The sequence below is a fragment of the Bos mutus genome, chromosome 2 (genome assembly GCF_027580195.1).
Source record: "Bos mutus isolate GX-2022 chromosome 2, NWIPB_WYAK_1.1, whole genome shotgun sequence".
NCBI lineage: Eukaryota > Metazoa > Chordata > Mammalia > Artiodactyla > Bovidae > Bos > Bos mutus.
Window position 1 is genome coordinate 122,139,795 of NC_091618.1, and position 72,089 is coordinate 122,211,883.

The 72,089-nt window shown below is 37.2% G+C and overlaps 2 protein-coding genes across 3 annotated transcripts; both read left to right on the top strand.

Annotated features, from left to right (window-relative positions):
• Positions 1-2,744: 2,744 nt before the first annotated feature.
• On the top strand, positions 2,745-52,487 carry DNAJC10 (DnaJ heat shock protein family (Hsp40) member C10). 2 transcript variants are annotated; one of them, XM_005895422.3, is made up of 24 exons: positions 2,745-3,205; positions 3,769-3,824; positions 4,751-5,100; positions 6,699-6,861; positions 8,384-8,434; positions 14,230-14,312; positions 14,546-14,677; positions 15,228-15,321; positions 16,602-16,679; positions 21,713-21,756; positions 22,411-22,548; positions 26,714-26,803; positions 27,488-27,601; positions 29,036-29,150; positions 35,418-35,545; positions 35,858-35,974; positions 40,274-40,375; positions 41,608-41,763; positions 43,353-43,486; positions 44,471-44,524; positions 44,814-44,961; positions 48,323-48,442; positions 50,224-50,328; positions 51,425-52,487. In XM_005895422.3, the coding sequence occupies exons 3-24, from the start codon at positions 4,897-4,899 to the stop codon at positions 51,434-51,436; spliced, it is 2,382 nt and encodes a 793-aa protein (XP_005895484.1). In that variant the 5' UTR covers positions 2,745-3,205; positions 3,769-3,824; positions 4,751-4,896; the 3' UTR covers positions 51,437-52,487. The 2 variants fall into 2 exon arrangements, with proteins under 2 accessions (XP_005895484.1, XP_070215343.1); XM_070359242.1 differs by having other exon boundaries at positions 2,745-3,097.
• On the top strand, positions 39,562-40,008 carry LOC138984648 (small nuclear ribonucleoprotein E-like). The gene has a single exon (XM_070359252.1). It carries the CDS (start codon positions 39,592-39,594, stop codon positions 39,829-39,831), a length of 240 nt encoding a protein of 79 aa, XP_070215353.1. The 5' UTR covers positions 39,562-39,591; the 3' UTR covers positions 39,832-40,008.
• Positions 52,488-72,089: the final 19,602 nt, after the last annotated feature.

The following is a 72,089-nucleotide window of genomic DNA, read 5'->3' on the forward strand; positions in this document are numbered from 1 at the left end:
CTAACTGTTGCTTCCTGACCTGCATACAGATTTCTCAAGAGGCAGGTCAGGTGGTCTGGTATGCCCATGTCTTTCAGAATTTTCCACAGTTTATTGTGATCCACACATCAAAGGCTTTGGCATAGTCAATAAAGCAGAAATAGATGTTTTTCTGGAACTCTCTTGCTTTTTCTATGATCCAGCAGATGTTGGCAATTTGATCTCTGGTTCCTCTGCCTTTTCTAAAACCAGCTTGAACATCAGGAAGTTCATGGTTCACATATTGCTGAAGCCTGGCTTGGAGAATTTTAAGCATTACTTTACTAGCATGTGAGATGAGTGCAATTGCTCGGTAATTTGAGCATTCTTTGGCATTGCCTTTCTTTGGGATTGGACTGAAAACTGACCTTTTCCAGTCCTGTGGCCACTGCTGAGTTTTCCAAACTTGCTGGCATATTGAGTGCAGCACTTTCACAGCATCATCTTTCAGGATTTGGAATAGCTCAACTGGAATTCCATCATCTCCACTAGCTTTGTTCGTAGTGATGCTTTCTAAGGCCCACTTGACTTCACATTCCCGGATGTCTGGCTCTAGGTCAGTGATCACACCATCGTGATTATCTGGGTCGTGAAGATCTTTTTTGTACAGCTCTTCTGTGTATCCTTGCCATCTCTTCTTAATATCTTCTGCTTCTGTTAGATCCATACCATTTCTGTCCTTTATGGAGCTCATCTTTGCATGAAATGTTCCTTTGGTATCTCTGATTTTCTTGAAGAGATCCCTGGTCTTTCCCATTCTGTTGTTTTCCTCTATTTCTTTGCATTGATCGCTGAAGAAGGCTTTCTTATCTCTTCTTGCTATTCTTTGGAACTCTGCATTCAGATGTTTATATCTTTCCTTTTCTCCTTTGCTTTTCACTTCTCTTCTTTTCACAGCTATTTGTAAGGCCTCCCCAGACAGCCATTTTGCTTTTTTGCATTTCTTTTCCATGGGGATGGTCTTGATCCCTGTCTCCTGTACAATGTCACAAACCTCATTCCACAGTTCATCAGGCACTCTATCTATCAGATCTAGGCCCTTAAATCTGTTTCTTACTTCCACTGTCTGTGTCTTTATTTGAACATGATATAGGAAATGTGAAATAGATATATCCAAATCAGAAACCTTTATCTTTTCCCTAAATAGATCTTCATTCAGTGAGTGGTACTCATCCACCTAAAGCAGAAGTTAACCTTAGAGCTTTTCTTTATCTCCTACATCCCACTATTACCATTCTTGGCAAATTTACTTTTCTGTTTTCCATTTCTCCAGTAGCTACCAGAATGATCTAAAATACAATCTCAGTCCCTTACTTAAAAGCTTTTAGTAGCTTTCTTATTACCTGAAAGGTAGTCTATGTCTTCATCATGGCATAAAACCCACTGTAATGTGGTCCCTGCTTTATTCTCCAGTTTTCCTTTTTGCTTTTCAATTTACTCTAAAGATTTTGGCGGCTCACAGTGTGCCATAATGATTAACATTACAGTCTCTGGAGCAAGGCTGCTCAGGTATGAACCCCAGCTCTGTCAGATATTTACCTTGTTTTCCTCAACTGTGAACTGGATATAATAATAGTCCCTATCATATCAGAGAACTTGGAGGACTGAATTACATGTGTTCTTAGACCAGTTCATGGCACTCATTAGCTACTATTACATGAGGCTACTTCTAATATTTCTGCCTTTGCTCTGGCTACTTTCTCTTCTTTCTGGTCAGGTATTAGTTTAGCTATGGATCCTACATGCTCATCATTTTTTAACAAGCTGACATTTGATTTACTACACATGAAAATATTACCACTCATATTAAGGTTGCTGTCCTAAGTAGGCATTCTTTTCATTAGGATGTTTTTTCTTTTGATGGCTGCAAATGCATCTACTTCAACTGTTCTAGTTATATTGTGTGTGCGCTCAGTGTTCTCAGTTCAGTTCAGTCGCTCAGTCGTGTCCGACTCTTTGTGACCCCATGAATCGCAGCACGCCAGGCCTCCCTGTCCATCACCAACTCCCGGAGTTCACCCAGACTCACGTCCATCGAGTCAGTGATGCCATCCAGCCATACTTCAACTGTTCTAGTTATATTGTGTGTGCGCTCAGTGTTCTCAGTCACGTCCAATTCTTTGTGACCCCATGGACTGTAGCTCGCCAGGCTCCCCTGTCCATGGGATTTACCATTCAAGAATACTGGAGTGGGTCGCCATTTTTACTCCATGGGATCTTCCCCACCCAGGGATTGAACGTGTGTCTGTTACCTCTTCTGCACTAGCAGGCTGATTTACCACTCCGGGAAGCCTAGTTATAATGCTGTAGATCAAAATGCAGTTTATACACCATATCATTTAGATGTAAATGGTGGGAGAGAGGAGTATGCACAACTCCCCAGTTTCCAGCTTGAATGACCAGGAAGTCGGGCAAAACAATAGAACACTCACGTTTGTCGCCTACACACACACTCATAACTATTTTTATTGCTTCCAAATTGCCTACTGCCTCTTCACTGTAGACTGACACTGCTATCAATGTCACTACAGTTTAGTTTCCCTTTTCCTTCAAAATTTCCCCTTTCTGGCCCACTCACCCACCAAACAGAAAAGTACTGTTATGGGTCTGCCTTTCCCTTTAAGAACAGGGTCAGCGAGAAACTGCACGCCAAAACCAGCCCTCCGAATAGTTGCCGTAACCACAGCAACGGGAGCAGGAAGGGGCGGGCTACGTCGTCCTGCGTCCGGTCCGCGGCGCGCACCCGCCGCAATGGTGCGGGTGCGCGGGCTTCGTGGTTACAGCGTGTTCTTCAGCTCCGGGTTGAAGCCGGAGCCGGACCCGGAGCCGGATTCCGCGCCGAGGGCCACGTCAACCTAAACCTACACCGCCCTCCCCACCCTGTTCGGCCCGCAGGTCCTTAGGCGAATCCTCCCAAGCTGCGGCCTCCACGCCTTTCCCACAATGCACCGCGCCAGGCCCCGCCCCGCCTCGCCTAGGAGACCGCCGCGCGAGGAGCAGACCCGAGCCGGCTGCGCTGGTAGCTGCCGGTGTGGCTGGTCCAACCCCATCACAGGCGCGGCGGCCCAGCGGTCAGAGAGTACGTGCTTCCCTCCGGAACGCATAGGTTGTGTTTGGCGGTGTGGGGTCCAACCCCGGGGATTGAGGATGGGGAAGTAGCTGCAGGAGACGACCCCGCAACACCGAGGTGGGCTTGGATCCGGGGCCGGGGCTTTACTGGAGCTAGTAGCGGCCTGGGCTCTCCGGGACAGGCGAAATGGCCTGTACGCTGGAATTCTCCCCCCCGCTCTTCGCTCTTGTGGCTGGATTTTTGTGTTCTCTCTCCCAGTCGTCTTTCCCCCTGCTAGCTACACCATCCTTTCTTCAGCGATTCCTGCTCAGCGGTTGCCGGCTTTTTGCTCCAGTTTCTCCCTTTAGCCTCAGTTATCCAGGTTTCTGTCTCACTAACCCTGTCTGAGGTCTCACACACCAGCAACCCTTGACTCCCAGTGACTCCCATCTTTTCCCACTCGCCGCAACCCATTCTGGAGTGGTGGCAGCAAGGAGTTCGTGTTGAATTTACCTGCAGCTTCCACCTGTTCCGCACCTCGGCGCGTAGCAAGTCAGGCACGCCCACGCCTACTTTGAGCACCAGCGCTGGGCAGGGAACAAATAGCGCTTATCAAGTGGTGTTTGCTAATATGATCTCTTTTATTCTAAATGTTTTCTAGTCTGGATGTTTATTAATCTACATCGCTCTATTTTACAAAGGTTTTTTTGGTGACGTGAGAAGGAAGGATTAGAAATGAATCGAAAACCGTTCACAGGTGAGAAAAAAGTTAAAATAGGCATTTAGGATTAAATGACGAAAGGAGGAACTGAGAATGCTTAGAAAAGTTAGGTTTTTCGAAACATTATGAGATCTTTGGAACTAAAGTATATACAAATTTGCATGTGATTTGATTTTATTTTTATCCTGCCCAGGTTAGCGTGTCTGAATGACTGATTGCTTCTCTTTTTTCCTATTTTTATTTATGCCAAATGTAAACTTTGTAGTGAAATTACACATAACTTGCAGTTATTATTCTGCTCGTTATATAAAATAGTAACTGCTTAGATAGAAGAAAAGCACCTTCTGAGAAAATTCAGAAGAAAAAACGGGCGACTTTGTACGTTATCTGTTACAGTGATAGAAATTCACTGCCGTTTTTGCTTCGGTTTTGTGAAAAATAACGGACTCTTTGGAAGGATCTGGTGCTGCTTTCTTGTACCCCCAAAGAATATTTCCTACAAGTGATATTTGGAAATGAAAACTGGATAGGCGTAAATGGGTGGAGAAATAACCAAAAAGGAAGCAGATCAAAAGGGCCGGTCTTAAACTGGGTAGAAGGAAGGAAGTAGCTCCTCACCTCCTGTTCACCACCACCGCCCCCCCCGCCCCGCCCCTGTTGTGATGCTTAGAATTGCTGCATTTGTTTGTAAAATGTTCTAGACGGCTGCAGCCGCACTAGCTCCCTTTTTTTTAACCTTTATCTAGTGCTGTCTTGACACGAATGATCGCATGAATCTGGCTACCTAGATAATGGAAGGAAGGAAGCGGGCCCCCAAAGAACAGAGCCTGAGGCACTCACCCTGATTTGCCATTTACTGGAGATTATATTACTGGTCATATTATTTAGTAAATAGTGCTGTTGATGGGTTGGGGGTTTTTTTGTTTGTTTTTAATGTAATTTACCTGATTTTTTCTCTTTAGATTAACATTTGGGGAGACAATTTATGATGCCTGTTTCACTTTTGGAGTAATGTGGACAGAAGTTCTCAAATTTGCATATTACATCAACTGGAACCAGTGGCATTATCTTAATGTTTATTTAAATCAGAACTTGTACAAGAAAAACAATGGGAGTCTGGTTAAATAAAGATGACTATGTCAGAGACTTGAAAAGGGTCATGCTCTTTTTTCTAGTAATGTATATGGCCATTTTAGTGGGTACAGATCAGGATTTTTACAGTTTACTTGGAGTATCCAAAACTGCAAGCAGTAGAGAAATAAGACAAGCTTTCAAGAAATTGGCATTGAAGCTACATCCTGATAAAAACCCGGTAGGTAAAAATTTCTTTTTAACCATCTGATTAATGTGTTTTAAATTAGTGCTCAGAATTCTTAAGAGCAATCACTACTAGTCAAAAATCATAATTCAAATCTGTACTAAAAACAGAGGAAGCTAAATATTCTAAATTTAGAGGAGTTAAAGGAATATCAGTATCAAAATGCAGTTCTCTCGATTTGAAAACTAATTTCCAGCAGTTCTGTTACAGATGTTAATCATAAAGCAGAAGTAGTTTTCTTTGTAAAGCAGGTTAAAATCAAGTATTTTAGAACAGTAAGAAAAAGTATTTGCTTAGAACATATAGATGGTATGTCTTGCTAAAAACAGCAGCAATAGCTATTAATAGCATGCTTCCACTTTTTTCTCCTATGTACAAATCTAAAACCAGAGTCAGAAAGTATTACAAAGTAAAACTTGGCAGCCAAGTCCAGTTAATGCCAATCATAAATATTTGGTTATGTATTCCATAATGTAATCTTTCAAAACTTTTAATTCTTAAGATATTTTTATAATTTATCTCATTTTGTCTTTTTCTTAATGAGATTTGATAATCATCAAGAAGAAAGATTTAACTATAATTTTCTAGATAAAGTTTTTATTGTTAACTTCAGTAACTATTTTTAAAATTATTTTTACTTATTTTTATTTTTGGCCACACCACTCTGCTTGCAGGATCTTCCCTGACCAGGGATTGAACCCAGGCCACCACAATGAAAGGAATCCTAACCGCTAGGCCACCGGGGAAGTCCCTAGATAGAATTTTAAGTAGGATTATTTTATTTCCATCACATAAAGCCAAGCAATAGAATTGGTATTGCTCTAAAACTCTTGTTAATTGGTAATCTTTTCCTGAGATCAACATTCTGTTGTGTATAGGATTTTCATTTTTTCAAATTTTTCTTTAAATTTTCAAATGTCATTACCTGAAAATTTAAAGTGGAGCTGGTGTAATAATAATAGAAATAAATAAACAATAAATGTCATGTGCATAAGTCATCGAGAAACCACACCCCATGCCCCACCCCATCCGTTGAAAATTTATCTTCCTTGGGAAGGGTCCCAGGTGCCAGAATGGTTGGGGCTTGCTGATTTAAATGAAAGCATTCTTCGAAAAGCAGTTCTATGAGAAACACTGACAGATGAAACATATCAGTCCAGTTTTGAGTTATTATTCTGGTATTAGTTCTTATGTCATTATATGATAGATTGTGTTACATACTTTTTTTTAGATTTTGCCTCAAATAGGTAACCTAAAATTTTCTTTGTGATTGTTTTAGAGGTCACACATAATATTTACAATATTGTTTCCAAGGGTTCATTAGTCTGTTTTTTCTGTTGCATCTATTAGAGGTCATAATTTTATGACCACCTCTGATCAGCCTCTTGAGGCATTAATTCTCATTTCTCTGTTACTTTTCTTAATTTTTTGTAGTTTTTTAAAAATACTTTTTTTACTTTTTAATTTCAATGTGTGATGCCCATTTCATATTAAACTACTCCTCATCTTGGTATCTACTCTCAAAGAATTCTCAGAATTAAATCAGTTGATTGTGTATCTGAAACAAATATTATATCTAATGTTTTTAATAGAATAACCCAAATGCACATAGTGATTTTTTGAAAGTAAATAGAGCATATGAAGTACTCAAAGATGAAGATCTGCGGAAAAAATACGACAAATATGGAGAAAAGGGACTTGCAGATAATCAAGGAGGCCAGTATGAAAGCTGGAATTACTACCGTTATGATTTTGGTAAGATGATAGATATTCCTTATGAAGTTATTTTTTATTCAAGTAAATTAGAAATTAATTTTGTTTCACCAGTTAGCTTATTTATGTAATTAATGTGCATCCCCTAGACCCTCTTTTTAATGCAACATGGGAGTGGAATTCAAGAGGAAAGTCAAGTAGTATGTAGATCCATGAGTAAATATGGAGGTGTTTTGGTCATAATCTTGTTAAATACTTAAAACGATTGCATTTAATTTTTAAAAATATTTGTATTAGAAGTTAACTATTGAAGCCTTCTAGTATTTTTAGAGCAGCATATTTTCCAGGAAAGATTGAAGTTTCCTTTAATAGTGGTCACGTCAGTAGAAATACCATCCTTCTTGGTGATGAATGATGGCTTGAGGTGTGACAGGAATGAGAGGGCAAGAGCAGGGAGAGTGAACAAGTAAAAGGGATGGAGGGCGGGGAAAGTAAACGCAGGTGTCAAGCCAAGAGGGAGCGTTCTGATACCCAGTGGTCATTTATTAGCCTCAAATGCAGGCTGAGAACTCAAGTATGCTTTTATCTTAGACTCAATAAAATATTTTCAGTTTACATCTGCAGTATTTATTTCTTGAAACTGACTTTTCAATATAATATTTTCAGGTATATTCCCTATCGTTTGATAGTCTATAACAAGTGTTACAAGTCAGTATTTCATAGGCTACGTCAGTATTTCACAGGCTAAGTCTGGCCTGCCACCTGGTTTTGTGAAGTTTTATTGGAATGCAGTTTTGCTCATCTATGTACATATTATTTTTCACACTTCAGGGCAGAGTTGCATAGTTGTGACAAATCATATGTCTCAGAAAATCAAATACTAACCTCTGTATATATCTGTCACTTAATATTTATTCATTGATATCTTACATAGTAATGAGAAACTTACATTGGTGTTATTATAATAAATAAATTTTATATTTAAGTTTGCTTCTACCTCTGCAAATACTCTAATTATATAAGACATTTAGTGATACAAAACATTTTTAAATGATAGCACATTAAAAAGAAAAACATGCAGTCTGAAGGTGAATGAGATCTGAAAGTAATATACTATTCCAATTTCCTGGTTTGGATATTGTACTAAAATTACATGGTATGTCACCATTAGGGGAAGCTGGGTAAATGGGAGTCCGAACTATTTTTACAACTTAATAAAAGTCTATAATTATTTTCAAATAAAAGCTTCTTCAAAAAAACATAATAAAACTTTTCTGTGGAGATGAACTTGTGTGACTGTTAGGAGCCACACCCGCAACACAGGCACCTGTGACATATCAGGAAATGTCTTTTGATCACTCTTTAATAAATGTATCACCGCTGTTACTATTTACTCTTTGCTTTACTCCTAGAAAAGTAGAATAGATTCTTAGTGTTGCATATTCTTCAACTTGAGATTTAGAATAATCTTGATTTTTGATGATTGAAAGAAAATGACATTTTTAATGTGCTTATTTATATGATGAAGTTTTAATTTTATAATTTTATTTACTTCTAAAATTAGGTATTTATGATGATGATCCTGAAATCATAACATTGGATAGAAGAGAATTTGGTAAGTTTGTGCATTTATGATTTTCCAAAACTAGTTTAAGACCAGTCTCTTTAACTAAAATTCCCTCAAAGACAAATGTATTTAGAATTTAGAAGTTTTTCTAATTTTAGCAAGGTAAATGGTATATGCTGCTGCTAAGTCGCGTCGGTCGTGTCTGACTCTGTGCGACCCCATAGACGGCAGCCCACCAGGCTCCCCCGTCCCTGGGATTCTCCAGGCAAGAACACTGGAGTGGGTTGCCATTTCCTTCTCCAATGCAGGAAAGTGAAAAGTGAAAGTGAAGTCGCTCAGTCCTGTCCGACTCTTCATGACCCCATGGACTGTAGCCTACCAGGCTCCTCCATCCATGGGATTTTCCAGGCAAGAGTACTGGAGTGGGTTGCCATTGCCTTCTCCAAAATGGTATATATTGTATTTTAAATAATGTTTTATAATCATCATCGAGATTTTAACATAGTTTCTTTTATTGTAGATTTTAGCATATCATCAACTTTCCTTCTATTATGTTAATGAATGTTTCAAACATTCCTGTGTATTAGCTACTATTATTCCTCTTATTTGGCAGCTGAAACCATAGAAGTGCTAGCAACATCCTCAACATTCTATACTTGTGTTTGTGTATAATTGACATATTTGAGATAATGAACCAGTATCTATTCTATTTTTCTATATTTTTTCACATCATTAAAAAAAACTTGCAGAAATACTTCTGGTTTTGTGTTTCAGAGTTTTAAATAAGTATGTGGTCATTTTTGCAAGTAGATTTACTTTAATCTGTGATTTGTGTGAAAATGGATATAAAAATATACTTCTGTACTTTGCAGTGTACTTTAGAAAACGTTCAGTATTCTTAATACTTTCAAACTAGTACACTTTTAGTAAAATATTCTACTTTAAAACTATATTTTACCTTAAATCATATTTCAATTTTATTTTGCTTTGTTACAGTTTCATTTAATTAACTAAAATGACTTACTAGGTGCAAAATGTATATGTAATTTCTCATTTTAATAATGTGTTAAAACCAGTGGGTTTTGTACAGTTCCTTCTAAGCAAAGGTTGCATCATATTCGTATTTTCTACAACATAGTGAGTTCAGGTCTACGAGATAGCTATTCAGTACATTATTTTGTTTAAAGTCTTGTAGTGAATACCTGAATAAGTTCTAAGGAACATTAAATAATATCTTCTCTATAAAAAAAAATGAAAGAAAATTTTATTTGTATTATTGGTAGACAGAATTGATACTCATATCACATGCTGGCAGAATCATAACTTACTGGCAGGTAGTTGTATGAACCTATTGCTTTTTATGTCGTTATTGTCTCATCTGCTAGTCTATCAGTAAGTATTTTGTCCTATGGGACAGAAAATTTGGAATTAGAGATAGAGGAACCGAACAAAACCTGCAAGCTGATTAAATCATGAATTTACCCAGAATGAAAGACTTTCCTGATGGCTGTATCATACATGGGTTCAGACTTTTTCAGATTAGTCATTACAGAGAAAAGGTTAAGAACTGCTAATAGTTCATGTAGAACTCCAAATAGTAGTTAAAAATAGATTACAGTCACAAAATCTTAGAGACAGTTATTCAGAAATAATTAAATGACTTCGACAGGTTCAGTGCAAAGTGGCCAATATTCCATTTGAACTCAAATACTACCCTGTGTGTGACTAGACTAAGACAGGGTGATCCCAGAGTTTCAGTTGAAGAAGCCAAGGGAGGAGGAAAAGGATGGATAGTCCTTATCAGTTTGTGCTTATGTAAATATCACATTAGCCTACTTGGTGTGGGTCTCTTCCTATTACCAGTAGTTTCTATTGGTTTGGTTTACCTAATTTATCTTTTGTGTAACTAATAATTATGAGGTTATTTTTAAGGTATTTTGTGTTCCTTTGCTCCAGAGAGAAATTCTGTTTTCTTTTGACTAAAGTCACTAACAACCTTAGATCAGTTTTTTCCAGGGATTGAAATAATTGGAAAGCTGAGCTTTGGACTTATACAAGACTAGTCTCTTTTCAGTTCACCTTTATATATAGAACCCTCTCTACGTGTGCCCTGAACTTCATTCTTCTGTCTCTTGTCTCATGAATCTATTGAAAGCTGCATAGTTTCTTGCCTGTCAAGAGGTGGCAAACATTAACCCCCTGATTTCTACCTCCTCCTGTTCCTAGGGGTCCCGTAATTCTTCAACTGCATTGGTAACTCTGATGCTTTCAACAGAAGTCTTCTGTATTTTGTCCAATTCTGCAATTGTGGTGGGAGAGTTAATCCAAATTACCTCAGTTCAGTTCAGTTGCTCAGTCGTGTCTGACTCTTTGCGACCCCATGGACTGCAGCACACCAGGCCTCCCTGTCCACCAACTCCTGGGGTTTACTCAAACTCATGTCCATTGAGTTGGTAATGCCATCCAACCATCTCATCCTCTGTTGTCCCCTTCTCCCACCTTCTATCTTTCCCAGCCTCAGGGTCTTTTCAAAAGAGTCAGTTCTTCACATCAGGTGGCCAAAGTATTGGAGTTTCAGCTTCAGTCCTTTCAATGAATATCAGGACTGATTTCCTTTAGGATGGACTGGTTTGATCTCCTTGCAGTCCAAGGGACTCGCAAGAGTCTTCTCCAAGACCACAGTTCAAAAGCATCAATTCTTCGAATTACATAGTTCACTTTTATCAGGAGTAGAATTCAACTGTAATACAGAAAAGAAAATGTGATTAATACACTTGACTTTGAAGTTCTTATCCTTCCCATTAAACGTGATTTGTATTATCTTTTTATAAGTCACAGAAACGTTACTAAAAACAAGTTCTAGATAGTATCTGCAAAAACAGAGAATATCCTGCACTTAACACCAGTTATTTGGAGTAGTTACCCACACAATACATGCATTCTTTTGAAGACAAACTCAAGAAATGAAAGAGGAACTCAAAGCACTTCAGCTTTTTTTTTAAACATTTTTCTGGGGCTAACAGAAGCTGTTAGCTATAATTGTATAAATGTTAACAAACATTAGCTGTATAGTTTAGAAATTGAAAATCACATTTTGAAATATACTTCTTTTCTGGGTCACTGAGTTGTACAAAAACATCTCATTGCGCTTTGATAATAGAATTTTACAGATATTGTCAACAATAGTGGGAACTGGGCAAATTAGAAGTACTCTATGAAAACAAAGTACCAAGGTGGAAAACAAATTTCTTGTAATGAGAACTCTCAGGATTTCTTTTAACAACTTTTATATGTAATATACAGCATTGTTGATTATATTGTACATTACATCCCTAGTAGTTATTTGTCTTATAACTCAAAGTTTGTTTCTTTGGACCACCTTCATCCAGTTACCCCTTTCCCCCACCTCTGCCTCTGCTAACCACAAATCTGATCTCTTTTTCTGTGAGGTTGTTTTTGAAGTATAATGACCTACAACACTATATTAGCTCTTGTTACACAGCATAGAGATTTGTCATTTCTATGCATTTCAAAATGATTGCTATGGTAAGTCTAATTACAATATGTCACCATACACAGAAACTGTATAGTTACTGAGGATACTCCTCACACTACATAGCAGTCTGTATATGTGTGTATGATTATTTTAATTTTCTGATCTCATAGGTTCAAACTCATTATAACAACCCTGCATTTTACTCCTCCCACCACGACATTCACAGATTTTAACATCATATTTTACATATTTTTGTATGTTTCTTAATTACTTATTGTGGATATAGATGATTTTTCTATTTTGTCTTTTAACCTTCCTACTAGCTTTATACATGACAGATTTACTACCTTTATTGTATATTTGGCTTTAACAGTGAGATTCTTTCCTTCTGTAATTTTCATGTTTGTAGTTGTAGCCTTTTCTTTTTTCACTTAGATAAATCCCCTGTGGCTGACTCATGTTAGTATATCGCAGAGGCCAACACCATATTGTAAAGCAATTATCCTCCAATAAAAGAAAAGTTAAAAAAAAAATAATAAAATTAAAAAAAAAGAAGTCCCTATTTAAAAAAAAGAAGTCCCATATTTCTTGGAAATATGGTTTCATGGTGATGAACTCTTAGCTTTTGCTTCTCTGTAAAACTTTCAATCTGTCCTTCAAATCTTAATGACAGCCTTGCTGGGTATTCTTAGCTGTAGGTTTTCCTTCTCATCACTTTAAAGATGTTCAAAGAACTTAGGAGAAGATTGAATGAACAGAGTGAGAAGTTAGAAGTTTTTGAATAAAGAGTTAGAAAACATAAAGAGCAACTAAACAGAGGTGAGGAATGCAATAACTTAAGTAAAAAATACATTGAAAGAGGTCAACAAGTAGATTATATGATACAGAGGAAGACAGTGGAAACCACTGAAACTGAACAGGAAAATGAACACAGAATAGAAATGAGGACAGTGTAAGAAACCCCTGGGATGTCATCGTCCATACTGACACTTGCATTATAGAGATCCCAGAAGAATGGGGCCGAGAACATGTACGATTTTACCTCTGTTCCTACCAGTTGGTGGTCCAAGGCAGCATGGCAGTTATTTTGACAACCTAGATAGAGTGGTCTATTCATCAGACTTTATAAACTTTGCCAAAGAACAGCCAATAAAATCCTAATGTACACACTTTGCCTATAATTTTTCCCACAGATTCATGTGTTTTGGCATTGAAATGTAGGTGAACATTACTGCACACACTACTAATTAAACTGAATCAGTTATATGTATTTCGAATAGTGTGTGTGTTTTGATGTCTTAGTATGATTTATTATGACTTTTGGATTTTTTCTTTTAAAATTGCTGATTTTAGTGTGGAATTATATAGAAACTCTAGCCAAAAGCAAATTGTCTTAAACTTTTTGTCTTGAATGTTAGAGCACATCCTTACAATCATAAAATTTTTAAATGAATGGATTTTGTTTGTATCAGGTCCTTTATAGGTTAGATTATAACATGTAATGTAATTGTGGAGTAGATATTATGTAGTGTTTGGTCTATTATTTTAGCAAATATATATTCATGTTTTGAATTGTTAAAAGCCTTGATCTAATACTTCAGATAACGCAGTTTTCCAAGGAAAATGTCTTATTAAGAGCAAAAAGTGAAAGTGAAGGTAGCTGAGTCATGTCTGACTCTTTGCAACCCCGTGGACTATACAGTCCCTGGAATTCTCCAGGCCAGAATACTGGAGTGGGTAGCCTTTCACTTCTCCAGGGCATCTTCCCAACCCAGGGATTGAACCCAGCTCTCCTGCATTGCAGGCTGATTCTTTATCAACTGAGTCACAAGGGAAGCCCCTATTAAGAGCAAAGGTTAGATTTAATCTCCACAGTCCTTACTGTCATGTAAGTCCCTTACCACATTCTTTTGTAATTGGAGTAGCTGTCAGAATTTGACTGTATGCTTAACCGGTGCTGCAGATAGAACAGCCTTAAACCCCAGTCTCTGTGGTCCTTTCTCCATTTCTGTCATCCACACAACCTTTCATGTGCAGTTTGACTGTTGCTTCCTTAGGTTGCTTCCTTTATTTTTACAGCTTCTTGGTGACATAGATCATGCAGTTCAAGACTACATCTTATTGAAGTAGAGCTTGGAAGAAGTTTTTTGTTGTTTTTTTGTTTAAAGGTGGTGTTTGACAGTTGAAATAGTATGTTTTCTTCTTTTAAAAATGTATAGAAAAAGATAAAGGCAATTTGAGAGATATGACTCATTTTTTTCATTTTGATCTCAAGGAAAATTGTGAACTAAAACATGTACAAACCTTTAGTAAATAATTATAAGTTGTTTGGTTTATGTATTTTTAGATGCTGCTGTTAATTCTGGAGAACTGTGGTTTGTGAACTTTTACTCCCCAGGGTGTTCACACTGCCATGATTTAGCTCCCACAGTAAGTATTTTTTACATCCTGATTATTAAAATTTTACTATTTACAGTGTATCTATTATTTGAGTGTTTTTAAAAATATGTTAGGATTTAACAATCAGAAATAGCTATCATATTTTTTCACATGTTTATGGTTTTATTTCATGAATATATTCTCCTTTAAGGAAGTATAGTTTGAAGAATGTTCAAGGAAACGTAAATTATTTTATCAGAGAACTACTTTTTTTTCCCTCATAGTGGAGAGACTTTGCAAAAGAAGTAGATGGATTGCTTCGAATTGGAGCAGTTAACTGTGGCGATGATAGAATGCTTTGCCGAATGAAAGGAGTCAACAGTTATCCCAGCCTTTTCATTTTTAGGTCTGGAATGGTAAGATATAAAATTGGCTTTTTTTTTTTTTTTGATGGAACATTATAACAAGAGGAATACTAGAGAAAACACAATATGTGAATTTGTAGACTCTTTTGGTTTTTCTTATTTTAGGTGCTAACTATGCTCTAGTCATAATAAACATTTTTGATTATACTGTAAATACTTTTAGATGCCATTACTTTAACAAAATGAAATGTTTGCCAATTTCAGTTTCCATCTTAAGGAATATAATGATAACCAATATGCATGTTGTACTTTATAATTTACAAAGTATTTTACAGGTGTTTTCTCTCATTGAATATAAAATTCTAATTTCCCTTTCTTTCCCCAGTGTTAAGTGATAAATCTGAAACTAAAACAATTATAAATAATATTATTCACATATCTGATAGGGAATCTGTGCAATCAAGATTCTTAGCATGTCATTTAGAAAAACACTTTACCATTGAAAGACATATCTTACTTATTCAGAATAATGGAGAATCAAGGTATTTGTTTGAGTCTTAAAAAGTAAAAGATGTTTCTCTTTTTATAAATGAAAATATAGGCTGCAGTGAAATACCATGGTGACAGATCAAAGGAAAGTTTAATGAATTTCGCCATGCAGCATGTTAGAAGCACAGTGACAGAATTATGGACAGGTAATTTTGTCTTCATAATTTGCTTAATTTTCAAGGATACTTTGAATTGGTATTTCAGATTTTTCAGTAGTAATATCAGTGTTCTGATCATATTATCTTTTCCATGCTTCTTAGAAAGGAATTATGTCATTTGTTCTGAACTCTGCTAAATAATAGGCCTTTCATAAATTTAACTTATACAGAAATGAAAACAAGTTTGATGTAGGATATGGATATGAGATGGGGCTAGGTGAAAAGGCAACTTTGAAAGTGCAACTGAATATTTAGTAAAACAAGTGTTTTATTGATTTCGTAAGTATACTATATCAGGTGTAAATTTATGCCTATTCAATTTAATTTTGAAGTTTAAGAACTCTTCTAATCTCAGGCATTTAATTCATCAAGTGGCTTTAGAGGAGTTATGTAATTACTCTGTACTACCCATGAAATGATAGTATTCACTTCTAAAGTGAAAGTGAAGTTGCTCAGTTGTGTCCGACTCTTTGCGACCCCATGGACTGTAGCCTACCAGGCTCCTCCGTCCATGGGATTTTCCAGGCAAGAATACTGGAGTGGGTTGCCATTTCCTCTCCAGGGATCTTCCCGACCCAGGGATCGAACCCAGGTCTCCCACATTGTAGGCAGACGCTTTACCATCTGAGCCACCAGGGAAGCCCTAAAGGGATGCTCATATCATTCAATGAACCCAGTTATGTCTCCAAAGCTGTTAAGTACTAGGGCTGTAGCCATAAACTGTATAATCTTTGCCTTCTGGGACCCCATTATTAAACCATTAAAATACAGAGTAGTGACTACTATGATAGAGGTAAGCTTAGGGAAGCATGAAGGATATGAAGGAATTCAGGTGGGGAAAGGAGGAAGGGTTAGGAAATTCTTCCTGAATGAAATCAGATCCAATCTGTCTTGAAAATGAAGAGGAATCCTTAAAAGGTCACCGTATTTGGAAGCTGGCAATATTTCATGAATCTGACAAAAGATGGGTAAAGAGTAGAGTGGTTTGGGGAAGGAATGACCAACTGAATGGGTAGACAAAGCTCAGATCACAAGGGGCCTAACTTGCCAATTTGAGTTTCTTTCTTAATAATGAATTTAGATTTTATATGATTGGGAAAAAAAAAAGTCAGGGTAGGAATTTGACATGCTCAAGAGGATTTTTAGGAATCCTGAAAACTACTCGAGTAGATTGGAAATGGGTGAGATTAGATGGGAAATCCCATTTAGAAAATGGTTTCCATTGTGGAGTAGTAAGTGATCAGAAATTTTCTTTATTTTCTTTTAAGGAAATTTTGTTAACTCCATACAAACTGCATTTGCTGCTGGTATTGGCTGGCTGATCACTTTTTGTTCCGAAGGAAGCGGTAATATTATTTGTTGTTTTGTTATGATGAAGAGACCATGACATTTGATTTTTAGGTGACAGTCTTTTTTTTTCCCATAGCTTTATTGAGATATAATTGACATAGAACATTGTGTAACTTTAAGGTGTACAATTTGTTGATCTGAAACACTTACATGTTAGAAGATGATGACCACCATAATACTAGCTAACACCTCTATCTTGTCACATAATTACCACTTCCTTCTTGTCATGAGAACATTTAGGATCTGCTCTTTGAACAAGTTTCAAGGATTTAATACAGTATTATTAGATATAATCACTATATGCTGTATATTAGGTCCTCAGAAGCTACTAGTCTTATAATCGGAAGTATGTACTCTTAGACTAGGTGAAAATCTTAAGTATGCTACTATAATTGATTATTGTCTATTTTCAGAGTACAATTTATACTTTTTAATTTAATGTTACAATTTTTATTTAATGAATATCTTTATTATTTTACACATACGGCTGTATAATTATTAATTGCTTTTTTTAAGTTGAAGTATGTATTTACAATATTGTGTTGGTTTCAGGTGTACAGCATTCAGTTTGCTTTTTTGTGGGATACCTTCCATTATAGGTTATTACAAGATATTGGGTAAAATTCCCTGTAGTTATACAGTAAATCCTTCATATCAATTTTATGTGTAATAGTTTGTATCTGTTCATCCCACATCCCAAATTTGTCCCTTCCCTCGTCTCTCTCCCTTCTGGTGACCGTTAGTTTGTTTTCTATGTCCAAGTTTGGTTCTGTTTTGTATATAGATTGATTTGTATTATTTTTTAGATTTCACATATAAATATCATATATTTGTCTGACTTCACAAAGTATAATATTCTCTAGGTCCATTCATGTTTCTGCAGATGGCACCATTTCATTCTTTTTATGGCCAAGTACTACTCCTTGTATCCATACCACATCTTCTTAAGCTAGTTGTCTGTTAATGGACGCTTGGTTTATTTCCGTATCTTGGCTATTGTAAATAGTTCTGCTTGAACACACAGGTGCATATATCTTTTCAAATTAAGAGTTTTTGTCATTTCTGGATATACTCAAGAGTGGAATTGCTGGATTATACAGTAGATCTATTTTTAGTTTTTTTGAGGAACTGCCATACTATTTTCCATTGTGGCAGTACCAGTTTATATTCCCACCAACAATTTGGTGGGGTTCCTTTTCTCCACACTTTCCAGCATTTATTTGTAAACTTTTTGATAATAGTCATACTTACTGGTGTCAGATGAACCTCCTTGTGGTTTTGATTTGCATTTCTGTAATAAGTAGCCATGTTGAGCATCTTTTCATGTGCTGGATATCTGTGTATATGTCTTCTTTGGAGAAATGTTTGTTTAGGTCTTACGCCTTTTTTCTTTTTTTTGGCTGCACGACACAGCATGTGGGATCTTAGTTCCCCAGCCAGGGATCAAACTCGTGACCCCTGCATTGTAAGTGTGGATTCTTAACCTCTAGACAGTCAAGGAAGTCCCTGCCAATTCTTTGATTGGGTCGTTTGTTTTTTCATTATTTCTGTCATGTGAGCTATTTAGTATTTTAGTTATTAACCCCTTTCGGTCACATCATTTGCAGATATTTTCTCCTGTTTCTTAAGTTGTCTTTTCATTTTACTGATGACTTCTTTGCTGTGCATACTTAGAAAACCAAGCTTGTAGGTTTGGTTAGGTCCCAGTTCTTTACTTCTGCTTGTTTATTGTGTTTGCCCTGGGAGACTGATCTAAGAAAATACTGCTATAATTTATGTCTGAGAATGTTTTGCCTGTGTTTTCTTCTAAGAGTTTTATGATGTCATGTCTTATATTTAGGTCTTTAAAGCTTTTTTTTTTAATTGAAGTATAGTTGTTTTACAGTGTTGTGTTAACTACTGCCGTAATTAAGTGATTGAGTATACATGTGTATGCATCCTTTTTCTCTGTTCCTTTCCATTATGGTTTATCATAGGATACTGAATACAGTGCTCTGTGCTGTACAATAGCACCTTGCTGTTCATTCATTCTGTGTAACCCCAACCTCCTACTCTGTCCCTCTTCCCAAACTCTCTCCTCCTTGGCAGCCACCAGTATGCTCTCTATATCCGTGACCCTATTGCATAGATAGATTCATTTGTGTCATATTTTAGATTTCACATAAAAGCCATATCGTACGCTGTCTTCCTCTTTCTTCTGAGTGACTTCACTTGGTATGATGATCTCTGTTTGCATCCATGTTACTGCACATGGCATTATGTCGTTCTTTTTTATGGCTGAATGGTGTTCCATTGTGTATACATACCACATCTTTATCCGTTCATCTGCTAATGGATGTTTCGGTTGATTCCATATCTTGGCTGTTGTAAATAATGCTGCTCTGAACACAGGGCTGCACGCATCTTTTGGGATTGGAGTTTTGTCTGGATATATGCCTAGGGATGGTATTACTGGTCATATGGTAATACTAGTTTTCGTTTTTTGAGGAAGCTCCATAATGTTCTCTATAATGGCAGTGCCAACTGACATTCCACCAGTAATGTCAGAGGTCCCCTTTAATCCACTCCCTTTCCAGCATTTGGTATTTGTAGACTTTTTAATGATGGTCATTCTGACTGGAAGTGGTACCTCACTGCAGTTATCATTTCCATTTCTCTAATAGTTAACAATATTGAGCATCTTTTCATGTGTCTATTGGCCATTGGTATTTCTTCTTTGAAGAAATGTGTATTTTATGTCTTCTGGTCGTTTCTTGATTGGGTTGACTTTTTGCTGTTGGGTTTTATGAACTATTTGTACATTTTGGAAATTAAGCCCTGGTTGGCTGCGCTGTTTGAGGATATTTTCTCCCATTCTGTAGGTTGTCTTTTTGTTTTGTTTGTGGTTTCTTTAGCTGTGCAAAAGCTTTTAAGTTTCATTAGGTCCCATTTGTTTACTTTTGTTTTTTTTCTTATTGTCTCGGGAGACTGACCTAAGAAAACATTGGTATGATTTATGTCAGTGAATGTTTTGCCTGTGATTTCTTCTAGGAGTTTTATGGTGTTACATCTTCTATTTAAGTCTTGAAGCTGTTTTGTTTATTTCCGTATATGGTGACAGGGTGTGTTCCAGCTTCATTGATTTACCTATGGCTCTCCAGCATTTCCAACACCACTTGAGGAAGAGATCATCTTTTCCCCATTGTATATTCTTGCCTCCTTTGTTGAAAGTTAATTGACCGTAGGTGTGTGAGTTTCTTTCTGGGCTCTCTATTCTGTCCCATTGATCCATATATCTGTTTTTGTACCAATACCACACTCTTGATTACTGTAGCTTTGTAGCATTGTCTGAAGTTTGGTAGGATGATGCCTCCTGCTTTATTTTTCTTTAGGATTGGTCTGAACAATTCCTTGTCTGATTGCTGTGGCTAGGACCTCCAATACTTGAATAGAAGCGATGAGAGTGCGCATGCTCATCTTGTTCCCGAATTTAGAGGGAAGGCTTTCAGTTTTTCACTGTTGAGTATTATGTTTTTGCCTGTGGCTTTGTTGTAAATGACCTTTATTTTGTTGTAATGTGTTCCCTTTACATACACTTTTATGAAAGTTTTTATCATGAATGGCTGTTGAATTTTGTGAAATGATTTTTCTGCATCTATTGAGATGATCATGTGATCATATGGTTTTTGTCTTTTTTGTTAATATCACATTGATTGCTTTGCATATGTGAAAACATTCTTGTGACTCTGAAATGAATCCAACTTGATCATGGTATATGATGCTTTTTCAGTGTTGTTGGATTCAGTTTGCTAATCTTTTGTTGAGGATTTTTGCGCCTATATTCAGCAAAGATTAGTTCAGTTTAGTTCAGTTACTCAGTCGTGTCCAACTCTTTGCAACCCCATGAACCACAGCACGCCAGGCCTCCCTGTCCATCACCAGTTCCCGGAGTTTACCCAGACTCATGTCCATTGAGTTGGTGATGCCATCCAACCATCTCATCTTCTGTCATCCCCTTCTCCTCCTGCCCTCAATCTTTCCCAGCATCAGGGTCTTTTCAAAAGAGTCAGCTCTTCGCATCAGGTAGCCAAAGTGTTGGAGTTTCAGCTTCAACATCAGTCCTTCCAAAGAAAACCCAGGACTGATCTCCTTTGGGATGGATTGGTTGGATCTTCTTGCAGTCCAAGGGACTCTCAACACCACAGTTCAGAAGCATCAATTCTTTGGCGCTCAGCTTTCTTTATAGCCCAACTCTCACATCCATTAATGACTACTGGAAAAACCACAGCTTTGACTAGACAGACCTTTGTTGGCAAAGTAATGTCTCTGGTTTTTAATATACTATCTAGGTTGGTCATAGCTTTTCTTCCAAGGAGCAAGCATCTTTTAATTTCGTGGCTTCAGTCACCATCTGCAGTGATTTTGGAGCACTGTTGCAGTTGTTTCCCCATCTGTTTGCCATGAAGTGATGGGGCTGGATGCCATGATCTTAGTTTTCTCAATGTTGAGTTTTAAGCCAGCTTTTTCACTCTCCTCTTTCACTTTTATCAAGAAGGCTCTTCAGTTCCTCTTTGCTTTCTGCCATAAGGGTGAAGAGAGAGTGAAGAAGCTATTTAAGATTGTACTGTATTTTAAGAATTTGCCATATGTGTTAATCAGATAGGTCCATTACATTTTATTACCCCAAATTATGAGATTCCTTGGTTCAAAGGGGCTGTTGATAGGAGGAGCTATTTTAGAATAAGATCTTAAAGAGGTGCTTGAGAAGGAATGCCTTCTTTTTTCCTTGCCTAGAAATCCTGAGACACTAAGGGGAGAGAAGAGTAGAGGGAGGAAAGGGAGGGGAAGGGAAGGGAGGGAGAAGAGGTCAGGAGGAGGGAGAAGAATGAGACATTGACCTCTGTGTCTACCTAGTGATAAAAGTCTCAGTATTTACCAGCACAGCCCAGTTAATTGCCTTAGAATCAACATCATGGTTTGCAGCAAATGAAAGTATAGATTTAATACTTAATAGCTGAAATTTCCTCATAAGTTTCTTTTCCCTCCCCAGATTGTTTGACCTCACAGACACGTCTCAGGTTAAGTGGTATGTTGGTAAGCATCAATTATTTTGCAAAACTGTATCACCATGTTAAGAAACACATTTAAAAACTGATTCCAGGTATTTTCTTTGCTGGTTTCTTGAACATTTAACTCCCTTGTTTGTAATCTTCCTTGTTTTCTGATCAATATATTCATAGTTATAAGTAGTTATAAGCGTCTTTCTGATTGGCTGTGTTCAGTATATTTTAACATGTAGTGCTTTCATTCACTCCTAAATATTCCATAATTATGAGTTCCTCTTTAACCAGAGAGTTAGTGTTTTTGTCATTTCCAAACCTTAATTTTTTGTTGTTTTGTTATTTTACTTACTTAGCTCTCATCATTATGGTCAGGGAGTACAGTCTTGTGTGTTGATACTTTAACACTATTAAAACTGTCCTTGTGTGTTGGGAGTTTGCCAAGATTTTGTTTGTTTTGCAAAGATTGTTAGTGTTCTATGTATGCTTTAAAATGTTTCCTATGTGAGGTGTAATTTTTATATCTATTTGATCAAATTTATTAATCATATTATTCAAATCTGCATCATTTTTTGTGTTCTTTTTAAAAGTTTAATTTTTATGGTAGTGCAGTTGTATTTTTGCGAACTATAAATCCTTTTTAACTTTTTTTTTCAACTTACAATATTATTTTTTCTTTTCATTTTAGGATGGTCTTGTTAATGTGGGATGGGTGGACTGTGCCACCCAGGACAACCTTTGTAAAAGTTTGGATATTACAACAAGTACGACTGCCTATTTTCCTCCTGGAGCCACTTTAAATAACAAAGAGAAAAGCGGTATTTTGGTATGAATCCCTTTAATTTCTTTACATATAAATACATAACACATGTATTCAAATATATCATTTTGTAAACAATGAGCAAAAAAAAAAAAAAATGAACCAGTTTATATCATCCAATTATGGAACGCTTAATTTATTTAGAACAAATACTTAATATTTGGGATTCTGTTTAATACTTCAGTTTAAAAAGTTAAACTGTAAGGATTATTTTTAAACTGCACTTTTAACAATCCCAAAGGTAAGGAATACATTCTTGGGTTAAATGAATATTTATTGGTTTCCATTTATTTCTATATTTTCTAATGTTAAAATATAGATTATTGGTAGGTTTAGCTGGAATCTGGTATCTGGTTTTTTTAAAGCCTCCTGTTTGACTCTGATATAAACTTAGTTTGATGATCTACTAGTCTGGTTCACCTTCCTAATTTTATAAATGAAGAAGCTGAGGTTCAAGTAGCTGTCAAGGAGCTGAAACAAATACTGGGATATCAGACAGGTCTCTAGAGAACCCATCCACAAAAAAAGATTCTAATATAAGACAAACTACCTGTAGTTTTCTGTTTTTATTTTTCTTTTTTTGATATTGACATAGATTACATGTATTCATTATAGAAATTCATATTTGATATATAAATGTGTAAAGAAAGATTTGAAATTCATTAAAACTAAATCACCCATAGGCAAGCACCATCAAGTCTTGGTACATGCCCTTCCAGCTCTCTGCTTATATGTGTGTGAAATTATGACTTCATGCAGGCAACTCACCAGTTTTGCCTTTGGCCCAGGCCTCTGCCCTCCACTATAGACGTGGTTATTCTCCAGCCTGTTCAGTGTCTCCCCTGGGATATTAATTAATTTTTCAAATTTAGATGTCTGTAACTATATTCCTGATATTTCCCCATACATCTGTTCTCCCTAGTTTTTTCCCCATCTCAGTTAATGAAAGCTTCATCTTTTATGATTAAGGCCAAATACCTTAGAGTCATTCTTGATCCCTCTTTTTCTCATACCTTACAACCTATACCCTATTCATCAGGAAAATAGTTGGATCTCTTTAAAATCTTTCATAATCCACCTCATTGTACTTATCACCTTATATATTTATTCTTTCCTTATTTTTCTCTTGCAGTAAATTTTAAGTTTGAATTTTTCACTGACATATCCTAAGGGCCTAGAAGAGTATCTGGCACATAAGTACTACATATAGTGCCAGAATCCTGGAGTGGGTAGCCTTTCCATTCTCCCGGGGATCTTCCCAATCCAGGGATCGAACCCAGGTCTCCCACACTGCAGGCGGACTCTTTACCAGCTGAGCCACAAGGGAAGCCCATTTAGTGCCTGCTTAAGTGCTTTATACTGTGTGTGTATGTGTGTGTGTCCCTGAATAGTAGTATATACAATAATTCCTGTGAATGTGTGCATCAACAATCCTAGAAACTAATTCATTGACTAAATGTAACAATGAGTTTAACCAGTCCTCTCTGGATAGATACTGAAATTTCTACTTTTTCATGATTACAAGCAGTGTTATAATGTACTGTCTTGCTCACCTTTGTGCAATTCTTCCATTATCTATTTAGAATGAGATGGCTGTAGCAATTGCAAAGTCAATTCATGTTGCCAGATTTCCCAGAAAACCTGGGTTTATTTTACACTGCCATTAGCTCATGAGGATTACCTGTACTCTGGTTAACACTAAACATAGGCTCTTGCCTTCAGTACAACAATCTCATTTTTCAGTGAGATCTTGGGACTTTTTGGTTAAAACAGCAAGCTCAGAAATGATCTCAGTTAACATAAGTAGGTGATATTAGAAGTGTGATAACACAGGGTGATGAATTAAAGTCCTTGTCCCTCCTGAAAGCATTCAAGTTTTTAAAAAATGTAAAACACTATGCTAGCTAAATACGTTTGGCAGGTGAAATTTAGAGGCTGCACAATACCCTTGTAAATAAAACTACCAAATTTTACTCTAAAACAGGTTTGTAATGAAGTTCTAGTGAATTTATAAATTACATAAAATTTTTGATGAATGTGAGTAAAGTGAATGAGCTTTATAGTACTGAAACATGAAAAGTTTTCTGTTTTGACCTTTTAAGCCCTTTGGTAACAAATTATTTCATATATTTTTGAGAGTATGCTACAGATTTTTTTTTTAAGCAGAAAAACTGAGTTTTCTATTCTTACAGACACTGTTTCTATCCATTTGATTGTGTTCTTATGTTGAACATAATTAAACTGAATACAGTAATAGTTTCTACAGGTTTTTAATAGAGTTTTATCTTTGAGGTAATATTTGAATTGTCAAGAAAATAGTTTAAAGATAGACAGTAAACTGATCAACCCCTGTATACATTTTCTTGGTGTATCTGTTGCTACACTTATGGTAATAGCAGCTGCTTCCATGAGAATTAGACTGGCAAAGAGAGTTCCATGAAAAAAATATGCTGAGGATAAAATATGGACAGAAATAGACAGTTGTTAGAATTGAGATGTGTCTATTTCAGTTGTTTGTGTTTTAAATAAGAGACCTAGATCTAAAGTGTAATTAATTTTAAAATACATATTTTACATATATACATTTTACCCTGCAAAACTCCTCAGTGGTTTGGTTCAGGGACTTTATTTCTAAAAACCTCTATAATAAACAAGGTCCGTTCCAGTTTTCCTGTAAGTTTTTCTTAATTCCTTCCATTCAGTTCAGTTCAGTTGTCGCCAGTCATGTCTGAATCTTTGCGACCCCATGAACCGCAGCACACCAGGCCTCCCTGTTCATCACCAGCTCCTGGAGTCCACCCAAACTCCTGTCCATTGAGTTGATGATGCCATCCAGCCATCTCGTCCTCTCTTGTCCCCTTCTCCTCCTGCCCTCAATCTTTTCCAACATAAGGGTCTTTTCTAATGAGTCAGCTCTTCGTATCAGGTGGCCAAGTATTAGAGTTTCAGCTTCAACATCAGTCCTTCCAAACACCCAGGACTGATCTCCTTTGGGATGGACTGGTTGGATCTCCTTGCAGTCCAAGGAACTCTCTAGTCTTCTCCAGTACCACAGTTCAAAAGCATCAATTCTTCTGTGCTCAGCTTTCTTTATAGTCCAACTCTCACATCCATACATGACTACTGGAAAAACCATAGCTTTGACTAGATGGATCTTTGTTGGCAAAGTAATGTCTCTGCTTTTTAATATGCTGTCTAGGTTGGTCATAACTTTTCTTCCAAGGAGTAAGTGTCTTTTAATTTCATGGCTACAGTCACCATCTGCAGTGATTTCAGAGCCCCCCCCAAAAAAGTGAGCCACTGTTTCCCCATCTATTTGCCATGAAGTGATGGGACTGGATGCCATGATGGTAGTTTTCTGAATGTTGAGCTTTAAGCCAGCTTTTTCACTCTCCTCTTTCACTTTTAGTTCTTCTGCACTTTCTGCCATTATTAATTGGGATATGAAGCATCTTGCTGCTACTGCTGCTACTTACTTGCTTCAGTCATGTCCAACTCTGTGCAACCTTATGGACTGTAGCCTGCCAGGCTCCTCTGTCCATGGAATTCTCCAGGCAAGAGTACTGGAATGGGTTGCTTTGCCCTCCTCCTGGGGATCTTCCCAACCCAGGGATCAAACCCTGGTCTTCTGCATTGCAGGCAGATTCTTTAACACTCAGCCACCAGGGAAGCCCATAAAGTATCTTATTAGATCGTCAAATATTCTATTGTTTTAACAATTTTTAGAAAATTATTAAATTTCTAACAATGTTTAGAAAATTCTAAAGCACTGGCATTCTGTAAAACATGGTTAGCATTAAAATTAGATTGAATATGATAACAGCTTTTCCCGCCAGTGAGCCAGAGGTCACTCAAGGTTATTTTGAGGACCATCATAGAATACCCAGCACAGTTAACAGAAAATTCCAGGTAAGAAAACACCTAATAATGAAATTTATTTTGCATCACTATTTTTAAAGAACAACCCAGTTATATAACTCTTTAATAATTGCCAAAATATGATACACTGTCTTTTTTTGAAAAGGAAAACATTTAGGATAAATAGCTTGAAAACTGTATTACTTCTTTGGTTTTTTTCTTAAAAAGTTCTTTCTCTGAAAACTGAAAAACTAAGACACTGAAATACTCAAATGTTGATTTAAAAAATAACAATATGATTCTCTTATTTTAGTTTCTTAATTCATTGGATGCTAAAGAAATTTATTTGGAAATAATGCATAATCTTCCAGATTTTGAACTCCTTTCAGCAAATTCACTACAGGTAATTTTTTTTTTAATAATAGTAACAAATATTGATAAATTTTATCAGTTGATTCCAGGTTAAACTCTAATGCCAGATTTGCTGGGATTGCAACTTGAGAGTGGATCTATAGCTTTGTGTAACTAGTCCTGAAGGCAAGTTCAGGAGGAGCACCAGAAAAGACAAGATACTGATCGCAAAGCAGCTTTGAATCTGTGTGGGGGCTCTGTGTTCCTCCCTACAGAACAGTTTGTGTTGTTCACTGAGAATTACAGAGCAGCTTCAGAAGCATTCAGTTTGTAGTAGAATCAATTAGTTTCTTCTACTTATTGATCCCAGAGTTTTATAAGTCTATATCCCTTTGAAACTTTATGTTAAATCTGAAAGCAATCTGGCTTCCCCACCTTTCATCTTTTTAGCTCTGTGTCATTAAAACTGTGTTTTTCTTAGCACAGTCATCTACCTTAAGATTTTATGATTTAGTGGCTCTTTTCTTTCTGTAATACTGTATAATTGGTTTATATAGCATTATTCCAAATAAACTACAAAATAAGAATATGACTGGGTCTGAATTTTAGACAGTATTTTGAAGTAATGGGTAGGATAGTTAAAATTAAGTCAAAGAAAGAAAGACTGGCACTCTTAGGATTTTGCATCTCTGATGTTTCTTTCCCTTTATCATTTTCTTTTTTAATCACTTTTAAGGATCGTTTAGCTCATCATCGGTGGCTCTTATTTTTTCAATTTGGACAAAATGAAAATTCAAATGATCCTGAGTTGAAGAAACTAAAAACTCTACTTAAAAATGAACATATTCAAGTAAGAAAAATTTATTCTGCCTACCCTTCTGCTTTTGTGCTGTCTTAATTTAGTACATAAAGTTATGTTTTAAATAACATTAAAGATGTTTAGTTGAATTCTAAATTTAGAAACCCCTAAATGCTTTTGTTCTTCTATTTTGTTTTTTTCTACTGAAAATTAAAATGATATCTGAAAAAGTTAAACCTTCATTACTCTTGAGCAGTTGGTATGTGATAAATCTATATGATACAGTTTTTCTGGAATGCAGAAAACTATAGCTTTTTTTAAGTACTTGTTTCTTTATATTAGTAATTCATGTTCATTATTTTTAATTATGATATTATAAATAAGTACAAAAATGAGTTAGAGATTTCTAAAAATTATATATATTTTCACCACTGTTAAGAATTTACTGTTAAAACTGTTGAGGCTTTGTAAACGTGGGTATGTGTTGGCACATATGTATACATGCGCACCTCTGTGCATATTGTACACATGTAAATTTATGTGTATGCTTTTATTCTCTTCTGTAAAATTTTCCATTTAGTGATTAAAACTTTTCTGCATACCAGTGTAGTATATATTGATACGTATATTTTTGTGTATGTATATGTATCAGCATCCAAAGACTAAGCAGCCTCTCCCTGTATGGCTACACTATGGTTGTTTAACCTATTCTCTCTTACTGGTAACTTTAAGTTGTTTCCATTTTTATATCAAAAAAGATACACTGGAAAAATGCACTATGAGGAATTTTTTGAACCAAGGTTATATTTTCTTAAAAGTTTTTTATCCTCATTATCAGAGCCTTCCTTCTTACTGACAGCTTGAGAGTGAGTCATTTCCTCTCTACACCAGAGCCAGCCCTGGTATTACCATTCTTTATAATCAGCACTGTTTGGATAGGCCAAAATTGATATGTTAATACTACTAATTTTTATTTATTTGCTTTCTACTTTATTTTCTATGTATGTCTCTGCCCCATTTTCTTTCTCCTGATGGGATGTTTATCTTTTATTTCTTAATAGGAATCCTCTATCTTAAATGCTGCAAATATTTTTTCTTGGTTTATCATCTGCCTGCTGGGTTTGTTCCCACACTGTATGAAATCTCTCTGCTTCTGCAGTCTTAAAACGTTCTTTCTCTCCCCCTTGTCAAGATAATATAAATATCCTCTAAGTTTTTAGAAGGTTGGGCTTCATAAACAACTTAATATTTTCTTGGTAATTTCCACTCAGGTTTTTGAGATCTCCAAGAGACATTATTTATACTAAATGTAGTTTCAGTGTTAAATGTAAATTAATGATTCCTGTTTCTTATTTTCATGGTCCATTAACTTGTTTAGAAGCTGTGTTGTTTTTATAGAAATTTCATTTTCGGATTATCCTTATGAATATTTAATTGAATGAATAAGATTCTATTTTCAACATATTGAACTTCTCTTTCCTTTAGATTGGCAAGTTTGACTGTTCCTCTGCACCAGACGTCTGTAGTAACTTCTATGTTTTTCAGCCATGTCTAGCAGTATTTAAAGGACAGGGAACCAAAGAATTTGAAATTCATCATGGTAAGAAGGGGAAAAAATGGTTAAAAAATTTCTTCATTTTTTAATTTTACTTTTTACCTTGTTTTATATGGACATGATTATTATAAAATAACTTTGCTTTCATTTATTAGTAAACGTTTCTTAAAGGGAAAGATATTTTGAATTATATATAGTTATTTTATCTTCTTTATTCTTTTTAAAATAAATCCCTTTCTTCTACCTAATATTTTGATCAGTGTTTCAGTACAAACTCTAGTGACTTGTCAGGCTAGTAATAAAGAATTTAAGGGTCTTGCTGGTTGACAAAAATAAGCAACACCTATTGTTTCCATTTCAGTGTACCTAATGTAGCATCTCAACCATTATGGGCAATTTCTAGATAGTCTATTAGATGTTTTTCCAACACTTGATAACCAAACATCTCCGTTAACTGCTTTGTTAGTTTTCTTGAATTTAGAATTTGTATTTCTGCATTTCAGCTTGTTCAGGACGGTAGCCCTGCATCATGTAGGTACAGTTCCAGTTCCTGAAGTTTGGTATACATCATTGTCTCTGTCCTGAAAAAGGTCAAGTGTAGCAAAAGATAGACACAAACTACCAACATTAACAGTTAGTAAATAACAGATATTGATACTATGCCTGTAGGGTGACAAGCATTCTTATAGGTGTTAGGAATGCAAAATTGTAAGATATGAACTCTGCTCTCAGGAAGTTTAAAATATCATCTAGTGTGGGGGCTGCTGAGAAAAGGGAGATTTTTAGGAAAATATGAAGGACATTGTAATAGTCATTATAAATTATGAGATCAAATAAAGAGACTTTGCATCAGGAGGTGATATTTGAATTAAGGTGACATTTGAACACTCAGTTTCCCCAGGCAAATACAAGAAAACAAGTGAAGTCCCCTAGACTGAAGGAACTATGTGAGCAAAGACGACAAGATAAATTTAACAGTAACTACTGTTTATTCAGTGTTTTTTATAAATGAGATGTTTTCCTAAAGGTATTTGCATATTGTGCATATCCATTTATATCTTCACAGCAAGGCAGAAAACAGGCTCAGAAGGATAAAATAACTGGTGCAGGTAGATGTTGTGTCCAAGTATGTCTGACTCCGAAGCCTAGATGTATAGCTGCACTAAACTATGCAAACCATATTATCTAGTGCGGGGGGTGGTGAGAAAAGGGAGATTTTTAGGAAAATATGAAGGACATTGTAATAGTCATTATAAATTATGAGATCAAATAAAGAGACTTTGCATCAGGAGGTGATATTTGAATTAAGGTGACATTTGAACACTCAGTTTCCCCAGGCAGTAGATGATACAGTTTTTCCAGCACTTTTATCCTCGTAAAAGTGCTGGCAATGACCTAAGGTTTCATAGTGTTCTGTTCTTTTCCGCCTGTGAAATATTTCTCAGATTCCTTCTCTAGTCTATGCTTGCTGCCTTATTTCAGGTCCATCATCTCCATCTTGTCTAATATCCTCCAGTATAATTATCTGCCTCATAGCATTTTTTGTTTACAGTTGTTTGTTTTCTTGGCAGATTTATTACCATAGAATACCTGGAATTACCATAGAATACCTTCATATGTCACTTTTCTGCCTTGAGTCTTCTGATCTCGTTAGGAATAAACTTCAGATTCCCTAGCATAGGAGCAATGACTTTGTCTCAGTCACCACTGTGTTTCCAGCACCCAGAATGGCGGTGCATAACAGGAGTTCAGTAAACAGTTGTTAAAAGTTAACCTGCCTCTGCCTGGTTTTCCAACCTCATCTCCCACCTCTGCCGCTGCAAATAATTCTAGCTCCAGCTACTTGTGAATCATTGAAAATACCATGTTCTTTCACTCCGTGCCTGACACAGATTTTTTCTTCCTCCTGCAATGTAATCATTACCTCTTGGCCCTCAAAATATTTAGCAAACTCCAAGTCACCCTTCAAAACTTTACTTAAAGCATTTTCTCCCTTGCTGCTGCTGCTAAGTCGCTTCAGTCGTGTCAGACTCTGTGCGACCCCATAGATGGCAGCCCACCAGGCTCCCCCGTCCCTGGGATTCTCCAGGCAAGAACACTGGAGTGGGTTGCCATTTCCTTCTCCAATGCATGAAAGTGAAAAGTGAAAATGAAGTCGCTCAGTCGTGTCCGACTCTTCGTGACCCCATGGACTGCAGCCCTCCAGGCTCCGCCGTCCATGGGATTTGCCGGGCAAGAGTACTGGAGTGGGGTACCATTGCCTTTCTCCCTTGGAATATACCATAAATACCCAAGTACTTCCTTTTGTGTGTTATCACTAACTACAGCATAACTTGTATTATTTCTTTGGATTTAAATAGATTATTTATGTGCCAGGTGCAATATTAGAGAGTAGGCAAAGAATAGGTACTATCCTTATCTGTATCTTAAAGAACATTATGAAGTAGAGAAAACAGACAAGTAGATGGGCAACTTTTTGAATGTCTGACGTGAGTATTAATCTATTTTCGAGGAGTAAATTACCCCCAAAACTTAGCAGTTGATTTATTTTTTTGTTCATACTAGAACATGCAAAACGTTTTTTCTTTTTTTTTAATTTATTAATTTTAATTGGAGGCTAAATTACTTTACAGTATCATAGTGGTTTTGCCATACATCAACATGAATCAGCCACAGGCTCACATGTGTTCCCTTCCAGAACCCACCTCCCACCTCCTTCCCCATCCCATCCCCCAGGGTCATCCCTGTACACCAGCCCTGAGCACCTTGTCTCATGCCTCGACCCTGGACCAGCAATCCACTTCATGTATGATAATATACACATTTCAGCGCTACCCTCTCAAATCATCCCACCCTCGCCTTCTCCCACAGAGTCCAAAAGACTGTTCTTTACATCTGTGTCTCTTTTTCTGTCTCACATATAGGGTCATTGTTAACCATCTTTCTAAATTCCATATATATGTGTTAGTATACTGTACTGATGTTTTTCTTTCTGGCTTACTTCACTCTGTATAATAGGCTCCAGTTTCATCCACCTCATGAGAACTGATTCAAATGCATTCTTTTTAATGGCTGAGTAATACTCCATTGTGTATATGTACCACAGCTTTCTTATCCATTCATCTGCTGATGGACATCTAGGCTGCTTCCATCTCCTGGCTATTATAAACAGTGCTGCGATGAACATTGGGGTACATGTGTTTCTTTCAATTCTGGTTTCCTCAGTGTGTATGCCCAGCAGTGGGATTGCTGGGTCGTATGGCAGTTCTATTTCCAGTTTTTTAAGGAATCTCCACACTGTTCTCCATAGTGGCTGTACTAGTTTGCATTCCCACCAACAGTGTAAGAGGGTTCCCTTTTCTCCACATCCTCTCCAGCATTTATTGCTTATAGACTTTTGGATCGCAGCCATTCTTACTGGCGTGAGATGGTACCTCATTGTGGTTTTGATTTGCATTTCTCTGATAATGAGTGATGTTGAGCATCTTTTTATGTGTTTGTTAGCCATCTGTATGTCTTCTTTGGAGAAATGTCTGTTTAGTTCTTTGGCCCATTTTTTGATTGGGTCATTTATTTTTCTGGAATTGAGCTGCAGGAGCTGCTTGTATATTTTTGAGATGAATTCTTTGTCAGTTGCTTCGTTTGCTATTATCTTCTCCCATTCTGAAGGCTGTCTTTTCACCTTGCTTATAATTTCCTTTGTTGTGCAAAAGCTTTTAAGTTTAATTAGGTCCCATTTATTTATTTTTGCTTTTATTTCCATTACTGTGGGAGGTGGGCCATAGAGTATCCTGCTGTGATTTATGTCAGAAAGTGTTTTGCCTATGTTTTCCTCTAGGAGTTTTATAGTTTCTGGTCTTACGTTTAGATCTTTAATCCATTTTGAGTTTATTTTTGTGTATGGTGTTAGAAAGTGTTCTAGTTTCATTCTTTTATAAGTGAAAAGTTTTCCCAACACAACTTGTTAAAGAGATTGTCTTTTCTCCATTGTATAAACTAAGCAGTTTAAAACAATGAACACTTACTAACTCAACACAGTTTCTAGTGTTCAGGAAGCTGAAAACAGCTTAGCTGAGTGGTTCTGGCTTGGGTTTTTTCATGAGGTTGCAATCCCAGTGAGTAAGGACTATAGTCATCTGAAGATTGGACTGTGTGGCTGGCAGATTTGGCTCCAGACTGACTCATGGCATAGCCAGGAGGCCTCGGTTCCTCACCAGGTGACCTTTCTGTGGGGCTGCTTACTTATCCCAGAATGAATGATCAGAGAGACACACATACAGAAGCAATGATATCTTTTATAATCTGATCTCAGACAGTATAAACCAGCACACTCACCATATTCTATTGATTTTATACACCAGCCCTGGTACAACAGTTGTATGGGTCATTGAAGGCGATCTTGGAGATATCTACCCTAATATGAGCATGGGTTACACTTAGGAAGAATACATAGATGGAGTAATTTTCTGAGGTTAGAGAAAGCAGTCTCTTAATTGAGATCTAAGTAAAAATAATGGTTATACAAATAAAGAGGTGTTAAATACGTTCCAAGCACAGGAACCGTTAAGTGTATTCTGGGACTCTGAAATAAGAGAGAGCCTTATTCATTTTTAGAAGGCAAGAATTTTAGGATAATTGGAATGTGGAGTGTGGAAAGGAATGAGACTTAAGGCTGGAAATGGCACTGGGGTCCCAATAGTGTGTTTCATCTGTCAGGTAATAAAGTAGTTTGGACTCTATCCTGGCAACAGAGCAAAGGCTTTCATGGGTTTAAGCAGAGGTGTGCCTTAACTAGTTCTACATTTTAGAAAGTTAACTGGATGCCTAGAATTGGAGGGAGGGAAAGCAAGTAGAAGTCTGATGTAGTCATTTATGTAAGACAAGATTGGTAATGTAGATGAGAAGTAGACAGTTTTTAAATGAATGCAAAATCAGTATAACTTGATGATTGTGTTTAAATGTAGGGAGATAAGAAAAGGAAACTCAAGTTTCTGACTTGGCAACTGAGTGACTGACTGCACCATTCTGTAAGAAAGAGAGCACTGGGGGAGAAGGTGACATGAAGTACACACCCCTGGTTCACAGTTGAATATAGGCCTGGGCTCAGGAGAAGAGTTTGGGCTAAAACTCTTTCATTGGTAATTGAAGTCTTGGGTGAGGATGACCTTGTCCAAAAGTGAATACAGAGACAAGATTGGGGTCCTGTGAATCATTTTTAAGACTGTCAAAGAAAGAAGAATTTATGAAGCAATTCAAGCAGCAGTAGTTAAAGAGTGAGGAAAGAGCAGGACAATGTGGTATCATTTATCACCGTTTAAATATTTATGAAATGTTTCTTTTCTATTGGCCTATGAACTCCTTAAAGAGAAAGTGTGTATCTCTTATTTTGCATGTGCTATGGCATTTAAAACAGGACCTGACACATAATAGGTGCTTTACTTAATATTAACTATTGAGTGAATAAATCAGAGGGCACATGGGAAAATGGATTATGTTGTGGTCCTAAGAAAGCTAGTATTTGCGAAGCCAAGGAGTATACTCTTTAAGCAGTGGCCTTTAAGCAAGGGGACCACATGATCAGATTAATGTTTTTGTAACTTGCCTCTGGTAGCAGTGTAGAAAATGAATTAGTTAAGGAAGGCAGAATAGAAAGACCAGCTTGGTTATTTCAGTAGGCTAGACTACATTTAGGCAGTAGCCTAAATCGGGGTTGGAGATGGTAAGAGATAGAATGGTTGGAGCTGTGATACAGGCAAAGAGAGAAAGCAAGAATCACTCTAGGAAATCTTTTTAGCACCTAGTGGATGATTACACTATTGTCAAGGTAGGAAAGGTGAGAAAAGGAGCAAGTTTAGGGAAGAAGAACTCAACTTTGATTTGTGTATATTTTGTTTGAAATGTCCATATGACATCCAGGTAAATATTTCCACTGGGTAACTCAGGTCTTGAATTCATAAGAGAAGTCTAGGTTGAAGAAACCGACTTCAGAGTTAGGCCATAACAGTAGTTCAGGCAAGCAAAAAGAACTCCAAGAACGTTGGGAGGAAATAATTCTCCTACTGAGGATGAAGGAAATTTTCAAAGAGGTCTTGACGTTTTATCTGATCCTGCAAGAAGCAGAGTGTAAAGCAAAGGTTTCTCTGGCAGAGCAAACTTAACGTAGTATACAGAACACTAAAACCTCCACCAAATCAATTTGTTCATAAGTTTATCTTCTCTTCAATATTTCAAGTATAAAAGCTTTGAAATGTTTCTATGGATAAAAAGACAAAGTGTAGATTTTAATTTTTCTCTTTTTTCTCTGTTTCAAAGGAAAGAAGATTCTATATGACATACTTGCCTTTGCCAAGGAAAGTGTCAATTCTCATGTTACCACACTTGGACCTCAAAATTTTCCTGCCAATGAAAAAGAACCATGGCTAGTTGATTTTTTTGCCCCTGTAAGTTATATTTATCTGTCATATTTAAACATTTTCAGGTTTTCTCTTGTTATGACCAAAAAAAAAAAAAAAGCATTTTCTAGATAACCTTGAACAATGAATATTAGAATCATGTTACTCAATTTGGCTGCTGTTACATACTGTTTTTAAGAAAGGCTGACATACTTGCCCTTCCAAGGACTGAGTATATAAATGCTTAAGATTTGTAACAGTAATAAATATTGTTTATCTTAGCATATTGCTTGTTGCAAAAAAATGTGGTTTTTTTGGTTTCATTTGGCTTGGTGCTTATGAATATTTTTTCTTCAATAGTGGTGTCCACCATGTCGAGCTTTATTGCCAGAGCTGCGAAAAGCATCAAAGCATCTTTATGGTCAGCTTAAGTTTGGTACATTAGACTGTACAGTTCATGAAGGACTCTGTAACATGGTAAGGCAAAGTATAAATATTTCTTCTAATGTTTTCGTAAAATGTTTCAGCAACCTCACACTAAAGCAATAAAATAACTTTCAAAAGTACATCTAACATTTAGAGTAGTAACATATTACTTAAATAATTTCATCAAAATGATATAAAATTATGATTGGATTAAACATAAATATTTAAGGTTTTTTTTTTAATTTAATATTACCTTTTTCAATCTATGGGCGTGTCTGGTCACTCAGATGGTAATCTGCCTGCAATGCAGGAGACCCGGGTTTGAACCTTGGGTCAGGAAGATGCCCTAGAGAAGGGTGTGGCTACCCACTCCAGTATTCTTGTCTGTGGACAGAGGAGCCTGGCGGATTGCAGTCAATGGGGTTGCAAAGAGTCGGACAGGACTGAGCAACTAACACTTTCACTATGCTTTCTTTTTGGCAACCCATAGTTTTTATTCTTTGTCTTCTAAATGTAGTTTATAGAAATTAAGCAGGCTTTTTTAAACCTTTATTTACATAACATACTTTCTTAGGTTAATAAATGTTTACTGTTCAGTTTAGGAAGAAATAGAAATTATAAAATATTTTTGGGGGGGGAATCCTAAATCAAATCAAGCCTACAGATATTAGTGTATAGGAAATCCAGTTACAGGACATAGTAAGTGATATGCGGGTATGCATACAATCTTCAAATCCCAGCATGTAGAGAACTTTTTGGGACAAATAGCAGTTCACTGGACATACACATTGAAAGAAGGAAAAAAGATATTAAAAGGACTGATAAGACTGTCGTTCAAATACAGTGTTCAGGCCTTGTATTCAAACAAACCAACTCAAAAAAATATAATTGGAGAAACTTGAGCACTGAATTTCTGATGATTTTCAGTAATTATCATGATGAAGGTATACAGATAGCCAACAGGTCTATGGAAAGTTGTTCAGCTCTGGTTATTAGAGAAATGTAAATCACCACAGTATCACCTCACATTATTTAGGATGGCTGTCACCCAAACATCTACAAATAGTAAACCCTGAAGACGGTATAGAGAAAAATGAGCCCTCCTACACTGTTGATGGGAATATAAATTGGTACAGCCACTATGGAGAATATGAAGGATCCTTAAAAAACTAACAATAGAGCTACCATATGATCCAGCGATCCTAACCCTGGGTATATATCCAAAAAAAACAAACTCTAATTTGAAGAGATACAGTTCATAGAAGCACTATTTACAATAGCCATGATACGGAAACAACCCAAGTGGCTATCAGCAGACAATTGGCTTAAGATGTGTGTGTTGGGGGCGGGGTGGGGGGGGCGGTGTTGTGTGTACACAAAGGATATTACTTGGCCAAAGAATGTTATACTTAGTGAAGTAAGTCAGACAGAGAAAGCCAAGTATTATACGATATCACTTATATGTGGAATCTTAAAAATTACACAAATCAGCCTGTATACAAAACAGAGACATGCTCACAAACAAAACAAACATTGTTAGCAAAGCCTGAGGTGATGAGTTACAAGTATGAGATTAATAGATACACACTACTACACATAAAATAAGCAACAAAGACAGTGTACAGCACAGGGAATTATATTCAATATGTGGTAATAACCTATAGTGGAAAATAATCTGAAATATATATATATATAACTAAATCATCTTGCTGTAGAACTGAAGCCTACCCAATGTTGTAAATCAACTATATTTCAATTTTTTTAGGAAGTAATGTGTTTTAAAACCATAATAGAAATAAATGTAGGGTGAAATCTTTATGCATCTATGTGAGGAATAATTCATTCCACAGAGATGCTCATGCCTGCCAGTGCACACATCCACTGAGGATAAAAGTTATGAATGATTTTAGCTTCACTGAATGTTAAACTATTGCCAAAGAAAGAGACGTTATAAAGTCGAAACAACAGACTGAGGAAGTATTTGCAGCACATACAACTGACAAAGCCTTACTGTCCAGAATGTTTAAAGACTACAGATCAGTTTTTTAAAATAGCAAAAGAATGAGGTTTAGACATTTTATAAAGGCAGAAATTCGATAAATGTGAAAAACGTTCAACTTTACTGGTCCTCAAGAAAGTACAAATTATTACGATGGTCGTATACCCTCCCTCCGTCAAATTAAAAAAATTTAGCTGACCAGTGTAGTAGCAAGTACATGAATAAATAAATTATCCAGTCATACAGTAGAATAATCATAGAGGATTTAAAACTAGATCTGTCTTTACCAGCATGTTTGGTAAATCTCAAGACTATAATGAAAAAAGCAGATTGTAGAATAGTATACAGAGTGTGATAAAATTATAGAAAGTTCATAAGTGCTCGGACATTACAGTATACTGTTTAGGAATACACATGCATGTAGCAAAAGTGTAAAACATCAGTGGATTGGATACATGCTTATTTCAGGATATTGGTTACTCCTAGCATCAGGAAGGGAAGGAAATGGGATCAAAAAGGAGAACCTCCTAAAATCTGCCAGAACAGCAGAAAAGTTAATTGTCCTTAAATGTAGCGTTAGAGATATGTATTTGTTAGATGAGTCTCTCTCTATATCATGTTTGAAATTTCATTAAAATAAGTTTAAAAAATGAAATAAGTAGGGCCTTTGGTTTTAAATGTCTTGTATGGGACTTCAAAAAGTTGCTACGCAAAAATGAAGAATTGTGTTCAACAGTAATTTGAATTCCTATAGTTCTTCTACTTTTCATCTCAGTTTTTAATTTTCTGTAGATAATTAAGCAGAGTGTAGATATTTAAACCTGGAAATATCAAATATCAAGGTATCAAATTCACCTGGAATAGAGGCCAGGATTCCTTACTCACTAATTGGTTAACCTTCACCAAGTCCCTGAGCCTCTCAGTACCTCAGTTTCCTCATCTATAAAGTTGATTCAGTAATTTTAGCTTCCAAATAGACTTGTTGTGAGGAACAGATGAGAAACTACATTTCAGTGCTAAAAAGGTGCTCAACACATAGTAAGGACTTGTCAAATGTTAGATAAATGTTTTTTCCATCTAATGGGTTATTTGTGCTCATTTACAAAAGTTTGATAAATATTTCCATTGCTTTTTCTAAAATTATTTTTGAAGTTCAGTTTGCTAATGAGTGCTTGTCAGCATTGAGGATTCATATAGTTCAGCTACAGCAAATTTAGAGATAGGGATCTGTTTATAACCTTTTAAAAAATAAAAAGCTTGAGAAGTGCTTCCTGAATTAGTGCTCATGTTAATTCTGAGGAAGGAAATTATAGTGGTTTATGTATGTATGTGTATATATATACACACACACATGCCATAAAAGCTGTTTTGTGCAAAGAATAAAAAGTGACCTCATTTTTAGCACATGATTCATAATTCTCTAATCTAAAAATGGCTGTGTGCACGTGGATTATTAGTTTATTTCCTTATTCTTGCTATGTTTATGTCCTTGATTTTCTTCCACTTCTGAACAAATTGGAGTGTTTATTATGGTTTAAAAAAAAATAATAAAACACTCAAACTAGACCCCAGTCTGCTCTTATCCCATCCATCCTGGTTCAGGCGAGTAGGAGAGGACTGCACTCATAAATGCCCGTGCTCGGACCAGGGCCAGAAGGTGCGGAAGGTGATGGTGCAGCCCATCAATCTCATCTTCAGATACTTGCAAAATAGATCGCGGATTCAGGTGTGGCTTTATGAGCAAGTGAATATGCAGATAGAGGGCTGTATCATTGGTTTTGATGAGTATATGAACCTCGTATTAGATGACGCAGAAGAGATTCATTCTAAAACAAAGTCAAGAAAACAACTGGGTCGGATCATGCTAAAAGTAGATAACATTACTCTGCTCCAAAGTGTCTCCAACTAGAAGTGACAGATGAAGTGAGAAATTGTTTGGCAATACCGTTGGTTTTTTTAGGTGTCCTTTGTTAGAGATGTAGTTCTAAAACATGTATTCATATTGTTCTGCTCACCCTTATGTTATTACCAGATGACAATAAATGCTGTGGGACTGTTTTTATCAAAAAAAATAAATAAATAAATGCCCGTGCTCACTTCTCAGTGTTTCGGTGCCTATGGATTTTATGGCAAATGGAGTAAGTGTACATAAGAATCAGCTGCTGAGGATACAGCAGTAAATCTATTTCCTTTGTTAAATTTGGCTAGGCTAAAATTTTTCAGTCATCAGTTAGGCATTGAGTCTTTTAAAATCTTGTTGCTGTTACTTAAGGCAAGCTGGTTATAAATTTGAAGCAAATAGGTAAAATATGTAGAATCTTATGTTTAATTTGTATTTTCATTCCTAACAGTATAACATTCAGGCTTATCCAACAACAGTGGTATTCAACCAGTCCAACATTCATGAATATGAAGGACATCACTCTGCTGAACAGATCTTGGAGTTCGTAGAGGTATTTTAAGTTATAGCCTATATAGCTATAAATCCTTCCATGTGTGTATATACTTCATATGAGTATTTAGTAATGTTTAATAATAGGATTTGTTATTTTTGTGCCAAAAACATCTTCTGACAAAATTATTTTTTAACTTTTCTACTCTTTTATTAATAGACTTATTCTCAGAGTTCATAGCTAGTGTGTGCTTTGTTTGTTACCTAGTATGGTGCCTTGTACTTGGTGGACACAATTAAATACGTGAAATTAAAACTTCTACATAAAGCCTTGTCACCCCTCTCCCCGCCCCCGTTTTCTCTAGTTTTCTCTAATCTACCACAGATTATTTCTTTTTGGTCCCATATAGATTAGATAGCAGTGAATCCCATTCTTGGATAGTTCCAAGAAATATGTGGCTAAGGACAGTCTTACCTCAGCCACCAATGGAAGGATTCTGCAGGCCTCAGCAGCTTATGCCAAGCCTGCTGCGTTCTTAGCCCAGAAGTGCTCTACTGGAGCATCTACCCACCTTTTTTTTTAATCACTACAAATCTTAATTGACTAAAATAGTTAACAGGGGACTCCTAAAAAAATGAACAGTCGTAGCTTATTATCTATGCAGTTGCCCTCCCAGCCTCTGTCCTACTCTTCTCTTCCTCCTCCTGAAAAATAATAGCTTTTTGTTTTGTGTTGTCTGTCTCCCCAGGGGAAGCTAACATGATTAGTATTACCCAGTCATGATAGACTGAAGCTTGTTATTAACAAAACAGCATTTGAAACAAGTGATCTGAGGTTGTGCAGTATCTCAAGTGGGAATGTCAGAAAAACAGGATAGTAGGCTTTCCATTAATAATTAAAGGGTCCTTTCCAAACCAGTTATTGGTTCCAAAAAGAACTATGTGGCCTATGTAGACATCTGGGCAGCTCTTGAATCTCTTGCCTCATCTACCCACAACCTTAAAGTTGCCACTTTTCTCTGCCTAAGATGGTTTTAGTGATACATAGAGATAAGAAAATATTCCTTGATTTAATAAGACTGATGGGCAGAATCCAAACTTAAAAAGTAAATTAAGGATCATTTCTTCCTTTTTTAAAATAATCCACTATAGATTCTCTTTAAATATCCTAATGTATCCTTTGATCATTCAAAAGCAGAAACTTTTCCAAGTGACATATACCAACAATTTGCCCAAGACTATGTGAACTACTCTTTTTTATATCTGTTACAATGAATGGTATATTCTCTTTAGGATCTTATGAATCCTTCAGTGATCTCTTTGACACCTACCACTTTCAACGAACTGGTTAAACAAAGAAAGCATGATGAAGTCTGGATGGTTGATTTCTATTCTCCATGGTGTCATCCATGTCAAGTCTTAATGCCAGAATGGAAAAGAATGGCCCGGGTATAGTAAAAGAATTTATTGTCCAAGTCTTAACATTTACTAAGAATGTTTATTTAACAATTACTTTGAAACTGAGATGAATGAACCTACCTCCAGATTGTCACTTAATAAGAGTTTTGATCGTTTTTTATATAACGATTAGATTTCAACTCTACTTCTCTCTGGTGCTGAATAGTATACAATAATGACCCTTTTTTCTGTGTCACTTGGTTTGACCAAATTTCTGCCAACATCAACACAAAGATCCTCTTTGTTTCATATTAATATTTTTTCTACCTCTTCATTGTTAGAGCTTAGAAATACAGTTTCTTCACAGTATTATAAGATAATAAAGAAAAAAATGGCCTTGATCAATGAAATAGTTAGATTTTTAAGTTTCCTACAGAGCATTATAAATCATGAAAGATTGGAAACAAATTATTTAAATATCAGAATGGAAAATGCAATTACTATTTTATTTATAACGTAAAAAATGAATAAACCTAAGAGTTAACATTCTTTCTAGTATTTAAATTCATAATAATATAATTTTCCACTCTTTTCAATAAAATTTTTAAATTCGGGCATGACTCAGTATGCTATCTGCAATCCACATTTCCATTTTAAAAAGTAATTTTAAAGTACTGTTGCAAAGAAATTCATTAGTTCTTGGTTTCTGACACATCAAATTTTAGATATATGTAATTTTCCCCATGTAATAGATGAATGAAATCAGTTATTTAGTTTACAATAATTTTAGTAAGTTTTTGACTACAAAATTAGATTTCCAATTCATTACTGTAAATGTTCTATTATGTTTTAAGCCCTTAACCATTTGTATTTGGCAAAAATCACTGGTAGATAATATAGTAACCATCTAACGGTAACTACTTCTCTATTGTAAACATAAAAAATTGTTATGGAGCATCTACTACATCCTATGCTGGAGAATGCTTAATCTAATGTCTGGCCCCGAACTCTCATTAGACATCTCTCAGAGGTCACAGTTTCCAACCCAAGTTGAGTCTCGAAATTGAAGCCAACATGTTTAAAGTCGAATTTGCCGTTTGTCCTCAAAACTAAGTCTCTTTTTCTAACTTATTCATCTCTATCAAAGTTACTATTCTCTTAATTACCCAGACTTGAAACCTGAAGGGGATTCACTCACCTTTGATTCATTCCTTCTAAAAAATTGCAATCAAATGGACATGACATAAAATTCATTTTCCCAGTTTTCAAGTGTATAACTCAGTAATTTTCAGTATATTTGCAGTGTTGTATAACCATTACCACTAATTCCAGAACATTTCCATCTCCCTAAAAAGAAACCCCATACTTTTCAATACCCTCTTCTCCCTGCTGCTGCTAAGTCACTTCAGTGGTGTCCGACTCTGTGCGACCCCAGAGAAGGCAGCCCACCAGGCTCCCCCGTCCCTGGGATTCTCCAGGCAATAACACTGGAATGGGCTGCCATTTCCTTCTCCAATGCATGAAAGTGAAAAGTGAAAGGGAAGTCGCTCAGTCGTGTAAAAAAAAAAAAAAAAAAAAATTGTTATGGAGGTAATTTAATTCTAATTACTTTGATCTATTCATTTTTTTTTCTTTTATAGACATTAATTGGACTGGTCAATGTGGGCAGTATAGACTGCCAACAGTATCATTCTTTTTGTGCCCAAGAAAATGTTCGGAGATACCCTGAGATAAGATTTTTTCCCCAAAAATCAAATAAAGCTTATGAATATCAGTAAGTATTCTCTAAAATTTGAAGGCATTTATATAATCATTTATTTTTATACAGTTAAAATTTTAAAGTTAGGCTAACTAAATAAAAGTTAAACCACTCAGTATTTTGGGAGAACCCACACCTTATTTAAAATAGTGTGGGAATGAGGAATTTACAAAGCGAAAAGTGGACTGCCTGGGCACACCGATTGTGAAGCTGACAGTCTGGTATAGAAGGAAATGAGAGGAGGAACATTTATTAAGCCCCTCTTTGGTTTCAGGTACTGTACTAGAGACTTTTTGCTCACATTATTTCCACTTGTCTTCACACATACTCTTGAGAAGTAAGAATTATTACCCTTCCTTACTATTACAGATAAATAAACTGTTTCACAGACCTTGGATAACTTTCCCAAGTCACACATCTGCGAAGGTTTGAGGTTGGGCTTTGAGCTCAGATCGGTGTCACCCATGCTGTTTCGACAACACCATATGGCATTTCAAGTAGGAAACTCAAATACAAGACAGAATATAATAAATATTATTAAAAAGTAGAAATGAACCATGGATTTCAGAGAGAAGGATCACAACCATGAGAGGAAATCACGAGGCTGCATTTATGCTGTCCCTGTTGACATGTGTCTTAAAAAGTGGATAGGAATTTGATGGACTATAATAACCAGGGTAAAGGTTTCAGAACCAAAGCCTTGGAGATTTTGAGTTTTGCCATTACCGTAGGTCTTTGGGAGATGTCCAGCAGACATCTAAACATTTAGGTCTGTTTTGAGCATACTCACACACAAAAACGTCGAGACTAGAAAAAATATGTTTGGAAAGCAATGTAAGCCTTGTAAGCTTAGTATTTGTGGCTAAGGTATATCTGAGAAAAGAGGTGCCAGATAAAGTCAGTCAACTGAACTTTTAAATTGCTACAAAGGAAATGTTTTCTGAACATACCCAATAATAGAAATAACGGTTTACAACTTACATATTTTTCTTCTTTCAGTAGTTACAATGGTTGGAATAGAGATGCTTATTCTCTAAGAATCTGGGGTCTAGGGTGAGTAATTAAATTATGTATAATTGTATAAATTATATTCAATGCTCTTTACCTTCCTCTTATGTCTGTGGCTAAATTTACTCAGTTAAGGTTCTAGCACTTTTCTCCTAAGTAACACTTACTTAGGAAAGTTCTAGCACTTAGGAAGGACTAATTTACCAAGATAAGGTTATGCTTTATTATATTGTCTTTCTTTGAAGTCTATTTTTAACTTATAAAGATTTGCAATAGTCTGTTCTAGATGTTTGCTTTGACTTGTATAATAAATAATTTTGATCCCTTGTCACAGATTTTTACCTCAAGCATCTATAGATCTAACACCTCAGACTTTCAATGAAAAGGTTTTACAAGGGAAAAACCATTGGGTGGTTGATTTCTATGCTCCTTGGTGTGGACCTTGCCAGAACTTTGCTCCAGAGTTTGAGCTCTTGGCTAGGGTAAGTCTTATCTATCTACTGAAATAAGTTGTAGTCACACTCATGTTTTAATAATTAGATAAGATTTTGTAAATAATAATTTTTTCCTTAAAAGTTTCCTCTGAATTTAAAAACTCTGTTCCATTTCTGTGATTTTGATCTTCGCAGTAGGTTCTTGCTTCTTCACTAAAGCTTGTAACTACCTACCTACCTATCTTGATTGAAAACATCTACTTAACAACCAAAATAAGCCGGAAACCTCACTTCTTCCCTTGTTCTTTATTTTCTTCCTGCTGCCCTCCAGGCAGTCACTAGGTCCTGTCACTAGATCCTCTCAGTTCAGTCTCCTAAACTTCTTTGAAATCTGTCATCCCTCTGCTAGCCTGTTGGTCACGCCTTCATCATCTAGACTTAGTTATATGCGCCTCTTAACTAGTCTCATACTGCCAGTCTTCCCTCTTCAGTTCCACTGTAATGATCTTTCTGAAATATTGCCTTCTCTAGCTTTCTGTTAACCACATTTCTTGACATGCGTTCTTGATTACAGCTGTCTAATCTGACCCTCCTGACCTCTTTAGCTTTTTCCCTCTCCCTGACAGTATACTGCAGGCACGACAACGTACTCCAGGTTCTCTGAACAAGTGCTTTTACGTACATGCTGTTCCCTCTCTAAAATGCGTTTTCCTTACTTTGGCCATCTGGATTGTTTTTTTGTCCCTAATCTACAAAACCCAGCTCCAGTGGGATTTCTGTATTCTCTCCCCTTCCCAGTACCCCTTCAGGATGCTTACACATTGTATGTTAACTATATCTGTCTCCTCCAGAAACTGTGAGCTTCTTGAAAGCAGTATATGTACCTATCTGTATATCCCCGGTGTCTTAACTCGATGAACACTTACAAAATGAAAGTAAACGCGGTTTATTTTGGTGTTTCTGTCATAAGTCCTAAATTGTTAGCTTCCCCACCTCTGTACTCAAGGAATTTTGCCTTTGGCTACAGAACATTCATTAGAATGAGAAAGCCAGCACTAGTTCCACCAGCCTGAAACGGAAGCTGAGCATCCAGAGAGATTTCAAACTCCTGTGGAGCCGTAAGAGATAGTTTTAGTTATTCACTGGTTTTTGAAATAAAAGGTTATTCTTTTTTTTTTTTCTACATATTATATCTTTTTTTCCTCTTATGCTTCTTTTTCTCCAGTAATCCTAACAAAAATGTTTTATTCCCTTATCTCTTAAGTACTAAAAAACTTAATTTAGCTATTTTGTAATGCAGCTGTATCTTGAATATAGCAGAAATTATTTAAAAGGTCATTCAGCAAATCCTGAGCACCAAGTAAAAAACACTATGCCAAACATTAGGGCTGAAAAAAATGGAAAGATGAATATTGCATGTTTTTTAAATGAGATTTTAATCTATTGGGAAGGTAAAATGCAAATATATATAAATCAGTAGAATCTTTAGTGAAATTAGAGCAAAACAGGAGTATGGGGAGCAGGTCAGAGTCATACCAGGAGACAAAAGGCTCCCCGGAAAAGGTAGTGTTTGAGATGAGAATTGCAGTATGGCTAGGACGGTGGCCCTTGGAAGGGTTGACTCAGGGGTGCTCTAAACAGAGAAACAGAATTTGCAGAGATGCAGGGCACACAGACAGCGGAGCAGGCTCAGGCTTTTCCTCTGTTGGTCCAGTGTCACCAGAGGATAAAGATAAAAGGGGCGTGGCCAAAACTGAGGCTCTTGGCCAGGCAAGGACAAGATGGTTTGGTCAGCTTGCCTGCACTCACACTGTACACTTTTCCTCGCTGCTCATACTGCTCAGAATGTATTCTATAGACGCATGGGAGGAGAGCTGTTGGATTTGTCAGGATCCACTTTATATTGTAAAAGGATCACACTGAACAGACTGAACCTGGCCGTCAAGACGAGAGAAAGATCAGAGCACCAAAACCAGTATAGTGTCCTTCTGTAACTGAGAGTACAAGCCAGCTAGATTTCTCTGACCTTCACTATGAGCGAGAGAGAGAGAGTGTGTGTGTGTGTGTGTGTGCACACGCGTGCTTCTGCATGCAGCCTTGCTGGTGCCCTAGCACAAGTTAGTCTGCCTTTAGTACCCCAACCTTGGGGGCAAAATTACAGGTAGCTGGGGTATTTTAATTGTCCTGAAGTGAGAGGTGATAACCTGAACCAGGATCATGGCAGTGGTCATACAAAGAATGAAACAAATATGAGAGATAAGAATGACTAGGATTTAGTTAGTGTTTATTTGTGATAAGTGTAGGAGAAAAAGGAGTCTAGCGTGGCCCTAGTTTCTGGCCTGAATTAAGTGAACAGTAGGACAGAAGGGCTGATAGGTTAAGGGAGAAAGGAGTCATTTTAGAAATGGTATCTTGAAGGTGCTTTAGCTGAGACAGGCCAGTACATAGTTGACTGCAATCAAGGGAATGTTGGGGTTCAGCAGCATATAGATGTATAAAATCTCCCTGGGAGATTGTTCACAGTGGGAAAAAATGCTGATGAAATACGGAACTCTGGTTGGACATTTCGAGGGGCAGATGTAGGAGGAGTGCCCCTTGCTGGAAATGAAGAACAGTAACCAGAGGAATCGGGTAGCCAAGAGACTAGTGATAAGTGCCAGGAAAGAAAAGAGGAGAGAAAGGAGTGGTCAGTCATGTCAGATAGTCACTAAGAAGACTGAAAAGTGTTCATTGAGTTTGGTCAAGTAGAAGTCATTGGTGAACTTACAGCAGTTTCAGCAGAGGGAGCAATGAGAACAGAAGCTAGCTAAAATGTGTTGATAGTAAGTAGATGATGGGGAAGTGGTCAAGGAATAAATTTGAAAAAGAAGCAGGGTGGTGATTAGAGGAATCAGTGCCATTAAGGAAGGGATTCTTTTTTGGTCATATGTATATATGCTAAACAACAGCAACAGTATATGCTCACGAGTGAGTAAGAGCTCTGATGGGGAGGGACCAGAGAATGTTGAAGATAGTCAGCCTTCCATGGGAGGAAGTTGCTCACCTCAGCAGATGAGACTGGAGATAGGAGGAACAGAAAGACAGAATCTCAGACGTTTGTGGGTGACAGGAAGAAGGTGAGGTCCTTCAGGGTAAAGCTTCTCAATTTTCTTGATAAGGCAAAGGAGAGTTTATTTGCTATTGGAGGGGCCGTGCTAGGTAAATAAGAGTTCAGAGCTAGTAAGAATTTGGAAGCAGTCTTGCTTAAATGGAAAAGATTAAAACTATGTTGTTTTGGTTTGGGGTTTTTTAAGTAACAAATCCTTGCATTTATAAATATTTAGAATTTTTAGTATCATATTGCTCTGTGGTTGCCAGAGTAGTAGATACCAAAGAAAATAACAACAAAAGCATATTATTCTTTTTTCAGACACTTAAAGGAAAAGTAAAAGCTGGAAAAGTAGACTGTCAGGCTTATGCTCAAACTTGCCAGAAAGCTGGTATCAGAGCCTATCCGACTGTGAGATTGTATCCTTATGAAAGGGCAAAGGTATGTACATGCCTTCCTCTGTGTCCCTTTTCTTTAGCAGGTAAAGCGTTTCTAGTTTCTTTCCTTTTGTCGTTTCTCACTGTGTCGCGTGCCACTGAAACAGCTGCTTTTCACATACACACGAAGTGATTTTAAAATTTTGTTCTGCCTCACAGTTGATATGATGGTCTCCAGGGCCTTAAAATTTCTGAACTCGTGAATAGGGAACTACTAAATACACATACCAAAACACTAACAGTGGTTTTGTGTGGGTGGTAGAATTCAAGGTAATTGTTTTCTGTGAAGTTTTGTGTTTCCTATTTTTATAGAATTAACATATATTACCTTTATGATTAGTTCTTCCAGGAAAGAAAAAGAAAAAAAGAGAATACTGTCATAACTGAAATAGCCTTAGTACCTGAAAATTTATCTTGAGGAATATGCATTAATGGTTTAGACTATTAAAGTTAGGGTTTTGTGATTCATTCATAATTTCTTTTTTTGGGCCACTGACACTGGTTTTTAACTTTCTTTTTAAAGACAGTTTAACCCATTAGACCTAGCACACAGTTTGAAGTTCCACCAGGAAGAAGGAAACTGGTGGCTCCAGATCCAAGTCTTTATGGTCACTATTACAAAAGTGTATACCTTTTAGCCAGTGTAACTGCTAACCGAAAGGATTCACGACCTTTGCCATCTTCCTAAGTAAAAGACTAAGACATTTTTGACAATAAAGCTGTGATAGACAAGTATTTGTTATGCATACATTTTCTGGTAAAACATTGAGATAAATAATTTCAAATGTTTTGATACATAACTTTTGAGAAAGTATATCAGATTAAGATCTTGTGCAATTTATTTGTGATTATAATACATTTTGAAATAGAGCTAAAGAAACTAGATGATGAATTTCAGAATTCTAGACTTGTCAGACACCTACATTTTTCAGTGAAGGATTCTTATTTATGATGAAGGTATCTCTCTCTCAACAAAGTCTGGGGTAAGCAGAACTCAGAGTAAAGGAACTTTATACCAAAGCCTGACTCTTCATTCCTCTGGCTTCTGAGTTCTCAGAACACCTTGAGAATTAGATATATAAATAGGTGTCTTATTCAGGTAGAATGATGTTAGGGAAATATCAGTATAATGAGCAGTCACAGAATTAACCAAGCCATACAGGGAACTGTTTGAAAACATGATGTCACCATATGTCCGAATGGAAAGGCAGGGGTAGAATCCAGAAGTCCAGCAGACAAGGCCACAGCAGAATAAAGATCAAAGTGAGAAGTACCAACCAGGTGAGCAGCTATTCACAGAAACAGAATCCTAGCACACAGTTTGAAGTTCCACCAGGAAGAAGGAAACTGGTGGCTCCAGATCCAAAATAACCAGACCTGGATGTATTGACCTGACCCTTCCCCCTGCTTTTCAGCCACCTTCCTGCCATAGGCAGATGAGAACCAGGAAATACATGGCTTTGCGTGGTTGTAATTGGTCAAAGTTTTGTCTGTGCCAACCAGTGACTTTAGAATGTTTTGAGTCCTCTGGGGACATCTTTTCTTATACAGTTTAGATGTCTTGATACATTTGGAGTTAGCAATGCATTTTAACCAATTAATTACATGTTCCCATAACAGTATTGTTAGTATTTATTTCTGGTAAGTTATTGGTTGATTGCTTTTGCCAGCAGCATTTCCTTGAAGAAGTTTTAAGTTTTAAACATTTAATCAAGTTTCTTAGGTGGAAATGTCAGTTTTGTTTAGATACTTAAAAGGTTATAAGAAGAGTATTTTCAATTTTAGAGAAATACTTGGGGAGAGCAAATAGACTCCAGAGATGCAAAAGAGATTGCTACCTTAATATATGAAAAATTGGAAAAGCTCCAAAATCATGAGAAAAGAGATAAGGTAAGGACTAAATCTAGAACTGACTTTGACAGATATTATTTAAATGTATTCTTACTGTACAGTATATGTATCAAACAGTAAAGCAAAGCTTCAAAAAACAGTAAGGTGGTTAGAAACTTTTTCTTTGGAAACTATGAAAATCAGAATGTAGCTTCTGAAATGCTTAGAAATGTGGACAAGTGAAGCTGTTTAACAGAAAAATAGTAACTATGGTCATAAATTTTGGTCAAATGTAAAAGCATTGATTTGAGCCTTAAAACACCTCTTGGAGAGCAAGTTTTCTTTTGTTCTTGGTATGGTCAGGATATATTAGGAGCCGTATTCATCTTGACCTGCCCCACCCCCTTGAATTACTAATCTATCAAGAAGCGGTACAACCTCTTTCTTGCTCTTCTAAAGAGGGCTATTCATGTTTTCCTTTTTTAAAATCAGTATCAGTGTAAGACACTTAGAAACCGACCAGCAAGTTTACAAATGGTAGAATCCTTTCTGAATGGAATTTAATACATTCACGTATAAGGTTTCTTGGATTCTTTCCCCTGTAAGGTGAAAGGACGAAAGAAGAGCACAGCTTCTAGAGGGCCAGAGAATCTGGCTTTACAGAGCCATGTTAGAACGATACCCTCATATACAAAGCTTTACAGCCTACTTCAAGAATTCTATTTTATCCAAATCTAAAAGATAGAAATGAAAGTTTTTTTTTTCATTTTTTGTGAACAATTTTTTCTGACATTTTGGATATGTTAGTTTTCTCACAATGTTTTATCTTTAGAATTCTGACTTTTAGCTCCTTAGACATTTGAAATCAAACATTATTAGTCAAAAGTAGAATAACTGAAATTAAGTTAAAGAGCGTGCCAAAGGATGACTTTGAAAGTGGTAAGTTATAATTGTATTACATGCCATGGGCAGGTGAGAATTGTGAGATATCCTTTTCCCACTGTTAGACAAGGAATACTTCCATGTGATCTATAAAATAAGAATATTAAGTAATTATTTTTGAAAAAGTAAAACTTAGGTCAGTTAATTATTTTTACCTTTTAACATTAGATGTTTAAGAGAAAAGAATTCAATCACTTTTACATTATTATTGTAGGACGAACTTTAATGACGTTGAAAATGAAGAAAAAATTGAAAAGAAATCGACAGATGACATCAGAAGATACCTTTTCAGAAAGTTAATTATATTCCTGATGGGAATAAATGAACCTTATCTTGGACTTAATATTGCACTGCCTGAATCTGTACAACATTGATATAAATGAAAGGTCTGCAGACTTTTCTATAAACGGCCAGATCATAAATATTTTAGGCTCTGTAGACCATGTATGGTTTTTTGTTACATATTCTCTGGTTTGGTTTTGGTTACAACCCCTTAAAAAATGTAAAAACCATTCTCGACTCAGGGCTGTGTACAAATAGGCCACAAGCCACATTCAGCCTGTGGGCCACAGATTGCTGACTCCCAGAAAGGTGTTTAGGCTGGCTGGCCTAAGAGATAAAAGTGTATTTTATCACTTAACGTTTTGGGGCTGGCCTGTAAGGAGAACTTGGTTTTTAGTCACCTGTTCTAAAAAATCTCTGAGATTGATGCTCTGACCATGTATTATTTCATTTAAAAAAACATTCAAAATGTGGGAAAACCATCTTTCTAATGGTTGAAGAATTGGTTGTAATTTTTCACATATGACAAAAAATTTTCTAACAGTAAACAAATCCTATTGACTTATACAGTATTCATAAATATCTGAGGGGGTGGAATATATATAGTAATTAACTGGGCATTGTAAACTATCTCAAGTATTTCTGTTTTAAAGATAAGTGTTCATTTATTTTTTGAGCTGCTTTCATAATAGTTTTTCCCTGTGATGGTAATTGATTTTTTGAAGCATCTTTCTAATAATTCATTTTTAGCTCCTGGGCTTTGATGCGTGTCTTCCATTTACAATTGCCTTTTTTCCTTCATAGTTGTGGTTTTTCATTCTTCAAAACTTTATTGGTCAAGAAGGAAAAATTTTGTTTGTTTCACTATAGCTCCTTATGATACTGTGGTTATTTCAATTATTTACTGTTGGAGGCTGCCATTTTCAGGTAAATATTGGCATAATAACTGAAGTTATTTCTGTAAGAAAATCAAATATAAAAATCTAAGAATGGGATCTTTTCATTTCTTAGTTGTTCAGAGTCAAAGAATCTGATTACTTTTTCCTTACACGTTAACAAAACATTGTAACATGTAGTTATTTAGTTATATTGCAGAGTATATGGAATGGTAAAAATCCCAGTTAATCAAGAGGTCAACAAATTATTTAAAAAACTTAAAATTTCCCCAAAACCTATTTGAATTATGCTTTATTATATTGGGAGTTTTGGGTGTTTTTTTTTTTAATATCACTTTACCCCATTCCCCAAAATGTCCTCATAAAGGTTTAATTTACAAGTGCAACTTATCCAAAAAGTGATCAGGTTTTTTTTTTTCATCAAGTCTAACCTTATTCTTCATATTCTCTCCCATATAATTTCTCATGTATCTTTTAACTTCTCTTGAATTCCACTTTATATGTGTAAGCACATACAGGACAGTCACTTCTAACCTTAATCTTACATCAGCTTTTTTTTTAACTTATGATTAGTAATGGCAAGTGTATTTCATTTATTAAATTTACAAACACTAGAAGATTTTCAAAAATTGACTTGTTTCTACAAGAATTCCAAAATGGAATACCTAGAGAAGTTTTTTTAATATTTACTGAACTTGTACAAGTACCATGCTGGACACTGAGGAGTGTGCAAAAGTAAACTAATCACAAGACTTAGCCCTGTCTCCTTAGTGTCTGTCCATTCACAGTTCTGACACAGAATCCATAAACAAGCTTATAGGTACCTGTAGTATTATCTATATAAGGAATTCCAGACTGACTTGTTGAGAAACATCTTTTAGGCAGTAAATGAAATAGTAAATATTATCTACCCCATAATTAGGCCTAAGTGCGTGCCTGTGGAATTAATTAGCTGAAAAGCCAGGGCTACCTGGGAGACATATTAAGTAATATGTATCATAAAAGTAACATACATCAGAATTTTCTGCAATCATATCAGTATCATTCGGTATTTAAAGACAGTGGTTTTAATTGCAAGTGCACAACGATGACATTCAAATTCATGAATTGTTCCATATTTTGGGGCTTCCCAGGTGGCGCTAGTGGTAAAGAACCCACCTGCCAGTGCAGGAGATGTAAGAGACACAGGTTCAATCCCTGGGTTGGGAAGGTCCCCTGGAGAAGAAAATGATAACCCACTCTAGTATTCTTGCTTGGAGAATCCCATGGAAGAGGAACCTGGCAGGCTACAGTCCGTGGGGTCACACAGAGTCAGGCACCACTGAAGTGACTTAAGTATAAATTATTGATCATATATAAAAATATTGAGTCCTTCTTTATATATATGTTTAACACGCGATTTGCATTTAGGTCACGAAGAGTCAGACACGACTGGGTGACTCAACAACAATTGACCTTTCAATAACACAGGTTCAGTCACATGCAGATCTTTTTTAATAAATAGGTTCTACAGTACATAATCCATGGTTGGCTAAATCCACAAATGCAGAATTTCAGATACATAGTGCCAACTCTGAAGTTATACATGGGTTTTTGACTCTGCTGGAGCTTGGCACCCTCACCCCCACATTATTCAAGGGACAGCTCTACTATCATCCAGTCTCCTTGATGGGTATATCTTGTGAGCAGTAACTCACCAGAATAATGGATGGAAGCTGATGTCAAACAGGGCCGTATCAATAATAAATCCCAAAATGTGGTGTCTTGATCATTTGGTTGCATTATCTTGTCACGAGTGGATGATTTAGCAGCCTGCTCTGAAAATTCATAATCATATTTGAAACAATCTGTTCTGCTCTAAATTAATTTACCTAAGATTCAAAAGTGGATGAGTAAAATAGCTCAGTAGAAAAAATAAGTCCAACAGAAGGATCCTGGTATGTCGAGAAACTTGTTCCATCAAGGGCTCCTGAGACAACTGCACATTTAACAGCACCCAAGGATTAGTCATCATGACCAGACACAGTAGGAAAGAGGAAAACCCAGAAACATGCTCTTCATCAGTCCACCCTCTGGGCCAACAAGTCTGTTAAGAGTCTGTGCTAATGTTCACCAAAAATATTATTATATGTTATTTAACTACTGATGAACAATTCATTAAATAACTTCTATTCCAAACATTTTGAGGAGGTAAAGGATTTTTTTTTGTTTTTAAAATCAGCAGGTTCCAGTACAAGATGACTCCCAAATTCACCTCCTCCCATGGACAAATTAAATAACAGTTACATACAGAACAGTTCTCTCTGAAAGAAATCCAGAGTCTAGCTGAGTAACTTTTTACACATCAGGTGGATGAGCAAAAGCCCACATTGGAATGGGTAGGAGAAGCTGAAGACATGGTCTCACCATAAATCCCACCTGACACAGTGACCCAACCAGGGGGATCTCAGGACTACAAGTTTCTCCTAAGGATCAAAAGGTTTGGACCCCACAGCTGGTGCTGCAGCTTTTAAGACTTGTAGAGATGGGCCCCTAAAACAATGTAGCTTTGAAAGCCAGCAAGGGTTTCTCTCAGACCCGCGAGCCAGTGCAATCTGAGCAGCAGTTCCTCACAGGCTTGTATGGACTCACTGAGGCTAATCCCCCAAGGTTTAGCCCAAAGGAAATATCCTGAAGCTGCCCAGTCTTAATGTAAAACAGGCCTATTTGCTTATCTTAAATGCTTTAGCCTGAAGAACAGGCTTCTTAGGGCTCACTTCGTTACTCTCCAGAGACCGTGGATGGTGCAGGCATGTGCTGTCCCTCTACCTCACACCAGATCACCAGAACTTCCTGGGAAGGAGCTTGTGCAAACATCTGGTGCCCCAGCTATTGTGGTTGCCACCCATGGGACTGATCACCTGGCTGTGGGGGCAGCAGTGCTTGTGGATCCTGTAGGACTGTAGCAAACAGTCCATAATGTGCTGTCCCTTCAAGCCTCAGTGCAAAGAGAGCAAAGACCGCCTCCCAATCGTCCCATAAAAGTGGTCTGTTTGTATACTCTACAGTCCGCTGCCAGAGAATACAGTTTCCAACCAGCCTGCATCCAAGTGCTGAATAAGACCCTCCCCTTTGGGACACTGACAGGTCTTGGTACACCACTACTCAGAGCCACTGAGAAAAGTCTGCTTCAATGATCACAAAGGTATTAGAGCCAAGGGCTAGGGCATGGTTAAACGATAACGTTATCTATACAAAAGTACTCCTTTAAAACTGGGAGAGGTTGTTTTACCTAATGCAGAGAAACCAACACAGAGTTAAGGAAAATGAAGAAAAGAAGGACTATGTTCCAAACAAAGGACACGAGAAAACTTCAGAAAGAGATCTTAATGAAATAAATGCTAACTATTACCATAAAGGTACTCCCTGACATGTGAACAAAGTGAGAATGTCAGCACAGAAATAGAAAATGTAGCAAATAAAAATTACACAATTGAGGAATACAATCACTGAAAAATTCAACAGAGGGATCAACAGTGGACTAAGAAAAATGGTTACGTGGAGTCAAAGACCAGATGGTGGAATTCAATCAGAGTGGCAAAAATAAAAGAATTAAGAGAGAAGATAGCTTATAGGACACCATCAAGCAACCCAGAGGTTGCACTACAGGGGTCCCAGAAAGGAAAGGGAGAAGGGGACAAAATTTTGAAGAAACGATTGTAAGCTTTACTAACCTGGGAAAAGAAAGACACCCAGATCCAGGAAGCTCAAAGTTCTAAATACGATCTAAGAGACCCATACTAAGAAAAGTTATCATTAAATTGCAAAAGACAGAATCTTAAAAACAGCAAGAGGAAAAAAAAATTCCTACAAAGGAACCCCACTAAAACTATAAATGGATTTTTCAGTAGAAACTTTGCAGGCCAGGTGGGAGTGACATGGTGTATTCAACATGCTGAAAGGAAAAAAAAATGGCAAAAGTTGTCCTTCAGAATTGAAGAGTTTTCTTGAAAAGCAAAAGCTAAGGACATCACCACCACTGGATATGCCTCATAACAAATGTTAAAGGAGCTCTTTAAGCCGAACTAAAATGGCAGTAGAGCTTCCTAGGTGGCACAGTGGAAAGAATCTGCCTGCTGATGCAAGAGACGCAAGATTGATACCTGGGTCAGGAAGATCCCCTGGAAAAGGAAATGGCAACCCACTATAGTATTCTTACCTGGAAAATCCTATGAACAGAGGAGCCTGGTGGGCTATAATCCATGGGGTCACAAAGAGTCAGACATGACTGAACATGCACAAAATGGCATTGATTAGTAAGAGGAAAACATGAAAATATAAATCTCACTGGTAAAGGTAAATATATAGTTAATTTGGAATACTCTAACACTGGTGAATTTATCATTTACAAATCTAGTTGTGAAGGTTAAAAGTAACCATAATGAACTAGAATAATTTCCTAATGGATATACAAGATAAAAAGATGTAATTTGTAACAAGACCCAACTATATGCTACTGATGAGACTCATTTCAGCCTTAAGGACACAGGTAGTCTCAAACTTCAGTTCAGTCGCTCAGTCGTGTCCGACTCTTTGCGACCCCATGAATCGCAGCACGCCAGGCCTCCCTGTCCATCACCAACTCCCAGGGTTCACCCAAACTCATGTGCATCAAGTCGATGATGTCATCCAGCCATCTTATCCTTTGTCATCCCCTTCTCCTCCTAACCCCCAATCCCTCCCAGCATCAGGGTCTTTTCCAATGAGTCAACTCTTTGCATGAGGTGGCCAAAGTATTGGAGTTTCAGCCTCAGCATCAGTCCTTCCAATGAACACCCAGGACTGGTCTCCTTTAGGATGGACTGGTTCTGGTTGGATCTCCTTGCAGTCCAAGGGAGTCTCAAGAGTCTTCCAACACCATAGTTCAAAAGCATCAATTCTTCTGCGCTCACCTTTCTTCACAGTCCAACTCGCACATCCATGCATGACCACTGGAAAAACCATAGCCTTGACTAGACAGACCTTTGTTGGCAAAGTAATGTCTCTGCTTTTTAATATGTTGTCTAGGTTGGTCATAACTTTCCTTCCAAGGAGTCTTTTAATTTCATGGCTGCAATCACCATCTGCAGAGATTTTGGAGCCCCAAAAAATAAAAGTCTGACACTGTTTCCCCATCTATTTCCCATGAAGTCATGGGCCCAGATGCCATGATCTTAGTTTTCTGAATGTTGAGCTTTAAGCCAACTTTTTCACTCTCCTCTTTCACGTTCATCAAGAGGCTTTTCAGTTCCTCTTCATTTTCTGCCATAAAGTGGTATCATCTGCATATCTGAGGTTATTGATATTTCTCCCGGCAATCTTGATTCCAGCTGTGCTTCTTCCAGCCCAGCATTTCTCATGATGTACTCTGCATAGAAGTTAAATAAGCAGGGTGACAATATACAGCCTTGACATACTCTTCCTATTTGGAACCAGTCTGTTGTTCCATGTTCAGTTCTAACTGTTGCTTCCTGACCTGCATACAGGTTCCTCAATCCCAGGTGGTCTGGGATTCCCATCTCTTTCAGAATTTTCCAGAGTTTATTGTGATCCACACAGTTAAAGGCTTTGGCATAGTCAATAAAGCAGAAATAGATGTTTTTCTGGAACCATTGCTTTTTCGATGATCCAGCAGATGTTGGCAATTTGATCTCTGGTTCCTCTGCCTTTTCTAAAACCAGCTTGAACATCTGGAAGTTCACAGTTCATGTATTGCTGAAGCCTGGCTTGGAGGATTTTGAGCATTACTTTACAAACCTAAGGGATAGGAAAACATTTCATGTGATCATTGGGCTTTTAAACAACACGTTAGGGTAGATGGAGTTAACGTTTCATCCAAAAGCAGAAAAATACATTCTTTTCAAATGCACATAGAACATTATCCAGGGTAGATCATATGTTAGGCCATGAAAACAAGGCTTTGTAAATTTAAGAAGTTTGAAATCATATCAAGCATTTTCTCTGACCAAAATGGTAGGAAACTAGAGCCCAAGTATAAAAGGAAGACTGGAAAATTCTCAAATATGTGGAGATTAAACAACATTTTCCTGAACAGCAAATGGGTCAAAGAAGAAATCAAAAGGAAAATCAAAACTTGAGACAAATGAAAATGGAACTGCAAAATACCAAAAGTCATGGGATGCTGCAAAAGCAGTTCTAAGAAGCAAACAGTGATAAAAAGCCTACAGGAAAAGAAAACAGGAAACAAAATTCTCAAACACCCTAATTTACATCTAAAGGAACTAGAAAAACAAGAACAAAGTCCAAGAGTAGTAGGAAGAAAATAATAAATATCAGAACAGAAATAAATGAAATGGAGACTAAAAAGACAACAGAAACTGAGATGGTTTGTTGGAAAGACAAAATTGATAAAACTTTAAATTGAATAAGTGAGAAAAAAGGATAATTCCTAGAACATACAATTTAGTAAGATAGAGGAAATCTGAACAGACCCATTACACGTAAGGAGGTTGACTCAGAAATCTGAAACTTTTCAGCAAACAAAAGTCCAAGACCAGATGACAACCTTTCTCAAACCCTTCCGAAAAATAGAAGAGGGAAACTTCCAAACTCAGTTTAGGAGTTTAGTGTTACCCGATACAAAAACCAGTCAAGGAAAGGAAGGTTACAAGCCAATATAAGAAAAGAAAATTACAGGCCAATATCCTTAATGAAGAGAAATGCAAAAATCCTCAAAAGATTATCAAGCCTAATTCAAAAATACAGTAAAATGAGCAAATACCATGATCAAGTGGGATATATTCCAGAGATGCAAGGATGGCCCAACATCTGCAAATCATCTACAAATCACATTTTAAAACATGAAATATAAAAATGATCATCTGAATAGATGCAGAAAAGGCATTTGATCAAATTCAACATCTATTCTTAATTAAAAAACTCTTTAAGAAAGTAGGTATCAAAGGAATAGTACCTCAGCATGACAAAGGCTATGTATGACAAGCTAACAGCATACTCAATGGTGAAAAGTTTAAAGCTTTTTCTCTAAGATCAAGATCATGATAAAGATGCTCACCCTTGCCATTTTTATCTAGCACAGCACTGGAAGCTCTAGCCAAAGCCATTAGGCAAGAATGTTATATACAGGAAACCCTGACAACTCTACCAAAAAAAAAAAAAAAACCTGTTAGAACTAATAAATTAGTAAAATTGAAGGATACAAAATGAATACACAAAAGTCAGTTCCATTTCTACACAGTAATAAACTGTCAGAGAAGTTAAGAAAACAATCCCATTTACAATTGCATCAAAAAAGGGTATCTAGGAATAAATTTAACCAAGAAGGTGAAAGACCTGTACACTAACAACTATATTGAAAAAAACTGAAAAGTCTCAGATAAATGGGAAGACATTTCATGCTCATGGATGGAAGAATATTGTTAAGATGTCCATACTATGCAGAGCAATCTGTAGACTCTGCAATATCAAAATTCCAATGACATTTTCCAGAGCAATACAACCAGTTTTAAAATTTGTTCAGTTTAGTCACTCAGTTGTGTCTGACTCTTTGCGACGCCATGGACTGCAGCACACCAGGCCTCCCTGTCCATCACCAACTCCCAGAGTTTACTCAAACTCATGTCGATTGAGTTGGTGATGCCATCCATCTCATCCTCTGTCATCCCCTTCTCCTGTCCTCAATCTTTCCCAGCATCAGGGTCTTTTCAGATGAGTCAGCTCTTTGCATCAGAAGGCCAAAGTATTGGAGTTTCAGCTTCAACATCAGTCCTTCCAACGAACACCCAGGACTGATCTCCTTTAGGATGGACTCGTTGGATCTCCTTGCAGTCCAAGGGACTCTCAAGAGTTCAAATGCATCAATTCTTCAGTGCTCAGCTTTCTTTACCTTCCAACTCTCACATTCATACATGACCACTGGAAAAACCACAGCCTTGATTAGACAGACTTGTGTTGGCAAAGTAATGTCTCTGCTTTTTAATATGCTGTCTAGGTTGGTCATAATTTTCCTTCCAAGGAGCAAGCGTCTTTTAATTTCATGGCTTCAGTCACCATCTGCACTGATTTTGGAGCCCCCAAAAATAAAGTCAGCCACTATTTCCACTGTTTCTCCATCTAGTTGCCATGAAGTGATGGGACCAGATGCCATGATCTTAGTTTTCTGAATGTTGAGCTTTAAGCCAACCTTTTCACTCTCCTCTTTCACCTTCATCAAGAGATTTTTAGTTCCTGTTCACTTTCTGCCATAAGGGTGGTGTCATCTGCATATCTGAGGTTATTGATATTTCTCCCGGCAATCTTGATTCCAGTTTGTGCTTCAATCAGCCCAGTGTTTCTCACAATGTACTTTGCATATAAGTCAAATAACCAGGATGACAACATACAGCCTTGACATACTCCTTTCCTATTTGGAACCAGTCTGTTGTTCCATGTCCAGTTCTAACTGTTGCTTCCTGACCTGCATACAGATTTCTCAAGAGGTAGGTCAGGTGGTCTGGTATTCCCATCTCTTTGAGAATTGTCCAGAGTTTATTGTGATCCACACAATCAAAGGCTTTGGCATACTCAATAAAGCAGAAATAGATGTTTGTCTGGAAGTCTTGCTTTTTTGATGATCCAGCAGATGTTGGCAATTTGATCTCTGGTTCCTCTGCCTTTTCTAAAACTAGCTTGAACATCTGGAGGTTCACGGTTCACTTATTCCTGAAGCCTGGCTTGGAGGATTTTGAGCATTACTTTACTAGCATGTGAGATGAGTGCAATTGTGTAGTAGTTTGAGCATTCTTTGGCATTGCCTTTCTTTGGGATTGGAATGAAAACTGACCCTTTCCAGTCCTGTGGCCACTGCTGAGTTTTCCAAATTTGCTGGCATATTGAATGCAGCACTTTCAGAGCATCATCTTTTAGGATTTGAAATAGCTCAACTGGAATTCCATCACATCCACTAGTTTTGTTCATAGTGATGCTTTCTAAGGCCCACTTGACTTCACATTCCAGGGTGTCTGGCTCTAGGTGAGTGACCATGCCATCGTGATTATCTGGGTTGTGAAGATCTATTTTGTATAGTTCTTCTGTGTATTCATGCCACCTCTTAATATCTTCTGCTTCTGTTAGGTCCATACCATTTCTGTCCTTTATTGAGCCCATCTTTATATGAAATGTTCCTTTGGTATCTCTAATTTTCTTGAAGAGATCTCTAGTCTTTCCCATTCTATTGTTTTCTTCTATTTCTTGGCATTGATCGCTGAGGAACCTTTCTTATCTCTCCTTGCTATTCTTTGGAACTCTGCATTCAAATGGGTATATCTTTTCTTTTCACCTTTGCTTTTTGCTTCTCTTTTCAGAGCTATTTGTAAGGCCTCCTCAGACAGCTATTTTGCTTTTTTGCATTTCTTTTTGTTGGGGATGGTCTTGATCCCTGTCTCCTGTACAATGTCACGAACCTCCATCCACAGTTCATCAGGCACTCTATCAGATCTAGTCTTTGAGTCTATTTCTCACTTCCACTGTATAATCATAAGGGATTTGATTTAGGTCATACCTGAATGGTCTAGTGGTTTTCCCCACTTTCTTCAATTTAAGTCTGATTTTGGCAGTAAGGAGTTCATGATCTGAGCCACAGTCAGCTCCTGGTCTTGTTTTTGCTGACTGTATAAAGCTTCTCCATCTTTGGCTGCTAAGAATATAATCAGTCTTGATTTCGGTGTTGACCATCTGGTGATGTCCACGTGTAGAGTCTTCTTGTGTTGTTGGAAGAGGATGTTTGCTATGACCAGTGCATTCTCTTGGCAAAATTCTATTAGCCTTTGTCCTGCTTCATTCTGTCCTCCAAGGCCAAATTTGCCTGTTACTCCAGTTGTTTCTTGACTTCCTACTTTTGCATTCCAGTCCCCTATAATGAAAAGGACATCTTTTTCAGGTGTTAGTTCTAAAAGGTCATGTAGGTCTTCATAGAACCGTTCAGCTTCTTCAGTGTTACTGGTTGGGGCACAGACTTGGATTACTGTGATATTGAATGGTTTACCTTGGAATTGAACAGAGATCATTCTGTCATTTTTGAGATTGCATCCAAGTACTGCATTTTGGACTCTCTTGTTGACTGTGATGGCTTCTCCATGTCTTCTAAGGGATTCCTGCCTGCAGTAGTAGATATAATTGTCATCTGAGTTAAATTTATCCATTCCAGTCCGTTTGAGTTCATTGATGCCTAGAATGTCGACATTCACTCTTGCCATCTCCTGTTTGACCACTTCCAGTTTGCCTTGATTCATGGACCTAACATTCCAGGTTCCTAAGCAATATTGCTCTTTACAGCATCGGACCTTGCTTCTATCACCAGTCACATCCACAACTGGGTGTTGTTTTTGCTTTGGCTCCATCCCTTCATTATGGAGTTACTTCTCCACTGATCTCCAGTAGTATATTGGGCACCTACCAACCTGGGGAGTTCATCTTTCAGTGTCCTATCTTTTTGCCTTTTCATACTGTTCATGGGGTTCTCAAGGCAGGAATACTGAAGTGGTTTGCCATTCCCTTCTCCAGTGGACCACATTCTGTCAGAACTCTCCACCATGACCCGTCCGTCTTGGCACCCTACATGGCATGGCATAGTTTCATTGAGTTAGACAAGGCTGTGGTCCATGTGATCAGATTGGTTAGTTTTCTGTGATTGTGGTTTGTCTCTCTGCCCTCTGATGCCCTCTCTCAGCACCTACTGTCTTACTTGGGTTTCTCTTACCTTGGACGTGGGGTCTCTCTTCATGGCTGCTCCAGCAAAGCGCAGCCGCTGCTCCTTACCTTGGACGTGGGGTATTTCCTCCCTGCTGCCACTCCTGACCTTGGACATGGGGTTGCTCCTCTTGGCTGCTCCCTGCTCCAGCGCCTATGGAATGCTATAAAATGTCAAGAAATCATATTATCTGATAAGGGGTTAATATTAAAAATATATCAAGAACTCATATAATTCAAGAGCCAAAAAAAAAAAGATTTTTTTAAATGACCAAAGAATCTGTATAGACATATTTCCAAAGAAAATATAAGACTGACCTTAACAAGTACATAAAAAGGTGCTCAGCATCACTAACATGAGGGAAATGCAAATCAAAACGGCAGTGAGATAATAGCCGTTTAATAGATGTGAGATGATATCAAAGACAAAAAAATACAAGTGCTGATGAGGGGGTAGGAAAACGGAAGCCTCATCCACTGATGGCAGAAATGAACACTGGCACAGGCACTATGGAAAGTGGTATGGAGATTCCTAAAAATTAAAAACAGAATTACTCTATGATTCAGAATCCTACCTCTGTGTATTTATCTGAAGGAAATAAAAACACTTAGCTCAAAAAGATATCTGCACCCCATATTCATTGCAGCATGCATTATTTATATTAGATATAAAATGGAAGTATCATTCTATATTGTTAAATTTGCTAAAGTTCATTTGCCAGTAATTCAACTGTGATAAGAATTGTTGGCTAGAAGTTGTATTCATTTTATGCCTCAAAAGTATTAGCAGATGATAAATTTATTTAGCAACTTTTATAATGCTTAGAGGGTGTCATAGATATTATGGAAATTTTTAGAAGGTAGTCATTTTTATTTTACACGTAAGATAGCTTTACTTATCAAGAAAGCACCTTTTCATTTGAAAGGTGCCTTCTCAAAGAATTTTTATGACTTCATAATCAAATTCCTTATGATTATATAGTGGAGGTGATAAATAGATTCAAGGGACTAGATCTGGTAGACAGAGTGCCTGAAGAACTATGGACAGAGGTTCGTAACATTGTACTGGAAGTAGTGACCAAAACCATCCCCAAGAAGAAGAAATGCAAGAAGGCAAAGTGGTTGTCTGAGCTGGCCTTACAAATAGCTGAGAAAAGAAGAGAAGAGAAAGGCAGAGGAGAAAGGGAAAGATATACCAAACTGAATGAAGAGTTCCAGAGAATAGCAAGGAGAGGTAAGAAGGCCTTCTTAAGTGAACAATGCAAAGAATAGAGGGAAACAATAGAATGGGAAAGACTAGAGATCTCTTTCAGAAAACTGGAGATATAAAGGAAACATTTCATGCAAAGATGGGCACAATAAATAAAGGACAAAAATAACAAGGACCTCACAGAAGCAGAAGAGATTAAGAAGAGGTGGCAAGAATACTCAGAACTGTACAAAAAAGCTCTTAATGACCCAGATAACCATTGATGGTGTGATCACTCACCTAGAGCCTGACATCCTGGAGTATGAAGTCAAGTGGGCCTTAGGAAGCATCACTATGAACAAAGCTAGTGGAGGTGATGGAATTCTACCTGAGCAATTTCAAATCCCAAAAGGTGATGATGTTAAAGTGCTGCACTCAATATGCCAGCAGATTTGGAAAACTCAGCAGTGGCCACAGGTCTGGAAAAGGTCAGTTTTCATTCCAATCCCAAAGAAAGGCAATGCCAAAGAATGTTCAAATTACCGTACAACTGTACTCATTTTACATGCTAGCGGGCTTCCCTGGTAACTCAGCTGGTGAAGAATCTGCCTGCAATGCAGGAGACCCAGGTTTGATTCCTGGGTCAGGAAGATCCCATGGAGAAGGGATAGGCTACCCACTCCAGTATTCTTGGGCTTCCCTGGTGGTTCAGTCAGTAGAGAATCTGTCTGTAACTGGGGAGACCTGGGTTTGATCCCTGGGTTGGGAAGATCCCCTGGAGGAGGGCATCACAAACCACTCCAGTATTCTTGCCTGGAGAATCTCCATAGACAGGGGAGTCGGGTGGGCTATAGTCCCTGATGTCACAAAGAGTCAGACATGACTGAGCGACTAAGCACAGCATAGCACTTGCTAGAAAGAATATGCTCAAAATCCTTCAAGCTAGGCTTCAGCAGTACGTGAGCCGAGAACTTTCAGATGTACAAACTGGATTTAGAAAAGGCAGAGGAACCAGAGATCAAATTGCCAACATCCATTGGATCATATAAAAGGCAAGGGAATTTTTAAAAAAAATCTTCTGCTTCATTGATTATGCTAAAGACTTTGTGTGGATCACAACAAACTGGGAAATTCTTAAAGAGATGGGAATACCAGACCACCTTACCTGCCTCCTGAGAAACCTATGTGCAGGACAAGAAGCAAGAGAACTGGACTTGGGACAACGGATTGGTGCAAAACTGGGAAAGGAGTACATCAAAGCTGTATATTGTCACTATGTTTATTTAACTTATATACGGAGTACCTCATACGAAATGCTGGGTTGGATGATTCACAAGCTGGAGTCTAGACTGCCAGGAGAAATATCAAGAACCTCAGATATGCAGATGACACCACTTTAATGGCAGAAAGTGAAGAGGAACTAAAGAGCCTCTCAATGAAGGTGAAAGAGGAGAGTGAAAAGCTGGCTTAAAACTCACCATTCAAAAAATGAAGAGCATGGCATCAGATCCCATCATTTCATGGCACATAGATGGGGAAAAAGTAGACAGTGCCAGATTTCATTTTGGGGGGCTGCAAAATCACTGTAGACGGTGACTGCAGCCACAAAATTAAAAGACACTTGCTCCTCGGAAGAGAAGCTATGACAAACTTAGTGTATTAAAAAGCAGAGACATCACTTTACCAACAAAGACCCATTTGGTCAAAGCTATAGTTTTTCCAGTGGTCATGTATGGATGTGAGAGTTGGGCCATAAAGAAAGCTGAGTGCTGAAAAAGTGATGCTTTCAAACTATGGTGCTGAAAAACACTCAAGAGTCCCTTGGACAGCAGGGAGATCAAACCAGTCAACCCTAAAGGAGTCAACCCTAAATATTCATTGGAAGTACTGGTGCTGAAGCCGAAGTTCTGATACTTTGGCCACCTGACACAAAGAACTGACTCACTGGAAAAGACCCTGATGATGCTGGGAAAGGTTGAGAGCAAGAGGAGAAGGGGGTGACAGAGAATGAGATGGTTCGATAGCGTCACTGACTCAATGGACGTAAGTTTGAGCAAACTCCAGGAGATAGTGAAGGACAGGGAAGCCAGGAGTGCTGCAGTTCACGGGGTCGCAAAGAGTCGGACACAACTTAGCAACCAAACAACAACTTCTTTGTCTCTGTTAAGTCCCTGATAGACTTCCCTGAAAGAACTTAATCAGAAATAACATCAGGCACCAGTAGATGGCAGTGAGAAATAAGCAGAGACATTCTGAGTATTTCATTACTCAGAAAATTCTGTTCTACTCCAGTATGGAAAGAGAATTCACACAGTCTATTTTATCTTTGTTTTACACCAAAAATCCTGAATATGAGTCACATACGTTTGACTATGAGAAATTGCAAAGAAACTTACACTACTTTGCATCTAAAAGTTTATAATATAGAAATACTCAAACGTGTATGATATGAAAGAATAAGTTTTAAGATGGTCATATAGGCACATATACTATAGACAAACATATATACATATACTGAGGCTCAGTGATTCTGATTCATGAAATATGGTGCCTAAATAACAGTGTACATGGATTACTTTTAAGAAATCACAAAACATTAAAATTAGACTAATACCTTAATTTTTAAAATATTAATTAGTTTTCTGGCCACACCTTGCAGCATGTAGGATCTCAGTTCCCCAACCAAGAGTCGAACCTGCTCCCCTTGTCTTGGAAATGCAGAGTCTTACCCACTGGACCACCAGGGAGGTCAATACCTTAATTTTTTTTAATTCAAAGCCTCTTCAGGATTTTTGATGTTTTAATACTGCTTTAATTCATGAAATAAGAGGCTCAATGTTTGGATAAAAACAGCTGCTCTTTGGTCTAAGAAATGTGTTTCCTGGATTCTACTTTTGGTTTAACTACTTACTACAAGTTTGGACAAACTGCTTTCTCTCTCTGCACCCTGATCAACTCCTTTGCTAAATGGTAAAACTCTCTCTTCTATCTACCTCATCAGGTAGTTGTGTAGACAAAATGAGATAACATGTTTTTTAAAAAACTATGCAGGCAACAGAAATTAAGAATGTGAGAAATTTTGTAGAACAAATGACATGGTTTCTTTTAAAAGAATAGCAAGAAATATATAGAAGGAAGAGTAATCTATAGATTAAAAGAGGTGTTGGAGAGGGGCTTTTGAGTCATTAGCCAAAGGCAATGTGTGGACTTTATTTAGATTTTGATTTGAAAAAAGAGGCTGCAAAATAATTTATGAAACAGTGGGGGATTATCTAGAACATTGAGTAGATATTTGATATTAACTAAGTATTCTTCCATGAGAGAGAATTATTGTTTTCAGGTATGCTAATGGTATCTACTCTTGCTTGGAAAATCCCATGGACGGAGGAGCCTGTTAGGCTGCAATCCATGGGGTCACTATGGAGAAGGCAATGGCACCCCACTCCAGTACTCTTGCCTGGAAAATCCCATGGATGGATGAGCTTGGTGGGCTGCAGTCCATGGGGTGGCTAAGAGTCGAACATGACTGAGCGACTTCACTTTCACTTCTCACTTTCATGCATTGGAGAAGGAAATGGCAACCCACTCCAGTGTTCTTGCTTGGAGAATCCCAGGGATGGGGGAGCCTGGTGGGCTGCCGTCTATGGGGTCACACAGAGTCAGACACGACTGAAGTGACTTAGCAACAATGGTATCTACAAACTAATAAGTCCAGGATTTTCTTGAAAATAATTCAGTGACTAGGATGTGGGGGAAAACAAAACAAAACCAAAGGCAAGGGGATTAATAATCCAGAGGCTGAAAGTGATTTTCAAATAAAACAAGATTGGGATATAGTATTAAGAATTGGAGCTGAATAATATATAAATAGAAATTGAATTAATATTTAATTAATTAAATTTGAAAAGTTCTATAATAAAGTTTTTAAATAACTAAGTTTAATTTTGCAAGAGCAAAATACTGTCTTTATAACTACGATATTATTGAAATCTTATGCAGAACCCCAAGTGACAAATTTATAATCATTTGTTTGTCAGATACAAATCAGTTTGCTGTCTTAGGGAAAGTAGGAAAATTACTCGGAGAAGGCAATGGCAAACCACTCCAGTACTCCTGCCTGGAAAATCCCATGGGCAGAGGAGCCTGGTAGGCTGCCGTCTATGGGGTCACTAAGAGTCGTACACGACTGAGCAACTTCACTTTCACCTTTCGCTTTCATGCATTGGAGAAGGAAATGGCAACCCACTCCAGTACTCTTGCCTGGAGAATCCCAGGGATGAGGCAGCCTGGTGGGCTGCCGTCTATGGGGTCACACACAGTCGGACACGACTGAAGCGACTTAGGAGTAGCAGCAGTAGCAGGAAAATTACTACAGGATAAAGATGGAGTTGGTTGGCACCAAGTAGGACTATTTTGAAAGAGAATATGTGCATTTCATTTTCCTTTCATTATTCCCTCCCAGCTTGGAACCTACGAGCCATTTCACTATTTAGAGCCTATGTCATGGGCCCAAGTTGTCAGAATGCCTGAAAATTATGGTGCTGTTTCCTTGCCCAGGTCATAAGACTGAATTCTCAAACAGAAAGAATTGACTAGAGATTGTCTAGTCAAACTAGAATAATGATACACAGAAGTCTCACCATCTTCTGCAAGGGTGACCTGAAGGGGCAGGGTACATCATTTCCCTAAACAGCCCATCTCTGCTGTTCCCAAGGGTCATTTCCATGGCTGGCAGCACCTAGCCTTTGCCCTTGATGGATACCACAGCTTTGAATTGCCAACCATCAGTGGCTCATCCTCTCAGGGGTGATCTTTCCTGAACTGAATCTCATTCCTGCCCTGGATCAACTGATCTTTTTCTCTCTCTGCAGCCCACCAGTTCCCTGCTATTCTCTCAGTACTGCTTCTATGCAAAAACTTGTGTTTATGAGAAACTAGACTTTTTCCTTGTAAGAGAGTTTTGTGCGTTGTGCAGCATCTACTCAAATGATTCTCACACCTTTGAATAATATTATTCATCTAAGAACATGGTATATCAAAGGCAATAAGCAATAAACTACTGTATAATTAACATGTGAAATGTTAATTCAAATGGATTCTCTTCTGGAATATACAAGCGGTAATTGGATAATGATCACCTATCTCCTCTTGCAATACAAAAAAACATTAAACTGGAGTGGTACTTAGTAGGTGGTACGAACATGATAAAGTTCAATTTGAAACAAAATTATCTCAAAAAACTCATTCGTTGAAAAAAACACTGGCCGGGACAAACTAAGGAGCAGATTCACCTTAAGCATAGTGTTAAGTGTTTCCTACAACTGCAGTCCTATATCCAAATCTGTCGCAGCCCCAACAGCTACATGAACACCATGGGGGATGATCCACAGTCACAGTGTTACCGCTTTTGTATTCAGTCCAGCTCCAGCAAGGGATACATCACCCACTGGTTTGGGGTGGGGGTGGTGGGCTCTGGTTCTTAAGGCTCTAGAAATTGGGGAAGGAAATATCTACTTTATCTACTGTTTGACCGGGTGTTTTGATTTCCAAATAGTTTTCGAGTTCTGCTGTTCAAGAAGTTCAGACAAACCCATGGTGTACTACCAAACAGTCCATGAGTTAGAACAAAAATTTCCCTGTGAATGCGACAGACTCTAGATTTAGGCCTTTTCCTTGGTGGCTCAGGGGTAGAGAATCTACCTGCAATGTGGAAGACCCAGGTTCAATCCCTGAGTTGGGAGGATCCCCTGGAGAAGGAAATAGCAACCCTCTCCAGTATTCTTGCCTGGGAAATCCCATGGACAGAGGAGCCTGGTGGGCTATAGTCCATGGGGCTGCAAAGAATCGCACATGACTGAGCGACTAACACTTTCACTTTTCATTTTCATGCAAGACCACTACTGAAGGCTTACATGCTTGGTCTTGCCAATTGAAAAAGTCAAAGAGATCTAATGTAGTCCAAATGGGTATAGGAATGATGGTAGTCATATAAGATTTAATAGTCAAAGAGCGCCTAGGAGTTAGATGCCTCTATGTTGAAGTTAGATTAATAGAAAAATAAGACACAATCTTTTACTATAATCTCAGATCTAAGTATTTTAAATATTTTCAAGGGCCATTATTTGGGGAAAATGAGAGAAAACTAGATAAAGTTAAGAAAAGATAAATAAGAAGTGTTTAAAGTCACAATATATCTAGGAAGGATGGAAAGTTAAAATATTATCTCAGAAGGAAAAATGTTAACAATGGATAGTATAAGTCCTTCTGCAAGTAATGGTTTGGGGCTTCCCGGGCAATGTTAGTGGTAAAGAAACCTGCCTGCCAATGCAGGAGATGTAAAAGATGTGGATTAGATCCCTGGGTGAGGAAGATCCCCTGAAAGAGGGCATGGCAACCCACTCCAGTATTCTTGCCTGAAGAATCCCATGGACAGAGGAACCTGGCGGGCTATAGTCCATAGGGTCGGGAAGAGTCAGACATGACTGAGAAACTTAGCACACACATGCAAGTTATGGTTAGGCATAGAGTCAGTCCTGTGTTCTTTAGTCCTAAAGGAGAAGGAAAAGAAAGAAAGAAAGTGAAGTCACTCAGTCGTGTCCGACTCTTTGTTCCCTACCAGGCTCCTCCGTCCATGGGATTTTCCAGCCAAGAGTACTGGAGTGGGTTGCCATTTCCTTCTCCAAGGAGAAGGAAGGCAAGCCATTAATAGTTCCTGAGCACAAGGGACTTTGATTTATCTTAGGAGAAAACTAGATAACTTTCTTCTTGGGAAAATGCAAGAATAGAATATTTAGAAGTCCTCTAAAATGCCCTTGCATTCTGAGACTTTGTGATCACTTACATTTAGTGACTATTTTTCACTAGAACACAGAGATGAGAAGTACTGTCAACTATTTTTTATTTAAAGAAGTATCTACTAACTATGGCAAGAATATCAAGTATGTCTAGGTTTTATCTGTGGAGAGAAAGAGGTTTCAAATTACTAAAGGTCATTTTGTGTCATCCTTACAATTCTTGATTCCTTTAAATTTTTTAATCATGGTTAAATACACGTAACATAAAGTTTACCAATCATTTTAAGTGTAGAGTTCAACAGTATTAAGTACATTCATATGGTTGTGAAAACAACATGTGAAATTTGAGAAGTTTGCAAAATGTTCAGTATATATTTTGGCCTTATAGAATTGAACAATACTTAGATGTGTTTAAATATGCTATGCAAAATATCGAATATATAAACAAGGTCCTATTATATATAACACAGGGAACTATATTCAGTATCCTGTAGTAAACTATAATGGAAAAGAATATGAAAAAGAATAAATACACATATATATTTGAACCACTTTGCTGTATACCAGAAACACATCATTGTATATAACTATACATCAGTAAAAAAATAAAGTGTCAATTATAAAAGTATCATCTAATAAAGCATGTTTTCTCTTTTCTTAAATTACAACAGTAACAATTATGCCTTCCAGCACTAAAATCAAATAACTTTACTTGCTCAATACATCAATTACAAAATAACTTTAGTTGCTTAATATCTCAATTACATTGCCAGCTAAGCTGACTTGCTTTTTGACATTGTCTTTGCTTTATTCTCTATCTTACTTCTTCCAAGTAACTGTATCCCTCCTCCCCTTCTGTCTATCTTTAATCTTTGTCCCTTGTTCACTATTTAACTTTTATGACTCATTTTCAAATAAGTATTTTTACTGTTCTTCATTTGGGATAAAATGTACACTGTATAAATATAGTGGATAAATACCACACACAGATAT

Bases quoted from the DNA above. Each gene is read 5' to 3' on its own strand.
- DNAJC10 (XM_005895422.3), top strand. From the start codon at position 4,897: ATGGGAGTCTGGTTAAATAAAGATGACTATGTCAGAGACTTGAAAAGG. The intron at 14,678-15,227 runs GTAAGATATAAA...ATGAAAATATAG, and splicing joins TCATTTTTAGGTCTGGAATG to GCTGCAGTGAAATACCATGG. The intron at 48,443-50,223 runs GTATGTACATGC...TTTCAATTTTAG, and splicing joins ATCCTTATGAAAGGGCAAAG to AGAAATACTTGGGGAGAGCA.
- LOC138984648 (XM_070359252.1), top strand. From the start codon at position 39,592: ATGGTGCAGCCCATCAATCTCATCTTCAGATACTTGCAAAATAGATCG.